Source organism: Diplotaxodon limnothrissa, linkage group LG9 (genome assembly GCF_057381915.1).
Source record: "Diplotaxodon limnothrissa isolate DT_005_m linkage group LG9, D_limnothrissa_male_GT1.1, whole genome shotgun sequence".
NCBI classification, from domain to species: Eukaryota; Metazoa; Chordata; class Actinopteri; order Cichliformes; family Cichlidae; genus Diplotaxodon; species Diplotaxodon limnothrissa.
Window position 1 is genome coordinate 23348353 of NC_140604.1, and position 72089 is coordinate 23420441.

The following is a 72089-nucleotide window of genomic DNA, read 5'->3' on the forward strand; positions in this document are numbered from 1 at the left end:
AGATACCAGTGTTTTCAGCCTCAGCTTGTTGATGTGTACCTTTTATTTCTGCTCATTTTTATTGAAACATTTATTACAAAGAAGTTAAATCAACTATTCACTCTGAAGAAGATAAATCTTTATTGTGTATTTTCTATATCTAAATTTCTCTATAATAACAACAAATCCAGCATTCTCAGAAATTCTGCATCTCTCAATCTGTAGGTGGTACACAAAGGTTTGGCTGCTCCCATGTCACAAGGAATCACCACATGATTAATTTGGTAAAGCTTTACAGCGGATGTCCTTAATGATGCAGTACCAAAGGGGAATTTGTGTCTCAGAATATGAACCCAGAGGTGGTTAGCTTAGCTTAGCCTAACTGGAACCGCTTTGTCTATGACAAATAAATAAAATATATTTAACTTTGCAGTTTTATTCATGTCATTTCTTCTGCAGCTGAGAGTTTTCCTCTGAATCAATACTAAGCAGACTCAGAGGCTGAGATGGAGGAACAAAGCAGTGACACATTCATCCAGACTGCTGAAGTTCCTGTATGAGGTGATCAACTCTGAAATTCCAGGGAAAAAGGTTTGGCTTATTTTCACAAAAGCCCAAATATAATCTGACTGAACATGCAGACTGGAGGCTGGAGTCAGGATTTTCTCACACTGGTACATAGAGAGAGGTATCAAGAACACACCCGCGCATACAGCCTCTCACTTCATCCAACTTCTTGTATCATGCAGTATTCTCGTCTTTTTATTGTCTAATTTGCTGTGATTTAGGGTCTGTGTCCGCAGGCAGAGGTTTTTGCACAGGAAGTGACCAGCCTCACATCTATTTGTCACAAAATAGCCCAAACCTTTCTCCCCTGAGGAGAAACGCTGTCATCCCTGAGCTTCGCTGAGGTTTTTTATAAAACATAGATACAAAAACCCCACAGACTCTTATTCACTTAGATAATGTTTGAAATTTTAAAAGTCTTTTTCAGAACAAAACTGGAGTTTTGCACATTGTTTGCTCCTCATCGTCTTTTGAAAAGCAAGTAGATGCTCTTTCATCTATGCGTTTGCCACATCCCATTAAATGCTGCTGGTGTCTCAGTTGTGCACAAGGTGTCCTTTGGTGTCAGTACCTTGGCATACAGCCTGAGTGAAACTGGACATAATACAGATGTAACACAGACACATAAGTACTCTTTGAAAGCAAATATTTATCTTTAGATCTATTGAATTTTATTTATATAGCCCCAGTTATTGGTCAATAACATTTGTCTCGAGGCACTTTATATAAGAGGTAGCGACCTTACAATATTAATGTAGGACACAGGTTCATTGGACTCACTGGTGAAGTGAACGCAGGTCAGTTTCTGGAAACACACTGAGCCACTTGAATGTTTGTATATGAACTCATTTAAGTGAGGAAGAACTGATTTCAGGAAAATAGAGATGTTCAGATCGTAAACATTGTGAGGCTTTTGTTCATGTATTAGCTGTTTAGATGTTTTATCACACAAAAAACATTTACATTAGTCTAGAGATGAATGTCGTCATTATATTTTAGTAAATATATTCAGAGGTGAAGAAAATAAACTGCAGTGGTTAGCACATTTGCATTAGCCGGTTCGATTCCAATCAGAGACACAAATCTCCTTCGGAGGTTGCTGCAGCTGAAACTAGCTTTCCATGAGTCTGCTTGGTTTCCCCTCTTTTATTCTTTTTACAACATTTGTACCCCTTAAAGTGTAAACTCAGATATTTTCTGTAGAATGGAAGAAATCGGCCGCCTGTGCCGTCATGACATTGAAACCGGTTTGGAGAAGAAGTGAAGTAATATCGGCCGTGTATCACTTTTCTTTAGGACGTTAAAGACACGGCTAAGATTCCACAAAAACAGCAGCTTGTTTCGATGTAAATTCTTCACAACGCCTCATCAGAAACTCTCAGTACGGTTATGCATTAAAGTAAACAGACACATGTCAGTCCCTCTGAGCCGTTCCCTCTGTTATCACCGTTGCTTAAGACCGAGATGGTGTTGCAGCGCACGGTGGCCAGCGCTGACTCACCTGGTGGAATAACACACAAACACCAGCCCCCCGTTCTCCACTCACTCAACTCCTTCCCCTCCCACTGAGTTCACCCTGCCCTGCAGTTCAAAGAGGTTCTGCCTGTCTAGCCTTGGCGTTTAATGTTTAAGTATTGGGAGCGGCAGGAGAGTGCAAATAAAATGCCTTTACAGACTCCGGGGCACGCTGAGGGTTGTGATTCTAGATACTGTATTGTGAAATTTCCATTGTACTTGACAGATTAGCTCCAAGTCACCTGATTCTGTTCAGCCGAATTCTGACTCTTTACCTCTGCTTAATGCTTGATGCGTGCGGCTTAGATAAACCATTTAGAGGAAGATTATTCAAACTTTGTGGCTCTAACAAAAGAGTACACATGCTCATAGGATAGATGGCAACGTGTCCGTGCTATAAACTGTTTGCCAAAAGTTCAAAACAGGATAAAGGGTTGAATGCGGACTCCACCTGCGAGGAGAAACCACAAAGAGTTGCGGTGGGGCTGTCTTTCTGTTGGCCTGGGAGAAAGGAAACCCTATTTGCAGCAACGGAAAACAAGACAGAAAGCCTGACACTGCTTATATGTTTGTGCGTGATTATTCTCTAGTCCTAATCCGTCTAACAATGTTACAAAACATTCAGACAGGAGGAGGCTTTAAAGCAGTAATTGGGGGGACTTACACTGGTTAAACTCCACTCAACCACTTCTAGTTGCATCTCGCTTGTGCTTGATCGAGACGGTGGCAGATGAAATCAAATGTGGGTGTGGATTTAGTCTGATTCTAAGCACATCTTTTTGATTCCTTTGAATGTCAGACACAAGAGGGAGCCTTCTAAAGAAAGGCAGCGCAACGCAGCAGATGAGGACGATGCGATGGACCAGGTAGAGGGTTCCATAAGTGCGTTTGCACATTTTGGACGGTAAAGTGTTAGATGGGACACACAACGAACCAGAAACTGATGACTCATTGGCCGTTTTTCACGCCTCATACTGGATTAGCCATCACATGCAACAGGCTTCTTAATAATTGTGTAATGCCCTCAATCCCTCCAGAATTATTTCAGAGAGCTGGCCTTTGCTTTTCTGCATCACCCTCATATGCAAATCCACTGTAAATAAAAGAGTAACATAATGTGACATAATGGCACAAATCTGGGATCTTAGAAGGTGTTTGTTTTAAGACGTCTGATCAAGGCAAATGCTCAAATAAAAGTTCACACGCCAAATAGATGCAGATACTTTAATTGTCTAAACTGTGTGCAGTGATTTACTTTGCCTTTAGGTGCAAACTCCACCCATCTGGCACCGAATTAGGCCAAAACCAAACAATGAAGTGTAATGTTTGCAAATACTATTTGCCCCAGGTCTGACTGAGAGATGCTTGGTTTCCTCTGCGGTAGAAACTCAAGTTCAATCCCAACAGCAAACCTTGGTTTTTAGAAAGCACAATTCATTTTCATTCAACATCTTTTTTTTCTTTTGTTAGTTTATAGGTTGTTGCTTTAATAATTGTGTTAGTGTGAGCATTAATATAAGTATTATTACTCTTTTTCAGGAGGACTGAGACCTCTGAGGACTCTTTCTACCTCTGCTTCACCTCCCTGTGGGTTTGAGGCATTTGTGTGGCATGCCAGGTTTTATCCCAGAGCTGTGACACCTGACCTGGGGCTAAACAGTGCCTCTGGTGTCCCTCAGGGCACCACAAGTGCTGTCAGCTTTGTGTTTGAATACATCTGCAGACGTCGGCGCTGAAATGTGACTAAGGAAGACATCTTAAGAATCTCAATCTATGCAGCAAAAACTGAGTGGTGGTAGTGATTTGCAGACTGAAAGCTGGTAGTGGAGTATCTTACTCTGGGTTATACAGCAGTGTGCCAACCATCTTTTGGCTAAGAGCTGATGATCGTGGTCTCAGTGACCAGCAGTTGGTCTCACCTGCCCAAGCTGCTTTGCCACAAGCCTGGCACTGACTAAACAACACCAGACTGGAGGTCAGCCAGAGCGAGGTCTAATGAGAGAGAAGCCACACCAAAGACTGGCATATCTGTCCTCACTTCAGAGCACCTGTGCCACAGTGTCTGTGTGATGAGAGCCAAAGTTGCCTCAGAACAGCCCGTCTTCCTCTAATTACTCGTTGTTATCACACAAATAATTGTCCTTCCTGAATTATTTTAGATGTCTGTTTTGTCTGGACCTTGAATTTGAATACAGTGGTGTCTCATGGTACAATACAGCCTTAATCAACAACAGTAAAATATTTCAGAGTTTTCCCCCAACAATTGGCCTTTAATTATAGGAATGAGACTATGAGAATGTTGAGTTGGTGATTGAAATAAAATCTATTTTAATACTCGAGAAAAGTCATAATTTCTTTCCTTTCAGAAAGTTAGTTTTTCAAAACTATGAATCTGTGAGTAAAGTAGGTTTTGACTGTGTAGGAGAGAATATTGTTGCTACCCACTATCAGTATATTTTACGCACTAAATAGGTTCTTCCCCATAAAAAGTGGCTTTTTAAAACTTTTTTTAACGCTTTCTAAAGCCTCGTCTACTATTGTGCTGTAAGTCTGTCCCGCTCCCATCCTCATTTTTAAGGACTCTGCTTCATTTTCTGAATCTGAGTTCCAGAAACCTGCGTGAAAATAAGATGAATGTGTTGAAAAATAGTCACATGGAATGATATTTTGGAGAATAAAATGCATTTTTACGCATAAACTAAAGTAGGAAACAAGAGCGCGCAGAGGGCACTGATGTTACTCCAACTTTTGCTTTTTAGATCTGATGAAATCTCCATAATATTAGTCCAAAAAGTACATTACAGCACCATGTTTTGTCAGATTTATTGTGCCTTTGAACCATCAATAAGTTAAGAAGTGACCTTAGAGCAAATTTCGTGCGTACATTCGCGTTGGCACGCTGTTGTTGTTGAAAGGGACGCGAAGTTAGAGGCAAATTTCAATCTAATCTAATCTAATGAAATCTCTTATCTCACTGCACTGTAAGCAAACTATTCCATACTATTCGTGCGTTTATTCTGGTGGATATGGGGTGTCACAGCCAACTCATGCAGCCTTTGCGCACTGCACGTCCATGAGCAGTTTTATTCTCCTGGGAAACGCATTCTGCGCTCAAAGTTGTCCCACACAAATCAATTCACCAAACTACACTGCTTCAGATTTGAGAACCACTGTTCAAGTTCCCCTGTCTGTGCTTCACTTACTGTGAAACACTGGAAAACGGGAGGGTGGAAAAAAAAGACAGTTTATAATTGATGTTTTCCCATGGAGCAGCCCCTCCTCCTCGAAACAGAGGCTAACCCTCAGGTGGAAGAAATCTTTTAAGATTTTTGTGGGATAACATCAGGAGGGGTAGTCGACGCCAATGAAGTCCCTCCCCTATAGATCGGTGCTATAATACAAAGCAGTAAAAGCGGTAGGCACACACACAAGCGGCAGCAGCTCGACTAGAGATCCCGTGGCTTTTAATTCCCTCACTACTTTTTTTTAAACCCTCCTTCGATTTGCCCCGTTATTACCATTTATCCGAGGCGTTCATTTCCGCACCTGCCACACAGAGACCAAGCTAAGGCGAAGTAGAAGAGGAGACAAGGACACTGCGAGAGCCGGGAGAGGCAGACTGTAGAGATAGCAGCGGTGACCCGTTTGAGATCTTAAAGGACAAAAAAAAAAAAAAAAAAAAAAAAAAATGCTGCTCTGGACCAAAATCGCGTTGGTCGGTCTCATCTGCTTGTCCTTGGTATCCTCTGGGATGGGATGCGGACCGGGCAGGGGCTACGGCAGGAGAAGACATCCGAAGAAGCTGACACCTCTTGCGTACAAGCAGTTCATCCCCAACGTCGCGGAGAAGACCCTCGGGGCAAGCGGTAAATACGAAGGCAAGATCACAAGAAACTCCGAGCGATTTAAAGAACTGACTCCCAATTATAACACAGACATCATATTCAAGGATGAGGAGAACACCGGTGCTGACAGGCTAATGACTCAGGTAAGGAGACGGAATAACCTTTTATTTTAATTTTATTGTGATTTTTATTTTTTTGCCCCCACTGTCCATTTCCTAACGCACCATCACTGCGTACTGCAACAACTCCCTTGTCAGACTGATTGCGCACCTTAAGTGAAGTCTGTTTTACCCGCTGCTGAACTCTTCACCCTGAGCCTTTTAACTTCACTGCAAAGGCAGATGCGCTTTATACACCAGCATGGGAGTTTCCAAGGGCTGCAGGCTTGAAGCGAATATAGAAATCCAGCTGGATAAGTGATGTGCAGGCGGACAGTCAGGACACTCGGCTTTCATGATTGTGACAGTGTATTTAAAATATTAATGTGCCCCTCTCCTCATATCTATATTTGTATCTATGGGAGGCTCGTTTTGTTGCCTTACAGGGGCACGTCCATGTTAGATTTCATGCAGACTTTCTGTGTTTGCTGCCTATTTCGGCTTTACGTTGCAGCTTGTTTAAGCGCCTTTTCTTTACCCCAGCCCTGGGGATGCGCATCGCTTTAACAGTCGGGCTTACTGAGGCATGGCGTAGCTCATTCAGACGTTTCCTTGCACAGCCTTCTGTAATTTAGCCTTTCGCGTGGCGTGCATCTGTGCATGAAAACTGACATTTCTTTGAGAGTGTCCAGGCCTTGGTAAATGGGTGGGACTCGGCCAATTACACGAGCAAGGCGCACAGGAGTGCTGGTGTGTTTTACAATACACCTGCACGAAGGATGGCGTCTGTTTTAAATATCTCATCCTCTTGCAGCCAGTCAGTTTAAAACCTTATACCCGGTTCAGTGCAGCTAAGAAGAGGCTCACATACATCGGAGACATGCCTTGATTTCTCTCCAGGCTGCAGGATGTCGCGTCTCTTCGGCATGACTTTTAGCACTTAGATGCTGGTGAATTATTAAAAAGCTCTTGGGTGATATTGGCTCAGTAATAATAAAATGAAGGTGGTGATGGTGGTGCTGCTGGTGGTGATGAAGCAAGGCGCGCGCCGGTGTCCCTGAACCCGTGCCTAGCACCACGCATGAGGGCGAGCTCCAATAAAATATTCACAGTGCGTGCGTCGCTCAGCCCTCCCCACATCTCCTCTGCTATACACCTATAGGTTCTCATACGCAGGGATCGTGAAATTACAGTAGTGTGAGGATGTGATTACCAAGGCGAGGGGTTAGAGACCTAAACGGATTCTCCGTGGGGGTTTCCAGGTCTCTAGCAGGAACATAGTTTAATTTAACCATTATTTCGAGAATCTTTGAACTAAAGAAGCACCTGTCTTAATCCAAGCTTTTACTCTGAGTAAAAAGACCCGCATGCCTATAAGGATTTGCTTTTGCAGGTCAGCATCAAAACGAACAACGGTGGGAGGTGGAAGAGCTGATAAATTGTGATTACATGTGGCACCATACGCTTGTGCAGCGTGGCCTGTTGGGGGTTTCTTTTTGTTTGTTGGATTTATTTGGGTTTGTTCGTGATCCATTTCCCACTTGACTGTTTACAGAAAACACGGCGACCGACTCTAAGTGTGAAAATGTACACGAAAGAACTTTTAGGCGCCCCTCGCCGGGGCTTGAAACACAGTTTGAACTTAGAACCTTTGGTCAGCGGGAGGCCACAGTAAGTTAAAACAGGTGTGATTATCCTTTTTATATATGACACTGTAAAGCCACCAGATTGAAGCATGTGCACCCAAAGGAGAGTAAGTGTAGCTGCAAGCAACATAAGCATTATCACATGAGGATTTACGCCGTGCCAAGGCTTTATGCATGAATCCAGAGGGTTTTTACGCACGGAGTTTTACGCATGAATGCCTTGAACTTCTTTCGTTATCTCGCGGTTTAGAAAATAGGTGTTGTATTCATAAATGAAACAAGGCACGTGTCTAGAGTAGCCCCGTTAGATATGTGCAATAAATGAATTAATCAGTCAATCAGTTTAGTGAGGTCTTGCCAAGATTATACACTCGAAGAAGCGCTTGAACAAGCACTCCTAACTAGTTTGACACAGCGCACTCCCAGAGAGCTGCCAACAAATACGCTTTAGAGACATTTACGAATAGATACACGAAGTGACGGGTCCTGACTTGATTAGGACCATCACCCGTTATTCCACGGCTTTTAGACTTATGCTCACCTGTCGCTGACCCTCGTGAATTCAACTTGTGTTAAGTGACATTCTACGCAGAAAAGTGGGACAAAATAAGACTCCAAAGGGATTTTTAAGGCAATAAAATGACTTAAAATTAAACAACAACAACTTTGATTTGCCCTCTTTAAACAAGTAAAACTGTAAGCCACATGTCAGGGGTTACTTTTTTTTTTACATTAGACCCAGTGCCAGACTTTTCATCTATTCTTCTCCCCCTCCAAGCGTAACAGTGTTAAGAGCCTGCAGTGCAAACGAGTTGGAAACGAGATGAGCTGGCGGCTTGTTTGCACTGACAGGTAGCTGATAAGTGTTTCCTCTAACCAAATCATTTGTGAAAAGATTAAGAGGCAGGCTGTTGAACAACTTTACCCCGAGCACAAAGCGCCGGTCCAAGGCGCCCTGCTGGGCTTCATGGTGGTTGAGCAGAATTTGGCTTGATTTGCGGCACACGACCTAATGAATTAATAAATAGGTTAAGCTTTACGGCTCTTGACTCCGACAGTCTCTCTCAGTATGCAGAAGGGTTTTTTAAGGAGGGTTTTTTTTTTTTTAAATTCAACACATTCTACAAGTGTGATATGCTCATAAAACAGCGACTGATATATATGACTTTGTTTTCTGTTATGCGAGCGGGTAGATTTGTGTGAACAATCCCCGATTGAAGACCTCAGACTGTCCCAACCGTGGCGTGGGGGTGGGAGGGCAGTGGGCTCTTCTTTGCCCCCAGTGCAATCCTGGGATATTTCACAAGTCTGTTAGTCAGCAGCCAAAACACCTCGACTTAAGAAGGCATGTCACGTTTCCAAGACTTTGCAGGAGAAGAGTAATGAAAGTTTCCCTCCGCCGCTGGACTGAAAAGACTCTTTGTGATGTTTTATTTGACATATTGGTTCGGCGTCCAGAATAGTTGTCTTGGAGAAGGCCAGGCATCTTCATTTAGAGCGCGGAGAGCTTAGGGTTCAACCAACTCCAGATATTTTAAGGAGGCAGCTGCTCTTGAAGATCATCTTCATATCATCTGGACATCAATTATTAATTTAAAGAAAACAAGCAACTGACAAACGACTCCCTCATTCATCGCCTAATGCAGACTCGTGAATTCATACTGTATTAATGTTGTCTTTAATGCAACACTTCTGGATAGAAAAGGGTCACTGCTCGCACCTCTCCAAGACCAAAGACCCATATGTTATAGGCCAGTGAAGCGAATGCAGTGCCTTATCAATATTTCATCAGCAGCTTTCTTACCCGAGATGTGCCCTCTGACGCTGCTGCTAACACTGAGAAATGCAAGCTCAGGATCAGAGACGCAGTTCAGCTCCAGTGTTTCACCTCAGCTGGGAGGAAACAGGGGAGTCAGGTGGGTGGGGGGATGGAGTTGTGCGAGAGGCCTCAGTTGGTCCAGTTTTAATCTTTAATTGATATTAACCCTTGTGTGGTGTTCATGCTTTTGTTACTCGGGCAACATTGGCGGATCTGGTTTAACAGATGTTTACTTTTCTCTGTTCTAAGCAATAAAATCCACACATATGGTCAATATGTGGAATTTGCCTCCGTCAGAGCGTGTTTATGAACTAAAGCGCTGCTCGTTTTTGTGAGAAAATATAATAAATATCTAAATATAAAAAAGTTGTTAATCATATGAGCCTATGTAACTCAACCTCGTTAAACAAACAGCCTGTTTGCATCAGCTTCTACACAACACATGGGGGGCACTTTTGCTGTGTGTGCACATGTGTTTCTTGCCCACAAACATTTCACCTCTTCTTTTTGTTGCTACTGGATCTAGAATAGATCGGGGAATGTCTCCTGATCGGTAATGAAAAGTCCAGCCATTGTGTTGGTCCTGGCTGGACCACGTTGCCACATTGCCACGTGGGATGCTTCATTCCTTGGACGAGAAGGCCATTTAGTTTCACTTTTTCTCCACCTTGCTGTCTGCTGATGAGCTTCTCTTCACCCTCCTGTCTGCACTGTCCTCCCAATAAAGGCAAAAGTCCTCATGTACTAAAATCTCATCGTGTTCCAAATCCTCTCTTTCTCGACTAAAATCATAGATATAGATCGATAAGGAGCCTCCCTAGCAAAGCTGCTTATTAGTTGTGCTCCTCTGCGATTTGTAGTTGGGACAAAGGGTATAATGTGCGGGGATGAGGGAGCAGACAGGTGCAGGTTTAACAAAGTTGGAACTTTGTGCGGAAATAGCAAGAGCAGACAGAAAGAAAGAAAGAAAAAACAAGCGCGCATAGCAACAGCAGGTCATGCAGGACGAGGAGGAGAGAGTGAAGTGACACCAGCACGACCCCACTTCTATGACCACATGAGTGTGGGGGCTACAGTGTGATGCTTTATATGTTCTTCGCAGAAAATGAACCGGAATCTGAGGTGGAAATGATGATAAAGCACACAGTTCTTCTGGCACAAAGGGTAATTGCTGAAATGTAATAAATCTGTCGGAAGGCTGATTAGGTGATCTAATATTTTATTTCTCTGACCGCTTATCAGCCCTTATTTCTCTCGTCAGCTAAGCTGTGTCAGTGCAACGCGTGATTTGAGTGATTTTCACTTCATAAAAGCTGATATTTGCGCACTGTGGTGGTGTTTCGGGCAGTTCCGGTGATGCATGGATTCATTTCTTGTTCCCACAGAGATGTAAAGACAAACTGAACTCGCTAGCCATCTCCGTGATGAACCAGTGGCCCGGAGTGAAGCTGCGGGTCACCGAGGGCTGGGACGAGGACGGACACCATTTAGAAGACTCTCTTCACTACGAGGGCAGAGCCGTGGACATCACCACTTCAGACAGAGACAAGAGCAAATACGGCACTCTGTCCAGGCTGGCGGTGGAAGCTGGATTTGACTGGGTCTACTATGAATCTAAGGCCCACATCCACTGCTCCGTGAAAGCAGGTATGGCTCCAAAGTAAAAAGAAAAACAGAACTGCGCTGATAATCTGCCATGCGCACCACTGGCTGTAGGACAACGGCGCGCATTTCCCATCAGGCGTGATTGCAATCGTTTGTAACAACAGGTGCAGCTCAGGGAAGCAGCAGTCCTGTTTTATCTTCTGGAAAAGTTTCACCCAAGACTAGATTGTATCAGCTGATTGTGATGGGAAAGTAAAATAGAGTCACAATAACACTTATCATGGGCTTACTGATCTGATGGTTATTGTAGACAAGTGTGACCACTGATCAATTCAATGATTTCAGTGATTAATCACAGAATCCTAGTGTTTGAGGGGTCATTTAAGTGCAGAGGTCAGATGTTTCAGATCTTTTCATTTGTTTTAACTGGATAGTTTTTATGAAACTGTAAATAGTCATTTCTCTGAGTGATGTATAGGCATTTCCCGGTTAAAGGCGTTATAAGCGTTTCTCGTTGCAGCTTATTTCTTGATCTTACACCGCCCCACACTGTCTCCTGGTGGGAACCGCTACCATAGTCTAACGAGGGTGCTCGGCGTGACCTAGAAATAGCACATTTTTCTCGCTCTCTGATAAAAATAAGTGCTGCAAGGTGAATTTGGTAATCGTTTTTAATTATATGTGAGAAAATCATAAAAATTTTCATTTCCGTTTGTTTGTTTGGTTTTTTGGGGTTTATCGAGGCTCATAATCGACCTAGGTCGTCACTACTGGACACCTATGACGCCCAGAAAATATTTCCTCACTTTGACTGATGAACCATGGTGCTTTTTCCTTCTTTTTTTTTTTAAATTGATAAATCCCTTACTTATCATTCAGCACACACGTTTTGAGATCACAGTATGAGCTAGGCCGACGTGTCATTGGAGGTCATGCGACTTTACCAAAAGGATTTGGCTGAACAATGTTGAATTGGTTTGGGGTAAATCTGGTTTTCAGTTGTCACCTTATTTCATGCTCGGGAATCTTAAAAGAAGATTAAAAGCCCCAAATTCTGAGTAGGAAACCCTTTTTTCTCCCTCTGTGCAGGACAGTGTGATCCTAGAGACTGGTATGTGAAGAGTTCCACCAAGGCCAAAATTATTGTCATCAAGACTGACAACAAAGCAGGGAGAGGTGGTAGACAGGGAGAGGGGGGACATTGATGTTGCACAACAGAAAGCATTTAAGAGTCCGGGCCCTCATTTAAATTCAAATCTACAACTCGAGAGGCTTGGAAAAGTGGCTCCACTGGGTAAATAGTAGTTGTGAGTCGCCTATTTGTGTGAATTGTCACATAGAGGTTTCTGCACCTGAGTAAATATGGGAAGAGTAGCTGGGAAAGGCGTAAGTGTTCTTTACGGAGAGTAGCTCGATCCACAAGTTGATTTAGAATAACAATGCCTGCTCTTCATTGGGGTTTTTAATTAAGAATAGATGAGCCAGGGCTTTCAGTTTTCCCGTCTCAGACAACGTGGGCTAAGCTAATACGCATCTGGCATCAAGGAGCCGACATCATTATGCAAAATGCATATGGCCCACCGTGTTGTGTAGAGGCAGAAAAAATACAGATAAAGGTGGATTTTTCAGTCAATTTGAATTATTATGAATGGGCCTTTGAATGAGTTCTGGGCTGGAAATGTTCAAAGCGCATGTGATGTTTGTTTGCACGCGTTAAAAATTATTAATAAAAGTCTCGCAGTGAGAAAAACGACTTAATGTTTTTCTTGTTTCTTCTAACAGAAAATTCAGTGGCAGCAAAGTCAGGCGGCTGCTTCCCCGGATCCTCCACGGTCACTCTTCAGGATGGCACCAAGAAAGCAGTCAAAGATCTCAAAAGCGGCGACAGGGTCATGACAGCAGATGACGACGGAAATGTAATTTACACCGACTTCGTCATGTTTATAGACCGAGATTCGATGCTGAGGAGGATCTTCTATGTGATCGAAACCGACTCAGGCCAGAAAATAACCCTCACCGCCGCGCATCTCGTCTTCGTCAGCCGCAACAGCTCCAGCGAGGCGGAGAAGCGGATGTCTGCGATTTTCGCCAGTCAAGTCCAGCCTGGACAGAAAGTGTTCGTCTTTGACGCAGAGCGAAGTCGACTCGAGTCTGTGACCGTCAAACGGATTTACACGCAAAGTCACGAGGGTTCCTTTGCGCCCGTGACCTCACAGGGGACCATCGTGGTGGACCAGGTCCTTGCGTCCTGTTACGCAGTGATCGAAGACCACGACTTGGCACACTGGGCCCTGGCACCCGTCAGGCTCGCCCACTGGGTGTCCTCGTTCCTATTTAGCTCCCAGCCTCCAAGCAGTGTACAAAACGAAGGAGTGCACTGGTACTCCAAAATCCTTTATCAATTAGGGACATGGCTCTTGGACAGCCACTCGATCCATCCACTTGGAATGTCGGTATACCCAAGTTGAAACAGCTGCGACAGGAGCAGAACGAGACTTTAAATGTAGGACACACGAACTATACAGTAGATTAAAAATAATAATAATAATAATAATTAAAAAAGAGAAAGAGAGAAAGAAAAAAAGCGAACTGACAGACAGACGTGACATGACAAGGGCCCCAGCGGAGTTGGGATATTTATTTCAGTGACTTTTCCATGATGTGTCCCCCTTTCAAAGAATGAATGGAGCCTTAAAAAGTTTCTCTTTGAATAATTTATTCTCATGTGAACTCTGCTGCTGTCACATAAATGGATTCTGAAACTGTGTGAGCAGCAAATTGTGCATAATCTATTTTTGTAAATATCAAATGCAAAAAAAAAGAAAAATGAAGAAAAAAATTGAAAAATGGGAAAAAAAAAAATCGGAAACAGAAAGAAGATCATGTAAAACGGAGCTGACTTTGACAGGCTGTAAGTTTCATATATATGTATATATGTATGTATGTATGTATGTATGTATATATATATATATATATATATATATATATATATATATATATATATATATATGTGTGTGTATATATACATACATACATATATACATATATATGAAACTTACAGCCTGTCAAAGTATAATAATCAGCTGTATAACAATCAGCTGACTGTTATATTTTGGGGAGAGAGGAAAAAAAAACCCTCGCGGGGTTCCATAAATTATATTTTTATACACAGAATTGTAAATTAGATTTTGACAGATCGCTACCGAATCACATTTCGTTATTTGAAATAGTGTAAGATATGAAAATATATTTTAATTTAAATACAGTAGCTGGGAAAGTGTTGGAAAATCTTGTACTGCTTGGTTTATTAAGAATTTTATTATTTTGTAAACTGTTCGTTTCAGTTGTTGGAGAGGGACAGATATTCTGCCCCATGTCTGCATTCTCTGCTTTTTTATGTGTATGTGTTTCTTTTCTGTTTTCTTTTGAGAAAAAATAATATCAAATGCAGATTCTGACAATTCAGTAACAGTTAAAGTAGTACTGAAACCGTTTCGTTAAATAAATTAATAAGTAACTCCTGTAAATGTACTAAAATCTTATTTTTCTTTTCATATTTTGTAATAGGGAAATAGTTTTATAGAAATGAACTGCAGGCTGATGCACAGTTTGAATAGACTATATATAGGCAGACCTACCAGTTAACTTTCATAACAGGGCGATGTGTCAAAAAATGTCTAGAATTTATTATTTATATGTTTATTATAAAATGAGATAAAGAACATTTTCAAACTTGGAGTTGTTATATGTCTTTTTCAAAAAACAGTGCCAGAGGAACCACACAGTAGTGGGAAGGACGGGGGCTTTTTGGCCATATTATTTGGACATTTACAACCAAATTATAATCTGGACTCAGTCAAGAGATATATCAATTGGCTTGGTTCACGCCCGCCCCTCGCCAAAAGAATCCCCACAGCCTATTGGATGTCTTACGCACAAAAAACCGGGGAGAATATTGCGCTTTGATCTACCTTTTGCATGCTTGCGAAATGTTGAAAGCCTATGTCAAATTTAACGAGGTCTGCCCTCCGCAAATAACTTCCAACGCGCAGACAAATTAAACAGAAGCGTCTTTGTTGGCCACAGGTCTGCCTCTCGGCGTCTGCTGGTTCAGGTCAGATCGCTCCATCCGACAGTAACTGACAGTCGGGGCTCATTATAAAGAAACGCTGCAGTCCCACTAGTCCACATTACAGCTTTGTTAGTCTTAACAAATCACTATAATCCTGCAGTATTTTCATAGACTTATAGTGCGCATGCAGCACTTAATAGTGAGCTCTCAGAGATGCGTTTTTGTCCTCTAGTGGAGCGCTTTGGCATCGGGCGGCACATCTTCTCAAATCGATTACAGCATTAGCTTTTTTGGAGATATCATCTTCAGTGATAGGGCGACACCTTGTGGTTAAATTAGACAATTGGACGTAATATTCTGCAGCTGGGTGTAAATACTTAACGTAAAACCTGAATGAAGTTCTGGAAAAGGGATTTTTATATAACCAACTCTAGTCAAAGTGTTTGTAAAGCTGGAAGCAAAATCATACAGTCAAGCAGAAGAACAAAAGCAGTTCTGAAAATGTGAGACTATAAATTCAAATTTAAAAAAAAGAAGAAAAGCCCATGCACACAAAAAAAGATAAATGTTGGTGAATCACTCAGACCCATCAAAGGTAAAAGGGGCCTCTGAACCTGGGTTTCTGAACACTGTTGCAACATGAGCAGGAATTCCATTTTCGTCTCCCGCATTGTGTTGTGCTGTTGATATTGTGAGGTGGAAACTTCAGTGTGACCTTGGGTCCCTGTCAGATACAAAAGCGTCGGTGCAGGGCAGCATTCCTCAGAGCAGGTAAACAGAGCCTCCTCTAATCCCTCTGGGGGCCCTCAGTCTGCTGGAGCTCAACGACGGCTTTTACAAATGTTGACATTTGCAAACATGAACAGTCTGGCATTCTGCAAAAACAAAACTCCCCCGTTTCTAAGAGAGTTCTGCAAACGACAGAGCTCGTCCTCTCTGCAGGCAGCTTTTGCTTCGCGGCAGCAGCCTGCAGAGTGCTCAATGTGGAAGTGGCAAGTTAGAGGGAAGCAGAAATCCACAAGGCCTTAATTGAGAGATGTCCCTTTATTCCTACTAACGTAGTATTAATAGAGCAAAGAAGAAAGCAGAACTTTTTGTGACAGGCCAGCATGGATAGATGGATGGATACAGGCCTGCAGAGATGGGAGAGTATGCACCCATTACTTTGGTTAAAAATGGCAATTGTGGTTTTCCAACTACACTATTTAATTTGAATAAACTGATACTGGTTTATGGTTTAAGGTGAACACACCACAACAAGTTTTCCACTTCAGAATCACAGCTACATAGTTACACCTTTTGGCCCCTTTTTCTACACTCTGTACTCTGATATTTGGCTGAGCTGAGCAGCATCAAGTTTCTGATTGTTCGAGGAACACAAAATCCACCCAGAGTGATGCTGCCTGTATTAAAACCCTGAACTTTGCTGCAAGGTAACAGTGCTAAGCATTCGTCCCTCATACTTATAGAAAGCATACCCTACCAGTAACAAGGGTTTACAAATGAGCACTACTTAACTTTAAGACAAGTAAGAGTACAAAATAGTTCTTTAGCTGGGACTCATTCTGCTTCATCTATTTCTACTCAAAGTTACACAAGGCTAAATGACAGAAAGGTCACCAAGAAGTTTATTTCACACCTGTTTCTGGTATCAAATGTGACATTTTCAATTTACATAAAATACTGAATATCTTGAATCATTTTCAAAATATAAGACATAAAGAACAGACCAAATGCAGTTGTTGTTGTGGTTTTTTTAATAATCCAGCAGACAACACGATCCCTTCTTCTGACTCGTGTGATCGGGATGAAAACACACCAATCAATCATTATTTGTAGCGTCAAACCATCCGAGATGATGGCACCAGGTTAAAAAATAAATAAATAAAATATATAACAGCGATGAAGCTGGAAGGAGCTTCTGGTGAAGTGAAAGCCGTGAAGCAACTTGCTTTAGAGTTATGTGTCTCCTCAGTGAACCCGGCTGTCGTCAGATGGAAACCTCCATCCACTGGACTAGCAAACAGTGGTAATCCAGGCAGGCCCCCCTGCTCCTGCTTGGTACAGAAGTCTTAAGTTCAGAGAACAGATGAGATATGTTCGAATGCACGTACAGCAAGTTGGAACAACAGCAATGACTGGAAAAGCAGAATATTCTCTGGAAGAGAAGGCTGTGGCTCAGGAGGTAGAGCGGGTCGTCCACCAATCAAAAGGTCGGCTAATAGATTCTTCTGCTACTCCAGTCTGCACTCTGTCCCCTAGATGGCTCTTAAAGCATAAATAGCTCTGTGACTTCTTCAAATGTAATAAAACACAGATATTACATGCATTACGTGAGAAGCCTTTAAACCAAGATTATCAACCTCATTTTACGTTGTGGGCCACATGCAACCCACTTTGATCTTAAGTGGGCCGGACAGGTGAAACCCCCTTTTTGTCAGTGTAAAGTTTTCCTACACATCTCAAAATGCAGAGATAGCTTAATTTTTTTTTAAATTAGTGTAGTATGTCCCAGTTTTTCTACATGATCAAAAAATTCAGTTAAAATAAAGTTAAAAGTCCAAACTCTACTCCCTACTTCATCTTTTCTAAAAACCATCCGGTCGGCCGGATTGGTCGTCCTGGCTGATTTTGGACACTGGGCCTTATGTTTGACACCCCTGATTTCTACGTGTTTAAACTTGTGGTTGTAAAGTCAAAGTATGACAAGTTAGTGGCTCTCAGAGTGACTGGAACTGTCTTAATAAGACTATAACTGAAAAGAAAATCAGTCAAGTTGTCAGACAAGAGAGGTTAGAAATCTTTGAAACAAACCGGAACAATCAGAGGTCAAAGCAGACTCACAAATGCTGCACGGACTGTTAGATAGGTTAACTGTATGTCCGACGAGGGAAGAGGGAATCTAGAGTCAAAGGGCGGGACCAGATGGTTTTCCTGTTGATCTGCATTAAAACATCTTTGATATTTAAATTATCAAATGAAATAAATTGTTTCTAAATGCTTTTTAAAATGAGAGCCTTCCATATTTCATGAGTGTTGCCCTGTTTTTAACCAGGCAAAAATCTGAGGCCAACAAATTTCCAATTTGTTCCAAATTTGTTAAATTCATCTTCGTCCATTTTTCCACTTCGGGGTCGGTCAGCTGTCGTAAGGCAAAAGGCAGCGTACACACTGGACAGGTCGCCACTATCACAGAGCTAACACACACAGTGAGCCGAACACCCTCTCGTCCAGTTTAGAATTCCCAATTAAAGTATAAACCTATGAGAGAAAAAGTCTGTAGAAATAACTACAGTGATTTTGGTTGCTTTATTTTTTTCTCCCTGAAGGCCAAAATATGCCGGTCCTAACTCAACGGTCTCATTTATCTAGGACAAGGATTACACTAGCTCGTGACACTGGTTACCAAATTTGAGATACAGGACTTCAACCTTTAGGCCAGGGGGAGTCCTGCAGTGGCAAAAAGCTCAGAACTGAACTGGGTGGAGGTTAGGAATGATGAAATGTTAGGCACTGGACAAGAAAAAAGATGTCCAGAAAGGTCAAAGATGGAATTCTATGCTGTGAAACATGAATGAACTAAGGAAAATAGCTTTTTAAGTATCTTTGTATTTTAGCTCTAATTAAGAAAATTTGTTCTGTTAAAGTAAAAATTACAAAAAAAAAGAAGCTGAACTGGAAATAAAACATGTAATTGCTTATATAGAAACTTTTTGCAGCAAACATTTCAATGTTTTACGTCACCAGGTAAGGTTGAGGAAAGCTTCAGATGATTACATCAGCTACTTTTAGTACATAAACTTCCCAACTTGCATTTGTTTGACATATGACGAACAATGAGTCAAATTAATAAAAATAATGTAATAATTAAAAAAAAAACAAAAAAAAAACAATGGTGCCTATAAATAACATTTATTATGAAGATGAATGACTCTCCAATCTTCAAAGTTCAGAAGAATAAAGAAAAGATATATAATATTGAAAACATTAAAATTTATTTTGTCTTGATTAGCTTCGATTCACTTCTAGCTACAGAAACCTTTATTCATTTTGATTGAAGTTTTGAGCAAAAAAAAAGCCAAAACAATAAAAACACAGAAATATTAAAGTGCATCAAAAACTTTTATTTTTCATGAGTTTGAGGTATAAAGAATAGAAACTTAAATGTACTTAAAAAATGAAGTATCTTTAAAAGTCTTCATGTCATAGTAGAAAAATCCAGTTTTTACAGCATCAGAACAAATTGCACAATCATTTCAGAATAATTCAAACACAACATGATTCCTTCTTATGACACAAGTGTGAAAAACACAGAGATGTCTTCAAAGTTTGCTTTTTGTTTTGGTCAGAACCCAACGGGCTGGGTTTACAGTCATTTGGTGCACCATACAGTTCGAGATGACGAAACCAGTGCAGTGTCTTTGTGTTAAAACTCCAACCAAACAGTGAGTGTCAAGAAGCTGGAATGACCTTTGGTGCAGTGAAAGCCATGAAGCAGCTTGCTTTAGAGGTTTATGTGTCTGCTCAGTGAACCCGGCTGTCGTCACACAGATGGAAACCTCCATCCACTGGGCTAACAAACAATGGTAATCCGGGCAGGCCACCCTGCTTGATACAGAAGTTTTAAGTTCATTGAAGAACAGCAGCGGGAAGGAAAAGACAAGATATGGTCAAGTTGAAAGAACAGTGACAGCAGGAAAAGCGGTTAGGAAAAAGGCGACAGGCCCGATAACCTGAACGCACCAACAACTGTCGAGTGAGGGAAATGAAATCTTCATCTCGGGGCCGGAGATGGCGAGGCTGTGAAAGAACGTGAAGTGTTAAGCGAATGAGTTAAGGCAGTATCATGGTTTAAGCTGGTCAATGGCTCCTCTTACTGGCACGCTGTTAAAATAAAGTAAAAGTATGCGTTAGTTACAGATGTCTCTCTGTTGTACTCGCACCTGAGATGGCTAGCGGTCACGTCAGGTGAATCAAATCTCAACTGCACCATCATGCCACCAAGTGTGATCAAACAAAGAGCACCACAAGAGCAAGTGTGGGACCACACCAGAGGTGTTTCATGCTTTTACTCAACCTCTTAGTTAATGACTGAATCAGTCACAGGTCATTTAACACTTTTTTAGTTTTCCTGTTAAAAGGCAGTTTTTGCCCTCCACTGTCACCAAGTGCTCGCTCATAGGGGGTCGTCTGATTGTTGGGCTTTTCTCTGCATCGCTGTAGGGTCTTTACCTTAGAATATAAAGCGCCTTAAGCAAACTGTTGTAGTGAATTGGAAGTCTACAAATAAAACTGAACTGAAATTAACTGTAAAAAATAAAAAAGATCCTTGAAGAATTCCCTGCTCAGAAAACAGGTTGATTATTTTTCTAGCAGAACAACAAAGGCTTTGAGAAACTGGGTGAGGTTATATGATGTTAAATGACCTGATAGGTTTCTGGGAAAAGGCCTCAGATGATTACATTAGCAATATAAACAGGGGATACTTTTAGCAGATTAATATAAACAGCCTGCTTAATTTCAGGTCACTCGCAAATGCACTTTGTTGATTGACTAAAACATGTTAAACCTTTGGTATGGCCTCTTAAATGTGCTTTAAAAAAATGGATTTGTCACTCTGCTCCATGGTAGAGGATTTGATCTGAAGAAAAAGACAGAATTCAGTGAGTAATTCAGCGACTCTGCACCTTAAATGTACCTGTTAAAAAAAAGTTACAAGTTAGTGCTGTGCAAAACTCAACCTTTGACCCAAATATGCGAAATATTCTCACTATAATCATCAGCAGCCTTTATGGAGGTTTCTTATGCAAGCATAAGAAAGCTGCATTCACAACTGACAGGCAAGCCCTTCTATGTTAAATACCTACTACAACCATATGAGGTGGCATGTTTGGAAAAACATGCTGTAACTTAAATAAGCCTTTTTTCCCCCCAATTAAAATTAATCACTTTTAAAAATTCACAGTACACGTCTGTATGAAATTCTTCACATTAAGGTACAGATAAGATTCAATATGAATCTGTTCTGGTATTAAAAGACCTGACGTCTTATAACAATATCACTACGACCTGGCATTGCCGTTACTCTTTCAAATCCACAGGATTTAGCGTAGCACTAAAACTCGAGCGAGTAACCCACAACATGAAAGACAATAAATACATAACCGTCAATACACAGAAAAAGCTAAAAAATGTCAAACAAAAAAAGAATAAAACATAAATAAACCAGATTTCTGCAACATACAAAAAAATAAATAAAACAATAAATAATTTTTTAAAAAACGCCACAACTTCACTGTTTATATGAAGAAGAGGAAATTTGTGGGATCGAATACTTTGGGTACTTGCTGAGAATGTACTGGTGGCTTATTTTAAACCTTTATGGATTATTAGTAACTTCAAGTAACATAAGGGAAATACCACTAAATTTGTGATGTGATTCAACACATGCAGACAGGACAGAGAAGCCAATTAGTACACATTTCTCAAACCACAAAATCAGGGAGGTTAATCTGTAGCGCCACCTAGAGGCACAGCTGGGAACAGACTTTCAGACAGATTAAAAGAATAAAATAAAAGTGGTGACCTTTTTTTTTTGGCATAAAACTCGTACCTTTTCCCTACCAGCCGAGTAGCAATGCTTCTCATTTTATGGAGCTGCACATTCAGATGACCTCGATGCTAAATTTTCAGGCCAAAATTTCTCATTTAAGGAAATAAATTCAGTGATATTCCCCTTCAACTTTGAGGTAGTATCTCTTGCCATAATACTGCTCATTTTTTGTTTTGTTTTTTTTGCGTCTATAAACCTACAAAATCAAAAATTACTTAAAAAAGTGGTTCATCCCAAGAAAATACGCAAGTTTCCAAACGCATTTACGTCATATGTTGCATAGTTAAAACCCCCAAACTTACAGAATACGTTAAAAAGTACAAACGAGTAGAAAGTGTGGCACAGAAGATGAAAACTACGTTATCATAAAGGCACATAACACATGGACATCACACACAACCACACGTCTTTGGGCTAAAGTTCAAGTGGCTTCACATACCTGCATGTTCACGGTATATTGGCCATATTTTTATTTACACTTTTGTTTTTGGTTATTTGTTCGTTTTTTTCTTTTCACCTTAAACTTTTTGTCAAATGTATTGTTTAACACAAATGTGGTCCAGTCATTCCTCGTTTGAAAATACAAACAAAATACTTGTAAAAATGACATATCTGGACACGTCAGCATATCCTTTACATATAAAAGTTGGTTTTCCTGATACAACGTGAGTGAACTCAAAAAAATTTAACGAGTTAAATATCGAGTGAAAGCCTGACTTATGCACATGATCACTACGCGGGTAATGGTTGCCCCCTCTCGTTGTTCTGTCTCGTCCCTTTGAATAATGTATATAAAACAATTTCAGTCTTCGATGTGAAAAAACGTCTGCATTTAAACTTTTAACACATTTTTACAACTACAATACACAAACAGTTTTGTGATGAGGAGAAAAAAATCTGAATAACAAAAAAAATTTAAAATGTGACGAGCTAGTAAGTGATGCCTTGGAAAAAAATGTGTAAAACTGACAAAAGAGAAATTAGTGTATTTAGAAAATGTATCTCTCTACAGTCTCCAGGGCAAATTATTAAGGTGAATTTTGTTTATATTTCCTCCTCTTTTATCCAATCTGACCGCTCTGCGTGAAGGAAAAACAGTCTGCTGTGCAGCTTACTGATCAATAAGCTGATAGTCACTCAAATTTGGGTAAATATTTCCAAACTTATTCCAATTCCAGAGGAGAGTAAGGAATGTATCCTCGAGGAACTTCACAGAAATGTCTGTTTATCCTGCAGAGAACTGGAAACAGTTCTTTTCCATCTACCAACAATGTCAAATACCCTGCCAAGCTCATTAAAAAGAAAGAAAGAAAACTCAAAAAACATGTCTACATACTCACAGCCCCAAAGCACACTCGGCACAACCTAAATCTAACTACTACATAATCAGACATCCAACTAAAATGCAGGTCAAACAAGGCATGAAAGGTTCATCCACAATGTTTTCTAGTTAACAGTTAAAAGCTGAGTAATAACCAACTAACTTAAACGAGAGAGAGAGAGAGAGAGAGATAGAAAGGACTTAGTAAGCAACAATAAAACTGAAAAACAGGAGAAATCAACTCATCAGTGCCCACATTTACAATTCTTTAAACCACAGGGAATTTAGCAAAAAAATAATCACAGCCTATCCCAGCTGGGTTTTGGTCACTGCTATGACATCTTGAATCATCACAACCAGGACACCTCTCCGCCTATATGCAGGAACCCCACTAGGTAGTGCCATAGACCAAAAAACAGACTTCACAGCTACCCGAATGCAGGGCTACGAGAGAAAGACTGAAACACCAATAGTGATAAAATACTGCCATCTACAGACAGGGGAGACCCACTACATGAACAGGCTGACCGCATCCCACCACAACAAGTCCCCCTATATGAGCACCACACCACTAATAACATAAAAAATTCTATTAAGTGGTCACGTTAGAATCACAGCGTTCAAGTGTCATTTGTCACGAAGGATTCCACTAAAGAGGGGAGCAACCATTATCCCATGATGAGCTCTACTTATAGTGTCCATGTCAGATGCAAAATAAACATTAATCACAAACTACATTGAAATAGCAGAAGGTATCCAGTATCTCTCCAGTGCCATTTTCACAACTGCAGACACTTGGTAGAAAAAGTCAAACACAGGCATGCTCTCAGCTAAATGTCTTTGTGTTCACTGTCCCAGCTCGATGGGAGACGACTTGATGAATGATGTGCAGAGGCGTTGAATGTTAGTGACCCCCAAAAGAAATGGAGAAGTATCTGTAGACCAGGTTGGAGCTGTGCAGGAGACCCTCCGGCGTTGGGAGAGAGCGACTTCTTGCAAAAGGACCCGCTGGCTTTATAACGCTCCTCATCCGTCAATCAGCGACACATCAATGTGGGACAAATCAATCATGTGCCTGTGTGATAATTGTGATAACAATGTTTGAGCCACTGTGGATGGAGATACCTATGACACTGTACAGCAGCTAAACTGGAAAATATAAAAAGGTCTACTGGAGTATGTCTGACATGTTTACAAAGATAAAAGGAAGGAGCTGTGTTCAGTACCTGTGGAAGCTCATTTGGAAACTTGCTGCATGTTGGGGACTGGAAAATGTAGCAAATGCTTTCCTCTGCTGGGGCACCATTTTGAAAGTCTGCAAGTGGATAAAAATGGGGGGGAAAGGCCCAACTAAATAGAAGTGCATACTCCTTTCCTCCGCAAGGGGGAGCGGGGGTGGTAACAAGAAAGGGAATAATCAATTGGATCTTCAAAGCTAACCTACTGAATCGCTACAACAGAGGGCGCTGTGGGGTTGCAGATAAGAAACGCCATTGCTGTCACTGGTGGGTGCCACTAAATATGTGGTTTCTAAGTTTTCAGTGTGAAGTAGGGCGTCAAGATGACCAAAGTGATCGGCAATATCTCGCCAATTCTTACCTAATTTGATAATTTAATCTTTTAAATAAATAACATAACAGATTATTCAAAACGGAATCTACCTCGCTACAGTTTCATGTCACATCACATATAAGCAACACTTGCAAACGCAGATGTGTCTGGGTGTGCACGGAGATGTGCACGCAAACACACGCTCAGACTTCTGCACACTTTAAAATTAATGTGTGTATGCAGCATCGTCATACGAGGGGGGATTTTTCAATTTGGAGAATAATCTGACTAAACGTGCAGAGATACTCATTGAGCTCATTTCTTTTATTAATCTTGGGGGGGGGATCATAACTTAGTGTATCTATACACATGTATACTCTAAAAGGGTCCACTTTAACCTTCTCTGCCAACCTACCTTAGTAGCAATGCTATCAATGACTGGCAATTCCTAAAGGGTTACAACAGGACAATCTGACCATTAAAGCAGATCACCTAATAGTGTGATGTATGAGGCTTTAATGTAAAAACAATGCATAAATTCAGCTTTAGCCAAGCCATGTCAACGAGGTATGGAAACACAATATAAATACACCATATTCTCCAGGGTGATGTATTTGGTACCCACCTCTATTGGGCCGATGGACCTCAGAAGGTTCTTAAGCTGCAAATCGGTTGTAGATGAGGAGAGGCCTTCAATGGACACAGTGCAGCGCTCACTCTCAGCAGTCTTTTGGCTCTGTCTGGTGGGCATCGGACGACCTCGACCCATCTGGCTACCCCCTCTACCTCGGCCCCGGCCTGACACAACAACCTAAAATCGATGGAAGGAGTCATTTTAAAAACAGAGAGAGAGACCACAGATGTACAGAGTGAACCTTCTCCTCCTAAAAACGGGCACGCAGGTGCATTCAGCCGTGTGGAGAGTTTTCTGAGCACAAAGGCAAATTTTTTAAATTCTACACGTTTCCCTCTCACACCTCTCAGCCTTGTCACGCTTTCACATGATTGACTCGTCATATTTCTGCATTGAACATCAACATCAGAACACGATGCAAGCGGCGTGGCATATCTTCATATGAGCTTGTGAGTGAGAGATATGTTGCTTCAGCAGCAGAGGGGGAGGAAGAAGAGGAGGAGGGGAGGAGGAAGAGAGGAGAGGAGCTAGTGGGAATATGTCTGTATGTGTTGGGGGGCGGGGGAGCATAAAGGGAGAGGAGCCATGCAAGCGTTATGGTGGCTGCCTTACCCTGTCAGCGCCAGTGAGTACGGTAACAGTGACAGGAGCCTGGCGGTGACAGGCGTGCAGAGAGGCCAGGGGACCTTGTGTAGTCCCCCTGTGTTACACCATTTTCAGCCTGTCAATACTCCCGCACCTGGCATACTGTCCTGTCTTATTACAACTCCTCGATTGGTACGTCTACTGAATGCCACAGGAGTGCCACTGGCACAGGACAACTTTACAGGAGTCATTTCAGCTTCTTTTATAGCAGAACTGCCATCGCATGTGCACTGACCTCCATTAATAATCACATTTCAGGCGAAATTCTCTCTAGTGTCTACACCACAAAAGAAACAGAGCTCATTTTGAGCATACCCTGTTTTGTTGTGGGTTGCCCATGCCCCCGCGGCTAGCCTGTGACGGTCCACCTGGTCCCTGTTGCTGTTGTCCTGTCATGGTAACTTTCCTTTGGATGCCCTGGTTGAGCGTAGCTGCTGGCCAGGCGCCTTGTTCCTGTACTGGGCTGCTTGTGGCCTCAGGCCCCTTTCCACTCTGGATGGGAATGATGGAGGGCAAAACTAATTTAGCATCTCAAAAAACAAGAATAATTAATTATAAACTTCCCACTTTTTAAAATCACCTTATGCACATTAAGCATTTAGGGGAAAGTGGTTTATGGGCAACTGGGAGAAATGCAAGGACATATCTACAACGTTAAAATCCGTCAGGACTGGACGCTGGATTCGTATCCGCCAGGCTGTGGAGAATAAAGATCAGCTCAACAAGGTGATGGTCTCATTATCAAATAAAGTCACAGCTCAACTGTGTTGACATGCAGGGAGGAATTGAAGGTCGTCTCCTCCCCGAGTCTGCAGAAAGATGTGACAGATCAATACGAGGGAAGAAAAGAGGCGATATCTCTGACCTGTCCCCAGCTGAGAATAAATGGATTAATCCCTCCTATAGAAATCACAGCTCCTGATTGCGCCCATCAAATGCTAAGCTGCATTACACTGAAACGACAGCAGCTCGATGTGTACCCCATCTCCCTTGCGCGCTCCCCTCCTCCCCAGCTTTTGTGTTTTGCACTGCTTTGTATTATCCCTGATGAAAATATAATTTGCCTCTTATCTGTGTGCCTAAGCCATACAAATCCAAATCCTCAAAAGTGGCAACTTTCTTACACAGGTATTATGTTTCTCCCCCCACCGCCACCACCTTCAACCAAAGAAGATTAATTACAAGAGTCTTGGATTGGCATCTTTTGTTGCTTCGCACCTGAGAGATGGGCTGAGGGAAAAAAGCAACTGAGGGATGACAAGAAAGGGAGAGAGAGAGTGTGAGGAAAAATAAGGAAAGGAGATAACATTGTCAAGCTCCCGTTGATGACAGCAGAACAATGTGGAAGAGAGAGCACCTGGAGAATGTTCTTTTCACTGCTGCTATAGGGCCCTAGCCGTTTCTTTCCCTTTCCATCTCTCTCTCCCCACTTCACATCCCACTCCTCTTTTTTTCTCCAAGATGCGCTACATCAGATAGCTCTGCGCAGGTTTCCATTAACGCGCTGACACCCAGTTATCTTCATCTGCAGCCAGCCTGTGATTTTGGCTCGGCGGCTTGATCCTCTGGGATGAAGTCGAAAAGCAGCTTATTTCAAATACTATCATATCCCACCAACACATCTCATCAGTGATAAGTATGAATGTTTAACATGCACGCTTTTGTGGTTTTTCAATAAAGATTAATGTGCAATTAAGGCCACAGCAGTAACTTATCAAGCAAGTACAAAAACAGACAGCAGTGGTAATTCTGGACTTTACCGCCGTTACCGTCATTCTTATTTTACCCCCTCCGAGGCCTTTATCATTAAAAGAATACTCTTCTGTCCTGAAAAGAGGATATCAACCTTTAGGAGCAGTGATGAGGTGTCCCCAACTCCACAGATAAATGTCATATTGCTCTCTTTTAATGCCTCCAGGCTTTCTGTGTTCTCTAGGTAAAATGTATGTAAAGACACTGTGGCTTAAATACCAGATCCCAAAGCTTAAGAGAGGAAACTCTTAACAGATCAATTTTTCCAAAATGACACAGACATCACTATGTCATTCCCATAGGTTAGATATCATCTGGACTGCAACACAGACAGTGAGGGCAATCAGTGGCATTTCCTTTCAAAACTGTGTAGTTTCCCATGTGGGTAAAATCTGCTGAAGAGGATCAAATAAATGTCAAACCAAAACAGGCAAAGAGGTGTAGGATAAAAATGAAATCATATGCTCACCGCTCCTGAAAGTTTGACGACTCTGACTTTTTGCGGCACCTGCTGGCGCTCGAAGCTAGTACTCCTTGCCCGCTGCATCACAGTTCTTTTAGCGCCAAGTTTAGGTCCTTGAGCCTGAGCCATGGCTGGACTCGCTGAAGGAGTATCAGGTACGTTCCTTTGAGGAACTTGAATGGTTTGGATCGGAGCACCAGGTCGGTTTACGTTCTGCAAAGCGCTGCTTCTTCGCTGCTGCACTGGCTGCAGCTGATTTTGTTGGGGTTGCTTAACAGGCCGGGCAGGCTGTTGCTGCTGAATGCTGCCTTTTACCATCTGCAGCCGTGTCCTGACATTGGGACGGGGCGCGGGGGTCTGAGCAGCACTGCTGGGAGGGATGGTGTTACCTATATTGCCAGTCTTTAATGTGGGATTTACTGATTGTTGTGTTCTCTGAGGAAACTGTCTTTGCTGTTGTGGTTGCAGTTGCTGTTGTGGTTGCAGTTGCTGTTGTGGTTGCAGTTGCTGTTGTGGTTTGTGTTCTGGTGGTGGTTGCTGCTGCCGCTGCTGCTGCTGTTGTTGTGCTGGAGGTACAGGGTGTGGTATTTGCTTATTTGGTTGCTCGGGCTGAGCTTGTGTAGTAGTGGTGCCTTGGCTTGGTGCCTGGGCATTAAGTCTTTCAAGCAGCTCCTTCTTCCTGACACCAGCCTGCATCTGCCGTCGCATCTCCTTCCTCTTTAGAATCTCCTCTCTCAGACGCTTCTGCTCCTCAATCTTCAGACGATACTGCCGTGTCTCCTCATCCTCATCAGGATCCTGTAGCACAAAACACAAGCTGGAAATATGCCTGCCACACTTCACTTCCTGGATGTAGCACTGTGTCTTATTTTAATCATTAGTGCTTGGGTTGGGCATTAAGTCTAAAGCATGTGAAAATGTCATCAGCAAATATATGATTTGGTTTTTGGTGAATTTTTAGCAAGTAAAAATCCAAAGACTTTAGTATACAGCAAGTAATTTTTTGTACTTATTACACACATCAATGTTTTTAGATTACATTACTTTAAAAGAATAATGTATAGTATTATTATTATATATTAATATTCCCCTGTTTTTACTGGCATCTAGTAGCATGTAATGCAACAGTACTACCAGAAGGTGGCAGCAATGAAATTATAAGTTGTCTGCCAGTCTCCTCCAAGCCTATTATAAATTCTAACTAAAACAGAAGAATACCGCCTTCACTAACAATTACTAGACACACATTAGATGCTCTGATACAAACAAAAAAAAGAAAAAAAAAACATCTATGGCCATTAAAAAGTTCTAAAGAATGAATGACAACAACCACTCCATAGTTTTCCAGGTATATAGAGCATATATATCCACAGTCATATGAGAGTGGGTGCCGAGGGGTAATCTTTGAATAGTCAAATAGCTTCCTATGACTACTTTAGAGTATTTTAGCTTGAAATGTTCATCTCTAACACCGATTTCCTTCTTTTACTTTTGGGACACGAGCTTACGATGGTTTGAATTTCATGATGCAGGAAAAACAATGCTGCAAATAACATTTTTGACACTGTGTTGTATACCAGAGGATTTATAAAAAAGTGTATTTGGAAAAAAAAAATCAGCACATTACTATAAACACATTATGTATTATCCAAACATGCTCATTTTTTAAAATTTACTTCTTTTGTCCTTGTCTCTGACAAAAAAAAAAACAACAAAAATTTGATCTTCGAGTCCTGACCTGTTGTGTCACGCCGGACGGCGTGCGTGGAATTTCCTTGCGAACAACTGTCCTGCCTGCTCCCTCAGGCTGTGATTCAGTCTTCGCAACAGCTTGGCCTCTTCCTTTGCCACCGTCAGGCATCGGCTGAGTGTTCTGCCCAGGACGCATCCCCTGTGTTGTCCTGGCAACAGGCTTGATGTTGGCAGGGGGGGAGGTGGGGGTGGTGGCAGGGCGGGCGCTGTTCGTGTTTGTGTTGCCAGGTGCTACAGGGAGCTCACGTAGGTTGCTGTTGCGCTGCTGCATTTGCTTGGAGACAGGTGTGTTCTGAAGAAAAGGCCAAATTTTGTGTTTTCAAACCATTTAGCTCAGTTTTTATTTACTGATTAAAAATAGACGCGATACATATAACAACGATGGCAACATTTTATTCTTTCATTCTTAAACTGCGACCAGTTTAAGAATAAAATAAATGAGATAATATGTTAATCACTCACCATTCTCTGCCTGTTAGACATGTGGCGCTGTTGGGGGTTCAGAGGGCGGGGATTCATCTGTCTTGGGCTGCCATGCCCCTGCTGTTGATGGAAAGGATTCTGGCCATGGTGCATCATGGGGCGAGGCTCACCGAGATTTAGCTGCGGCTGCTGATGGTGGGGTAAGTCCTGCCTATGGTGTTGCTGCTGCTGGTGCATGGGCTGATGGGGTGACAGCGGATCATGATGTGGAAGCTGGGAAACAGGAGGGCCGTGCATTAAGCCCTGAAAAATCAGGAGGAAAGGAAGAAAAGCTTAATGAACACATCTTTTTCTGAAACAACAGGAACAGGACTAGTTTTTCTGAAAGTTGTTCCCAACGATGGAACGAGAAATCTCTACATAATTGAGCTCTAACTTGTGTCCTCATGCATCCAACTAAATAGTACTAAAATAATGCTTTAATCACTAGAGGGCGCTCTTGTCTATGTCTCCAGTCAAAATGCAGCAGTGCCAAACACAAGAGCCTCAACACTTTAGCAGCAATGAATATGATTACTAGTCAGACCAAATTATTGAATTTAGAAAGCACGTCTAACTGTGGTAGAAGAGGAGAAAAAGGGTTAAATAAACAAACATTCACTAAACAAACAGACACAAATACACACAGACATCTAGTGGTTATAGAAATCACTTACTCTTAGTCGTACCTGCATCCCAAACGGAACTTGTGTAGGAGGGAAAAGGTTCCCCTGTTGGCCAAAAGCTTGACGAGGGCCCATGAAAGGCCTGGGCTGGTTGGGGGGTCCACCTTGTTGATTTAAGTTCACCATTCCCGGGTGATTTTGGTGGGGAGGGATGTTGTGTCTTGGGGGTTCTCTCCCAAACAGTCCAAGTGGGCCCTGGCCCGGGTGGTTGAAGGCTGGTCCTGGTGGGCCGAAGCCCATGTGGCCCTGGCTGGGCAGCTGCTGCTGGTGGAGGTTGTTGCTGCTGTTCATCAGAGGGCCGGGGCCCTGGTGATCAAACATGTGCTGCCCTGGAAACCGTGTTGAATCTGTGCGCTCTGTTTCCACATGAGGAATAACAACAACATAAGGGAGATGTCAGCTTTCTTTCCTTGAGACTACACCGGTAACTAAGACTCTGGATGTATACTGTTATAGCATGAAAAACGGATACAGCCAGCTCTCTCAAGGTGAACGGAAAAACAAACATGTTGGTTATTAACTCTGCAAATGTTTCCACATGAGGAATAACAACAACATAAGGGAGATGTCAGCTTTCTTTCCTTGAGACTACACCGGTAACTAAGACTCTGGATGTATACTGTTATAGCATGAAAAACGGATACAGCCAGCTCTCTCAAGGTGAACGGAAAAACAAACATGTTGGTTATTAACTCTGCAAATGAAATATGTATAATGCCATTTCCAGGTTTCATTCTGACGTATATAAATATATACACACATGAATTCTACATGAGTTCTGCTAACCAGAAAGCTAGCAGCATACCCTGTAGGTATAGCGCCAGAGGTGATGATGAACAGGGTTAAATATGCTAAGAGAGCTTTGTTATCCTCATCAAGGCTGGATGTGAGACTCACCTCCCATAAAGAGGGGTTCTCTGTCCTGGGGGCCTTGAGGTGGCTGGTTCCTAAAAGGCTCCATGTGATGAGGGGGCCGCTGGGGCTGACCGAAATTACCAGGCATGTGCTGCTGAAAGTCTCCCGGTCCCTGGGAAAACACAAAACTCATGAATTATAGGCCATTCTGGGAACTCAATAATCACAAACAAATTAAACTAATGAAAAATGGGAATTTGTGAGGTATTGCATTGGGCAGAAAGCGCTTGTAATTGAGGTGCTAGGGTCATTAAAAAGATGCAGAATCTTGAGTTGTAAACATCAATATGCATGCCAATATTAAAGAAACCCTTCAGCATGAATTTGTGAGCAAACCTGCATTAATGCTACTCGGGGCTTCTAAAAGGCTTTTTTTCTAACAAGGAAAGGGTATTTCACGAGGGGATAAGTGCCCTCATCTTTGTTTCAACCACTTTGTATGTTAGACAGCTTTCCACTCATCGCATGCACACCACTCCCAATCTATCTTCCAAGGAAAACTAGATAACCATTTAATCCCTCCTTGGAATTCGAATCCCCCTCATAACTGTCTCCTTTATTCTTTTAAACATCCATCTCTGTTGAAAAATTAACCTGCTATTCAACACGTGCCACTTCCACAAATGGGCTGCTTGCCTCCTCCAAGCCTATTGTAAATTACTTAAGATGCTATCAAGGCTTAATCCATCTTTATTCCACTGCTGTGTGGAGGTATTTAGAGAGAAGAGGTGTTAGAAAGCTAGAAGGCCAGAGTCCCAAAAACTTGCTTAACATAAAGTTAATCAAAGAGGCTTACAAAGACTGAGGATCACAATGGGGGCACAATCATGCCATTCTGAAAGGTCAGGCAGGCAGGTTTGCACAATGAGGACTCCAGTGTCCATATAATACCTCTCGAATAACACGGCTCATCCTCTCACGTCTAATCCTTGATAAACAGTCGACTCGGTATGTAACTGATGCAAGGACAGTGCTTAGTTGTGATGGGATAACCGTGACAAATATAACAGAGATGGGCCAAATGTCAAACTATATAACAAAGAATGGAAACTTGAGTTTTTGTTTCTGGGTTTAACATAAGACTGATATCATTTACTACTTGTGCTATTTTCAAAGTAGTGAACACTGCTGTAAATTAATAATAGCTAAGGAGAAAAGATTCCTACAAAGTGTCTGCAGAGCAGGCGTCTCTTTCTCAGACACGACTCATCATCGGATAATTTTTTAAAACGCATTTGTTGTTTAGGTTTAAAACAACACAAGCTTTCTGACTTTAACAGTTAGCTTTGAGCAGATAGAAAGCGCATGCTTGGCTATTTCCTGGTTTTTCCATTAACATTAATCAATATTTAACTGAGAACGGGCACCAAATCAAAATAATTGTCAAAATAATCCTTAGTTGCAGCTCTTTTGTGGTGAAACTAAATGTGTGAAGAGTAAAAATATTCGTAATAATGACTTTAATTGGTGTTGAGATTAATATTTCAAAACCTGTCTCCACCAGCAAAAATTTAATGCAGTAATACTAGAGGCTATGACCCCCAATTCGCCTGGCCTATTAACAATTAAATTTGATGGGATGATAATGTATGATAATCATGAGTAATCAGGTGCCCGCCGATAAATGGGATGTTGCCGGCTGGTATGTCACCTGCATTTCAAATTGTGTCCTTGGCAACACCAGCCTAAATGCAATTGACAGCTGGGGAATCCAACACTATGCTGTTCATCAGTCCAGTTGTCTGGATACCTTTCCAACCCACCCTTGTACTGCCAAAATAGCTCTTTGCTACGGTGCCATCAATAACCAGCACAATCACAGACCTCAAGAAACCGGAATGCTGTGATACTGACACTAAAGGCCAGAAATTTGTGTAAATAAAAATACATTTTTGACAAAGACCGACTACTGTGCAGAGGTCTGGCATCTGGCAGCAGGGTTGTAAATTCACATGAGCGCAATTGGATGCAGCCATTTCCAATGGCTCATTTGCATAAATCCATATAAAAGGCGCTCTCCAGAAAGATGTCAGTCAGTACCAGCACCACCTGATGCCTGAGCATCATTAAGTAGAAGGATGGAGTAACTTAAGGCACCCTGGGTGACTTTCTAGCGAGTGATTTCCTTCAATACAGTAATTACTTTAAAGGCATTTCTGTCATGTCTTGGATGGGCTCTTTGTGAGTGAAATAAAGGACCTTTTCTTTCAGGAAATCACCGACTTAAGATCAGCCCGTCTGACGTGAAATTCTGCCTTTGCAATATGTGGTACACCCGAGCCCCATCAAACCACCACCCCGTTTCACTAATTTAGATACTGTTCGAAAAAGGTCTCTGTGCCTTTGGGATACAAACTTGTGGAAAGTGAATTTTAACTGGCAGTATATCCTGGTTTCACAATTCCATTATATGCCAAGCTGACTAGTCTGAGCCCCAGCCCATCCATAAAGAGCTACTAAGTAAGTCCCGCCACTGCAGCCCCAACCTCTAAAAGTCGACCGCCTAAAGCCCCTATCACGCATTTCCAGTTGTGCAGCCAGGCTCCTATCTGTGTTTACAGATTTTCTTTAACAGTATTTGGCCTGGGCAGACAGGCTAATTGAAGTAATGATATTGCCCTCACTAAAAGGGACGCTAACCGTGTGAAGGAGGAGAGAAAGTGAGGCGAAAGAGAGGTAGAGGAGCAGCTGCTACTCACAGGGAACCTCTGAGGACCCACAGCAGGTCTGGGCTGGCTCTGAGCAGGAGGCATCAAGGGCACTGCAATGAGAGGTAGAAAGAGAGCAAGAGGAGGAGGAGGAGGGGGAGGGGGAGAAAATGAAAATGAGAGGCAGTAGGCAGAGAGAGAGAGGGTGGTGATTGTAGAAAGGAAGGAGACCATTAGACATATCCATGCTAAAGGCTCTTAGTCAGGGGTACATGTTAAATTTTAGCTCAGTGTTGCTGCACAAATCTGCCCCCTCCCCAGTTAGGTACAGACCAGGGAGCTCAAGGAAATAGTAAATACTTGCTTGAATCAACAAATATAAAAGAAGAAATTTCTTATTGTTTGAAATGTTGTTTTTTTAATGGGATTTTCTTAATAAGCATTGGTGAAACCATATGCCAACATCCAGCACTGGTAAAGAAAATTAAAGTGGAACATATAAACTACACAACACAGATGTACAAAAATAAATAAATAAAATGCACTTGCACACATATGCACACACAATCCTAACCTCAGGCACCCCCAGATCTTCCAGCAAATGCCTTTCTCTTGGGAGCACAGCCCACACTGCACACGCTTTCCTAACACAATTTCAATCTCGGCCTGGACAGACAGGCCGGATAACCCATCTCAGTGAATGAATGCATACTTGAGTTATTGTAACACTGTTCATCTTCACTGCCCATACTAACAAATTTAAGACATCTCATCGGGTCATATATGGCATAATTTTGTGAATCTACTCTAAAAAGTGTTTAAATACATTTCCAGCCACCATAAAGAAACATGGCTTAATTTGGGTTTTAGCTTGGTTTTCGCAGCATATGAAAGCCAGGCCAAAGCCCAGATTTTCAACTTCTAGATTAACTTTTATCTTTGTCCTTAATCTGTGTTCATTTCCTGTTTTTTGTTTTGTTTTTAAATTAAAGATGTCTCCATTGCCAGTTACTGTGGTTTAATAAACAGGCAAATAGATAAACAGCCTCTTGTAACTTCACTGAGTTTATAAGAAACCATCAGTTACAATTACTACCACGGCCCAAAGATGAAGAACTGACCATCATCACTAATGGGATGGCAGACTGGCTCGGTCGCAGCCTCAGGCGTGTGTGGCTACACTGAGTGGGGGTTCCCTCCCCACCTCACAGCCGAGAGGTTTGCCGGACAAGGACCCGGGGCAAAACGCTGTGTTGCTTACTTGAAGTTTATGCATCGAAAACTGTTCAATAAACTAATTTTTTCCACTTACAGATTATTTGCAGACACTGAAGCTACAATAACAAACACTGGAAATACTAATGAAGTCACCGTTTGACTGACTTTGTGCGCAGGTGGGATTCTCAGTTTCCTGTCAATTTCTCGATTTTTTGTGTGTTATATCTTTGACTCCAAAAAGTTGCACACAACAAATACGACTCTCTAAAGCAATGTGGTTTCTTATGCATTAAAACCTGTAAATGTGTATATAATTATGAGAGATTGGCTTGATCCCCTTGTTAATGGACAGAACTGTTGAATATACAAGTTCTCCAGCAATTTTAGTTTTAACACTAATCCAAAGAAAAACTGAATAAGAGGGATATATTAGGTTAAATAACAAAAGTCACCCAGAAAGCACTGGGTTGACGCTGGAGAAAGGTACCTTGAACGGGTGACGTTGCAGGCCCTCTGAAGTGGGGGTTAATGTGGATGTTCTTAGGTTGTGGAGCCTGTTGCTGGTGATGTGGAGGGAAGTTGGGTGGCGGGGAATTCATCAGTCGTGGTGGCGGCTCCATCTGAGGTCGCAGCGGCGGGGAGCGATGAGACATGTGCGGAGGGATGAGGGGCTGAAGGGGCTGCTGAGGAAGCGGACGCCCGTGATCTTGGAAGTGAGGCGGTCCGCTTGGACGTGAGGGGTGGTGCTGCGGGGAATGCAGCTGCTGCTGATGAGACTGATGAGGAGGAAGCATTCGCGAGGACTGCTGTTAATTGGAAAGAGAAAGGAAAGCAGAGAGGAGGGAAAACCAAAACAACCCGTCAAAACACCTTCCGATCTTTTGGATTCTGCTATGATGCGAGGACACACCAACAAGTCAATTCAACAGCAAGAGCAAAGACAGTATGGTAGAAATAGGATGTACGTCTGTTTTCTTTATGCTGGGTTCAGACTCTGTGATAACAGCCTGATTGTGGCCTCATACAGATGATGTAGGCTTCACTGTTAATCGAAACTGGAGCAACTGTCCTGACAACGTGCTATGTCAGAATATTTTGTGAGGTTGACCATTATGAGCAAAGTAAAACAGGAATGATGCTGCCAGTGTAGCTCAATAGATATCATGTGCAATCATGATTAATAAAGGAGAAACAGCAAGTACTCCGTCATGTCTCTCAGTTACAAAAAGGCAGGTTTTTAATGACTATGATCGCTAACTCTGCCACAGTGACCATCATTAGAGGTAGACAATTTTTGCACTGTGAACCCAGCGTTAGATTTCATCAACCTTCATTCAATAAAAATATAAAATCTTTGAAATATGCTACAAAAATTAAGAAAAACAAACAAAGCCAACACTTAAAAGTCATGCCACCTGCTACCACTGGAATATCCCTGCCATCGATGCATCAAAAAAATAATTATATAGTTAGGTGATGTTTCAAATGGGTCCTTGATAATTGGTCAATATGTTTACCGAGCAAACAAACAAACATGCCAGTGACCAAATTAGTCAAATAGTTAAGCCTGACAACTAGAGTGCCTTGTAAAAAGCACACACTCATTAACGGCAGCCAGCAGGATGTTTGTGGTGTTGGCATGTCATCCCTGTGCCATTAAATTTTCATTTCCAGTGTTTACGTTTGGTTTTGAATTTTAAAGCCTATTAACACTAATTAATACAACCTAAAATAATGCAGTGCTGGAGTTGGATTTCATCTAGCCATGAAAAAGAATCACTTTAATCAGTCTCAAGCTGTGAACAACGGGGGAAACACCCAACTCATACTTTTATTTGTTACCTGAAGCCTTGATCTAAAAACGTAAAGAAACCCAACACACCTACACAGTTTGTTTTATTTAAAAAAAAAAAAAAAAGAATAACATTTTTATTTGATAAAATTAATTTACATTGTAACTATTTATATCATATACCAGTGTATAAAAAGGCCCAGGATGTGCGGAAAAAGTATTAGTTACTTGCACATACACATGCACATTATGGTACATGCTCAATGTGACTTTTTCACCAATAATAAATGTATATCAAAAGATTAAATGGTTGGAGCTCAGTCCTGTGTAAAGAGCAAACAATTTTTTATAATGCTGTCTAAATGAACAACTGCTAAATCATTTTCTATAATCCATATATCACTGACTACAGGAGAGCAGAGAGTGCTTTGACTTTCTTTCCATGTGTAATCAACCATTGCTGTGGTGCTTTTAGATAGGAAGGAGAGCAGCAGCAAAATAAATACATGTCAAGTACTTAGACACGCTGCCTTGTAACTGTGACGAATACAAGGAGGTAAAAAGTTGAGCCATTTCAAATCATCTTATTCAGTGAAGCCCTCATGCTCCCTTACAGTGAAGTGACACAGTACTGAGTGATGCAATGCTCTGTGCAGCCAAATAGGAGAACGCTTTAAAAACATTCAGGTGGATGACTTGACAGTGCTTTACCTGCATGCCCATGTTTCCCATCGGGGGGAATCTCTGGTCGTTCATTCTTCCTCGGTTTCCTCCTCTATAATCTCCCATTTCAAACCCTGGGAAGCCTCCTCTTCCTCTGCCTCCTCGTCCCCCACCTCGGCCTCTGCCTCCGTGACGATTTTGTTTCTTCTGCCGTTCTTGCTCCTCGAATTCCATCAAATCTCGCTTGGCCTTCTCTGACAGTTCTGTTTATACGTGGAACAGGAAAAGGAGGCACTCATACATTAAACTTAAATCAACGGAAGTTTAAGTAATGTAAATGAAGCCTATAAGAGTTTAGAGAGATTCAATGTTTCAGCATCTTTAAGCATTCAGGCTGTCAGTGGATACAGAATAAATTATTCCCAGCAGGAATAATTTGTACCTAGTGTTTCAGGGATGTTCCGCCTTTTGGAGCCTGCATCTGCCAGGCGCACAACAACGCCCTCCTTTCTTTCAGATTTGAACCTTATGCGGCCAGACTCTTCATCTTCCTCGTCTTCTTCATCCGATTCCTCCTTTGTTTCTTCTTCTTCTTCTCGCACAGCCTCATTTTCACCCTGAAGGACATGCTCCGATGTTAGAAACAGAAGACGTCTCCTATCCTAACATTTGCTTCACCATTTTTACTCTGTGGCTTGCTGTGTTTAATTTCATCATTGGCTTTATTGCATGAAAGGACATCCTAAAATTCATGCTGGTGTTTATTGAATATACACCAACAGTTGGGGGCCAGTAGCCAGAAGGTTAAAGCATATACTCCCATTGCTACCAATCAAGCTCTATGCATTCCTAGCTAACAAAGCCAGCCCTCAAGCTTGATTGTACCATGTGAAGTTGTAGCACCACTTGTTCATCCCGTTTCAACACTGAAATAAAAACAATGAATCTAAAGAAGCTGGCTTCAGAATACCTCCTCCATGTCATAGACTCTATTCCCTTCAGCAGTGTCTTCATTCTGCTGATTTCCCTCCACCTCCTCTGTGTCCTCCCCTGCGCCCTCCTCCTGCTGGGCTCCATCTTCATCAAGAGGCTCATCACCATAGGGGGTTTCGTATTCTTCATCCTTTAAAGATGAAACGGTTAATATGCATCAATAAATTGACAACAGATTTCTGATTAGGACCGGCAATGAGCAAATAATTTTTTATTTTTCCTGTTTCTGTTGAAAATAAAAAAACATTCTGTTTAATAAAAATGCTGTTATAGATTATCTTTTTTCCCATCACTAAGAGCTGAAATGAACGCAAGAGGTGACATGATGACATACTTTGCAGTGCAGATTGATAAAATTTCAACTTTTCTCATTAAAAAAGGACAAAAAAATAAATAAAATAAAAATGCTATGGTGAGGTTTTTGGGGAGGCACCAGACAACCCCACCCCTTCCAAACCCAAATTATCATAACAGTAGGAGCAAGGCTTCATTACTATTCCTGACAGCATTTGAAATTCAATGAGATGTAAATGTTTGACATGATATACAGAAATGCAGGCGCAGATAAAAACACTCCTCCCCGCTTCAATGATGGTGAAAATATCATTGACTGACTCCTCACAAATCACTCCGTTACTGTCCACGCTGATTTCACTTCAACCCATGATGCAAACACTGAGCTGTGATCCAAATACACAACTCAGTCAAAAAAAAAAAAAAAAATCAACACACAAAAGGTGCAACATAGCTGGAATATGAGCTGCCAGCGATTCCAGCATCCGAACTGCACAATACCCTCTAACAAATACCAATGGCTGAATAAGGTCAGATTGTATGTCTTGCAGTGATGTTAGGTGATGTTAGGTGTTGTGCTCCATTAACCTGCCAGCAGCAGCTCCACGTAAAAAGGCAGAAATGGGGGGGGGGGGGGGGATATTCCAACCAAACCAGGCGGATGGACAGTAAGCCCCAAGGGAGGCACAAGAACAGCTTAATCCTTTAAACTGTTCCACAAAATGCTCAATGAATACCACAGTGAGCAAAATGTCAAGGCCATGCAGTCTAGTGACCTTGTAAACAGGCATTGCAGATAGCTGAAATACACCTCCACACCTGCAGACATCTCCAAAATATCCAATCCAAAATAGGCAGCCACTTGTGCTAAGAAGGTCAACATCTTATCGTTGTTTGGAGAAAGACGGTAGGCTAATATATCTCTGTCAGGTGACACACACAATCACACCATGGTAAATGGAGCATAACAGACATTTGCACATGGATCTGGTCTTATCTTTGATCCTCTTAGCCCAGGCTAAGAGGAAAGGAAAACGAATAAAAGGGAAACTCACATCAATCATTAGAAAACTGTATGGAGTGTCCTCGGGAAGGTCAATAATCTTTTCACCTGCATGAGACTTTATCAGATCCAGTCTAAAGGCAGAGATAAAAGCCCCCCACATTAACCTCTGCCGATTGGCAGCACATCTCCCTGACACAAAGCAGCTTCTTACTCCCCCAAAGATACAAGGCCCAAGGTCACAATGGCACAGGGATTTGGAGGCGACAGCAGAGCATTACCTCACGCCAAACAAGCTGTCAACAAAACTTTGTCAGCAAGATGGAGAAATTAACTGGCAGGAAGTGATAATGAATCTAATCCTCCCCTGCCAAAAAACACCGACCAACATCTCCTTCTCCTGAATAGATTTTCAATCCTGACTGACCCTGTACTGAGACAAGAAAATTGACATTATCTCTTGGACACAATAGAGCTGGGCAGAAAAGGGGGAGAGAAATGTGTGTGTGTTTAGGCATAGATTTGAACAACTGAGGAAATGTGAGAACTCACTTGAAATTCACCATCAATAGGCTCATTGATTTGGATGTTTAGCACACCATCCTGATAGTCGTCGTCAGCCTCTGCTGGCTCTCCAGCGTAGCCCATTTGGTCTTCGGAAATCTCTGCGCCATCTTCTTGGCCATATTCCTCTGTATATGCCTCATCCTCTTGCTGGTACTCTTCCGCCTCCTCCACATCCCCTTCTTCGCAGCCCTCTGCACCGAGGTTCACAACGTCATCGGTATAGTCTGCTTCCTGTGAGTTGTCCTGCTGGTCATAGGATGTGCCCAGGGTATATGTGGTATTGAGGCTGATATCCTGACCACTGAGAGGAAGTGAAAACATTTTTAACATCCCATAAAACAGAAATGAGGGATGATGGAAGTCTAAGCAAAGATGAGGACACAGATATAAGTGGATTACCTTTGATCTACGTCTTCATCATCACTTCTGAGAAGATCATCATTCAGCTCTTCATCTGACATTTCTGATGGATTCTGAAACATACAAACAAACAAACAAACAAACAAACAAACAAACAGGGCCATTATGGTGTTAAACATACTGTTCTTTAGATGTGTGCGTGTGTTGGTGTGTCTGTTTAAGGTGTGGGGGCAGGGGACCACCTCCAACCCCAAAGGATGCTCTATTCCCATGTGGTGAAAGCAATCTGGACAGGTCAACAGAGTGCTTTTTTGTCCACTGTACTTCCTCCTGGTTCACATCAACAATTCCCCCTGTGGAGGAGCCACCTGCTACAAATCCACTGATCGCATCACTTTCTAAATGTTCCACAAACACCATCAACTAATGTTTAGGATGTTGTTTTCCGGTTTTTAAGCAGAGAAACCATACCAACAGCTTGGCACAAAGCGCACACACAGCAAAAAAATGTGACTTTTAAAAGCTTTTAGCTTATTCTTACCTTTTTACCTGACAGCCAGTCCTCTTCCAACAAATCCTCTTCCAAATCACTTTTGTAGCAAAAAGACAAACAATGACAGGTGAGTAGAGTTAGACATCAGCATGTTACTTAATACTGCCTTACATAATACTGTCAACTCTCTATTCAACTAGCAAGTTAAACCTGTTTAGGTAAACTCTTCTTAAAAAAAAAAAAAAAAAAAAAAAAAAAAAATATAATAATAATAATATATATATATATATATATATATATATATATAATTCTCAACTTTTAACAATAATAATATTATTGCAATAAAAGATAAGTAATTTCAGCAGCATCTTGACCAATACAAGGGATGTAAAAGTTCTAAAACACAGGCCAAAATCCATTACACACATTTCAATGATAACAGCAGGTTGTGCCATTTAATATAATAAAGAGATGGATGCAATAGTTTACCTCTCAAGATCATGATCTTCACCTCTCCTTCTGCGTGATCGCTCAGCACCGGGTTTGTCATATTCATCAAAGTCAAAATCTGCAAAAAGGACAGTTGTGCTTCAACATTAGCTCTAACAAGAGCAACGTAAAATACTAACAGAAGGCTCCCACATGGATTTAGAGGTGGGTGGTAGGCGGCAAGCAGGATAGTGGCTCGAGCCACTTTTTTATCATTTATGCAGATCTGTTAAGACCAAATCACATGCGGCGTTAGTAAGATTTAACAATGAACAATCACTTCGTTACACATAAAGCAGGATAAAAATCACTCCATGAAAATAAATATGTCTGCATTTTCAACATGATTTGGGAAATCTGGCAACGGCTTAAAATAACTACAAAATATATAAAAATTAGTTTTAAGGTGAGACATAGCCCACATTTTCTTCATATGCCATAGGCCTATTATTCTCACTATGATGCTTGTTTTAGTGGGACCGTGTATCCATTAAAAATGGAGGAGGCTCCTTGCCTGTACAATTAAACTTTTACATTTACTTTGCAAATGTTGGTCAAAAACACTGAAGACTAGTGTCTCTTTTCTACCGGCCATGATGCAACACTTGAGCTGAACGTCAAGCCACACATGAATTTATGTCTTGGCAGGACTAACGCAGATGGGCATGTTTCTCCACCATCATGTTAAAGCTGAGTTGTAGTAAATCAAAATATATTAAAATATTTAAATTTTGGGTTGGAAACTAGCGCTTTTACGAATATATATTTTATGTATCTTAAAGCTAAGAAATTCCTTTAATATGTAAAGCATTAGACTAACATTATGGAATCGGGCTGCACAATTAATTGAATTTTAATCTCGATCACCATTTTGGCTTCCCACAATTAATTGAAATTGATCAAGCGACACTGAAAACGCGTGCTTCCCCAATGGAACACAAAGCAGAGGCAAATCAAGCGCTTCCTAAATCAGCACCTGACCACGTGCCTGCATGTGCCAATCACAGCTGTTCCCTGTGCAACAAAGCTTCAATTTTCCTGGACTAGTCTGGACAAGTAACATAATGTTAAAAGACAGAAATACAACAAACTTCAAATGTCTAATACAGCAGGTGGTGAAGAGAACATCATTTGTTCTTTGGAAATACTTTGTATTTAAGGCAAATTTTGTCAACCAACCAGCAACACAATGAACTTATTCAACTCCCTGAAAACACACCACAAACTGCTCTGCAATAAAGGCTGAGGGAAAAAGCAATGGGTGCTCAGACATCCATGAAAGTGAGCCTGTGCAGTGCATCAGTTTCCATCCAGCTCACAAAAATACACTGAAAAACCAATGCAATCACATTTAGCCAAAATAAGCACCCAATAAACACTTTGCATAATGAAAGCTTCAGAAAAATGATACATTTACTGGACTAAAGATGGGCTACCTCTCAGCGCAATCATTTTTCCAAAGTAGCAAAACCTGCACTATATGCAAACAATCAAAGGGTAAATAAAGAGGAATCTCTTTTCAAGTACTTTGCTACAAGTTTTAGTCATATCCATCGCCCAGGTTTGATTAATGGAATGAAATACTTTATATTTTCCTTCTAGGAGATGCACTTGAGTCAAGTGAATAAACACCTTGTCTGAAAAGTAGAGCAGGGCGATATGGCCAAAAATATTTATCACGATATATATTTGAAAATTTGCGATAACGATATAACCGACGATATAATTGATGCGAGACAAAATACAACTCCACAACATTACTAGCGCAAAAAGACAACCTTCCATTTATTTTCACTTAAACAAGAAGCTGGTTTTTATGTACATTAAAGCTTTATAAAAATGTAACAGTGCAAATGCAAATTCCTTGCTGAAAGTTTAACCAAAAGGCATTTCCAGTAGAAATGGGCTGACATATCCTGAGCATAACCATGTATAATATCCACTGAAGTTAAAAAGAGGTGCTTTGCAACATTAAACTGCAGTGTGCAGTACGCATTTTTCGGACCATAAGGTGCACGGGATTATAAGGCACATTAAGCGAAACAAAGCAGTCAGATAAATCAAACTTTATTAAACTCATTCTTCTTGCTTCCTCCACTTCTGTACCATTGATTCATTAATGTTGAATTCTCTGGCAGCTGCTCTATTCCCATGTTGTTGCAGTATATTAATGACTAACCTCGTATTGTGGATGGATTATCTCAGTTGTTCTCCTGACTGAAGTTTGGTCCGTTTACAGCATCCTGCCATGCGATTGCATTTGTCTCTAACCATGAAGAACCTTCACGTTAACTTTTATAAGTGGAAAAGTGTTAGTGTTCGTCCTCCAGCTTCACTGTTTATGTTATGCTAACATAGCTGTGTCGCTAGCGATCACGTAGCACATCATTATATACCAGCTAGCCAAACTTCAGTAACCCTACAAACGTCACTGCTGTTTAGTTTCCTGTCTTCATTTATGTTGGAAGTGATAGCAGAGCTGTACGTTTGAATTTTTTCAGAAATCTCTCAGTCAGAACATGCAATATCATGCTTAGGTAACTAGCGAAACTAGCGAGCTAACTTCCGCTAGCTTCCTGCTAACTTCTAACTCCGTTAAATGTAATAACTTTTGTTTTCATGGATGCCTGGAAGTTGAACTTTATAGTTACACCTGGTAAAGCAGCAATGCTAATCGTTTTATTAAAGATGAAAGAATTTAGACAGTTTTTAACTCTAAGTGATGCTGCAGTGTTGTTTGACCTGAAGCATACGGAGTTTAGGACCCAGATTACTCCCAGATTTAAGAGCATCTTAGAACGGCCGCTTGCATGTTCTGCAAAAAAATGTGCTTTGTTGTGTATCTGACGGACAAACACCAAACCAGTTCCACATCACGGAAGTTGCACCATTTTTACAAACCAATTCTGGTTCATCTGTTTCACTCAACAATCGGCCATGTGCGTATGAAAACAAAGGCACTGTGCATGCGCGTTTTACTCCCATTCTATCGCGATATTTCATTTTCCTATCGTTGCCTAACATTATACCGGTATTACCGTGAACGGTATAATATGGCCCAGCCCTACTGAAAAGCTTCTTTAGTTACCTGAAATGTAGCACAGTGTATTTTTCCTCAATAAAAGCAATCAATAATCAAATGATTGTCCATCTTTTTATTATTATTTTTTTATTATTTTGGCCATAATTTTGCAGCCCTGCAACAGACCATGTGCTTTTCACAATCTGAAATGCCCCTAAACTGCAAACACCCTGCTGCACATGCTCCTTACCCCAACAAACTGCCGTTATTGTTGCAATGACATGTGTATCAAGAGCCTATTACGCAAACTGATCAAACTCTTTGAAACCTTTCAGAGAAAGAACACAGATCATCTATCATGGACGATCTTAATTTGTCACAGTAGCCAATTCAGGCAAACCAACTTTATTTATATAGGAATAGGTTAAAAAATACACATAATACAAAGGAGTGCAGTGTACAATGATGTGTACTCAATAAGCGATGGGCCTCGTGTCAATAAAAAGGCACATCTGATAAGTTTAAAGGCAGTGATCAATAACCCGATTTTAGGTTTTGTTTGAAAATGGCTAGCACTGACGCAGATTTGGCCTCCATTAAATCAATAAATGTTCCGTTCAAACGTTATAGACCTTGATGCAACTGGGGTAAAAGTCACTGCAGCAACATGATCAATGAATGTCAAAGCAGCTGAGATATTAACCACTCTGATCAGAACTTTCAGAATTAAATCAGAGAGATAAAAGAACACAGATCAAATTATGTGGGCTCACCTAAATCTGAAGAACTCAATTTTAGCAGGTTTTCCAAACAGCCTTGAATAGAATCTGTCAGGCTCATTCTATTCAAGATAGCATCCCTACACTTAGAACACAGCAAATGCGCAAAATGCAACCTCTGATTCTCTGAAAGCCAGACATCATATGAGCAAAAAAAGGGACGGATGCTCAAAATACTGACAAATTGAAATTGTTTAAATTAGGGATGCACTGACTGATCAGCCAGGGATTGGAATCAGTGCATTTTCAGCATTGTAAGCCCTCTATATCCAATTACCAGCCAGTGTGTTTCATACAGGCCACATACTAAAATTCCTATTAACATGCAAGTGCTTCAGTGTGAGTGAAAACAAAAAGTTAATCAAAGTAAGGCACGAAACTAGCACGAAAACATTTGTAACAACAAACTTAATAAGACACTTAAAACACCCTCACATAAACATTTTAAAGAAGCTACCAAACGCAACTAAAGCTAAAGCTATCCAAAACCATCCAGCTATCCATCAATCTAAAGACATCAGAGCCAGTCACAAAGCAGAAGCCTTGGTATGAGAGAAAAATGTCAGCGTCCTGTTAGCAAAAGTTGATTTTTCTTTGTGCACGCTATCAATTATACCCCTTAGAAAGAAAATCAGGATTGGCAAAAGCTGATAATGAAAGGTCACACAAAATAAATAAATAAAAATCAGACTCAACCAAGAAAATTGCGATCTCTACTTTGATTCTAAGACGGGTGGATATAACAATGTGCTCTGCTCTGCTGACTTCGACAAAGCTGGAAGAGGCTCAGGTAATTTAATTGTGATTTAAATATCAAGCTTAGCTCATGGGCGTCCTTCTACATCCATGAACCTTTCTCGCCTCTACCCATCTCGAGCAGACCATCCTTCATGACCCTCCCCAAAACTAAGGCTGGTGCTCCCTGACAGACAGTCGAGCATGAAACTTTTATCTGGTAAATTACACGATGTAATTCAGAATAATTTTCTGTTTTATCAGTAAAGTGTTAAAAGCTACACAGCATGGCGGGAGTCACTGCTGACGGTGGGAAGTCGGGTGTATCTGTAGTGAGAACGCTTTGCACCTTCAGAGTATTCAAACAGAATGAAGCAACACATCACGTCTTTCCCTCCAAAAATAATTCCAATAATTAATAAAGATAAAGCGAATGGAAGCATGTCGGCCAACAGCAGCACAGCCAACCATTAAAAACAAGTTTAACAATGAACTCCCACTGGTAGACATTTTCATCATTCACAGAGCCTACTACCTTGTCTACAGTCTATGGCAACGTCAACGAGAGAGCCACTTGTGCTATTAAGTACCAAACAACTGTTGCAGGAAGCATGTGTCACACATAAACACACACAAGGCATGACATGCAGGTTTCCACCGGCAGTGTGCTCAGAGGTTAATAACTGTGTGTCAGTGATGCAACAAGAACTATATTCAAGACCCTGAAAATAATGTAGCAAAATTTAATTAACCTATTATCAATTTTAATTTTTACATTTGCACATTTTCTGTTCTGGCAAAAAGTTATTCTACTCAAAGGGCAAATTAGCAGCTTTAAAATGGGCTCTTGAATCTGGGTTGCCTAATAATTCAGTCTCTGCTCATCTAATTATTCTGTATCTGTGCTTTCAGCTCGAAAATCTACTCTGACAGTAGAGCCTGATAAAGCTGCCATTTTTAAATAACATCCTAGAAAAGCAGCCATGCACTGAGCATGGGATTTCAACAGAAAAACTGTTGTACAGTTGACCGCCATCAGTGTCAACAATAATTATGTATGAGTCAGTTGTTTAATGGACTGCTAAAGGCACGAATCACAAACTCTTACATTTGGCATTGAAGTTAGGCTAAAAAAGTTTCTGCATTCATGCAGTGCAGGAGAATAACTGGTTAATTTAACATATGAACTTGACAAAAAGAAAGGCCATAGCATTCCAGTATGCTCATGCTGTCAGAAACGGTAATCAAAATAAAATATCTAAGTGTGATTGCTTGCTAAATTACATACAGGCAAAAATACAGCCAGAGCTGGCCCATAAAGACAAATAAAATAACCCATAAGAAGAAGTAGATGGAAAAAACCAAACAAACAAGTAAAAAACAAAACATAAAATCTGTTTTTGGTAAGAAATCTCATGTCTAATGCCTGTAGTGGCTCTTTACTGCTGTTTAACAAAGTCCCAATACAGTGTGTTTCATCATGACTTGTTCAGTGGTACATATCAGACAGCTAGCAAGATGTGGTCTTATTTAAACGCTATAATATTTCATTTAAATTGTATTTATACAGGGCCAAGTGACAACAACAGTCGAATCAAAGCAAGTTATATTGTATGGTAAAGGCCCTACAATAACAGAGAGAAACCCCAACAAACAAACAACCACCCTTTAAGCAAGCACTTGGCAACAGTGGGGAAAAAGAAAGCAGGAAGAAACCTCTGCAGGAGTAGGCTCAGGAAGGGGAAGCCATCTATTGCGACTGGTTGCAATATTTTTATTTTAGGTTGCCGCCAAGTCGCAATTCAGTCATCCAGTGTGAGGTCCTTCATCCAAGTCAGTATGGCCTCCTAAATGTAGTCTGCCAATGTAGTAGCAGAACTGATGTGTAGAAAATAGGATTGCAGCTGTTTGATGCATTATCATCCTCTTATTTATACTGAATAAAGTGACATTTTTAACTGCCCCCTCCAGCAATCTCTTAGAGATCCAATCTCTGTATGGGTTTTATTTGAGGTAAAAGCCATTGGTCAGTCCGGCCTTGGGGTCCCAACCTATTCCAAAATCCAAATGATCCCAATTTTGTTCAAGTGTTTAGAGTCTGGTGCCTGTATTTTACCGCTTGTAATCAAATGTATTAACTCTTACTGTAATTGTGATCGTAAGATGGCCTCTACAAAGCAATGCTATCTAAACACAATGTAGGAATCACTATGGGGACATACGGACCGCGTTAACTGCGTCATAGTGCCCTTATAGAAATGTGCAGTTGTGAGTATAGCTACGATACTGGCGAAAAAGCCATAGAATAACAGCCTGCACTGCAGGTAGTTAGGTGCATAATCAGTGTTAATCATCCATAAAAGAGTATGTTGTGGGGGGTGGCGACTACCTTGAGCTATCAAAATTAGCTATCGATAAAAGCGCTATTGCGATCAAAAAGGGGAAAATACCTGATTAGAGAACCATTATATCTGCTTTAAAATTCAAGAGAAAGCAAATAGGACCCATGGCTTATTTTATATTATGCTTAGCTATTCAGGAATCAAGTGGTTTTTTTCAATCCCACCAGATACCAGACTAGCAGCGAGCGTATTTGCAAATAATGTTAGCAAACAGGCCAAAAAGGAAATTCAACGCTAATCAGCGCTTGACTTTGTCCTCAATGTATTAACAATAGCTTTGGGAATTATGCACAGCTGGAGCGTATTACAAATTTAAACTTGTTGAGTTAACGTTGTGTCCGGTATTTTCGTCTGCTTATATTCGTTTTCGTTTTACAAAGCTGGTTTAGCTAATGGCTAGCGTGCGGCCTTCTCTCATTGAAGCCGTCTGTTGACAGTACGAACGAGCTAAGTTAGCTTGACTTAGCTCTGAGGCTAACTTAACACTATCGACAAAATCAACTGATATTACTCACCCTGGTCGTTGGATGACATGATGCAAGGCCCGTCCCGCTTAAAGTGTGATTACTGTACTGCAGAGTGCATTTAATCTTCAGTACTTCACCATTTTCATGGTTTAAAATATGAGACTGGCAAGAGCTTCTATGCGGCAATGACTTCAGATCACGACCAGGATACAAGCATGCTAGAGATGGGTTTGCAGCGATGATGCATTGTGGGTGGGGAAAGTCCAGCTCCCTGGATCGGTTTGCTGCAGGAAATCGAGCTCTCTCCGTAGACATATGTTCGCCCTCTACTACTAGGCTACATGCAAGATGAGGGAGGGATATTTACTTTACATCTGGATAAGGTATGAAGTTGACTTCGTATTAGTTCTACAAAAAGCATACATCATTAACACAATAATAAATCTGAATATTATGTGGCATATTGGTAAGTAAGTGTATTACCTATAAATTCAAAGTGACCTTTTCAGCCTTTTTTCAGGTTAGGGCAGCTGTGGCTCTGGAGGTAGAGCGGGTCTACCATCAGGCTGGTGGTTTGATTCCCAGCACTTTTAGTATGCATGATTTACTGGGGATACTGAACCCGCAGTTTCCCCCGAGCGTGAGCGTGTGAATTCTTAAAAGTCATTAGGCATAGAAAAAAAATTGTGTATGTGTTTGATTGGATGAATAAGGACTGCAGTAAGAAAGCACTTTAAATGCTCAAATAGAGTTCTGCACTACATAAGTACCAGCTCATTTACAAAATTCAGTACTATACAAAACTTTATTGAAAAGTATAAAATGAAGGGTACATTGCACTGCAATACCTTTAATCTATTCTCCTTTTTGTAGTTAAGCATCATCCACAGAGGAAAAAGAGATGCACATTTTAAGTTCCTATGCGCTCTCTGTTCTTTAAATGTTTTCTGCTTCTTTCCCCCACAGCTTTAAACATTCATGGTACTCATTCAATTTTTAATAATCATTTAAGAATGAACATGCTTTAGCTGGATTAATCCTGCCCTCAAACCTCTCCTTGTAATGTTTTTCCAAGGTATGAAAAATTAGGATTTCCACCTGTGTTGGGGAACTACTTGCACTAATGGAAGGATAATGTTATAGAAACATAATGGTTTTTGTCATGCATTATTTCGGCAAGGCTGATGAGGTTTTTATAACACTTACACCAGTGGTAATCCTGTTATAAATAAAGCCTTTTTTAAATTCTAGTTTTGCAGTTTTATTTTTCTAATTCCAAAAAATACATTTTAAAACCAAAACTTTTATCTTCCTTTTTGCTATAAAAAACACACCTGTACTCTTGCACAATATCAAAGCTTTAGTGGAGACTGTTCCCTAAAAGGGACAGTGGTGCTAGGTACTTCCTTATCCTTTTGCCAAGTCTCAATCAACTCTCTGATAACTTTGCTCCCTAAAGGAAGAGTAGACAGCTTCTGCACTAAGAAAAAACAATGACTAACAACAAAAATCAGGAGTCTTTTTTCTGATTGAATCCGAAACTTGGAAAAGGAAACTAATTCAGTCCCCTGCTCAGCTGAATATGCTATTTTGCACACATGAAATCATGAAGAACAGAAGAAATACTTGTTATCTTTAGAAAGGAAACAACCTCAGGCATTCAAAAGGTTGCATTTATTGTCTTGGCATGAGATTTTTTTTTTCAATACAGAGAAGAGATCACAAACTGGCTTAGAACACTTGAAACTCATGAATAATACAAAATATTCTGGTTGTTAATTGGATTCCATATGTTTCAGTGCCACATAAATACATTAACACTAGAACAGAGAACAAAGAGAAACTTCTTTCCATTGGTCAGCTTTATGCTAGTGGGTGAAGTTTGCCCTTAGGGTGTCTGCTAGAAAGCCTCAAGGCAGAAGACTTTATGAAGTCTATGGTAAGCTAGTATAAAAAGTGAAACGTGTTGGAATAGGGAGGAGGTAAGGGTGGATGAATGGGCAGAGCACAAGACTTTCTCCTGGGAGACACCTGGAGTTTGTGTCCCATGTGAAACCAAGAGTCAACTTTGGCCTTTGTTAGGCTTTGTTTTCAGTTGTATTTTAGTTTAAACACAGGCGTAACAACTCTGTAACGGGCCTGGGGCAGATCTTTTTTGGGCCCTTACTGCCACCAGAGCAAAAACACCATCTCACATTCTCTCTATATTTCTCAATAATCAATACTATCAACAACATCATTCTAGCTTTTGAACAGCACTGTGGACAGAAGCTGCACTCAGAAGTCGGAGAATGGACACATTTAGTGCTCGTTTAGTGCTATAAACTCGACTAGTTAAAGTGACATGAAGACAACTGTATTACTATAAACATGGAACAAAGGAGAGAAGCCCATTGACCACATTCAACAATCATTTCCAGTCGACCAGCTTCTAGATGTATTTTCACATGTAGGTGGTAATAATGTTTCAGTCATTTAGAAAAAGAACTTTATCTTAGCAACACATTGATAACACTGCTCAAATACAAAGTCTATCATCCTGCTCTCTTCTCTCCTTCCTCTTCTGAGCACCACATTTTTACTTTGGCTTGCTAAATATAATTTATAATGCTGCTATGCTGACAAAGTCCTCTATAGTACAGCCTACAGAAAACTTGATGTCAACAAGTTCGTGCACATCATCCATGGGCACCAAGGTCAAGAAGACAAGTAAAGTATTTCCCAGCATATTTGTCACCAAGACTTTTCAGAAATTCAATTCATAAGGAAAATGTATATTACATCAATCAAGTTAGCTAGAACCATGGCTTAAACATACGGTGAAACATTTATAATAGAACAAAGCAAAAGATCATGATATGAGCTGTGGAAGTTTGTGGGGTTCTCTTCCACGGTCTTCACGCTGTACAGGCTCCAGTGATTCTTTTAAAAAGCAGCTGAAGACATTTCTATACAGACAAGCTTTTAATTCATTTGTTGTTTTATTTTTTCATTTTATTGTCTTATATTTATTTCTGGTTTTATTGTAAAACACTTTGTGATTTCTATCTGTGAAAAGTGCTATTTATATACATTTTACTTACTTTTACTTACTTATGAGTTAAAACAAATCCTTTTACAGTCGGTAGCAAAAGTACCTTCATCAAATTAACTGTCTATATGTAGGAAAACTTAAAGGCAAGCAGCTTTACATTGTTTCATGGTTCAGCCAATAGAATTCATATTTGTCATATTCTATTTGAAAAACATAAAAAACTCAACAACTTATGGCAACGGATATTTAAGATTCTGCACAGTATCTATCCCAATGATCAAACAAAGAATGAGAACAAAAGCTCAGAGTTCCTCGAACTGTTTCCCTTCTATTGAAGCATTTAGATGACACTTGGGTTGATTTGATCTGCTCATCAAAGACTTGTTTAAGTAGCCATTATTCGCTTGTTATAAATATGACTTCCCCCTATTTTACAGAAGAAACTTGATTATTACCTATCATTATATGTCAGATATTGTCAGACTAACAGATATTAAGAGAGTAAGTAAAGTAAGTAAAGTAAAGTAATATCAGCAAGACCAAAAGCTCAATGAAAGCTTTAAAACAAAAATGATGCCAATTGCAGAATTTGATAAACAAAGGATGCAAGACTCTAGTCAGAAAAAGAACTGCAATGGCTACTGTTGTGGTTATCTTGATAGTGGTCTGTGAACCAAAAAGGGGAACAAAAAGGCCAAATGGATGATTGGATTAAAACACAGTATTTCAAAGTGACTGAGTTGAAAAGAGGAAATCTATTTACTGATCACTTAAGTTAGAGATTAGCGTATCAGTATCATAAGTGTGTAAGACATGGTAGGAATAATTAAATCTGAGTGTATCTTTTCTCTGGAGTTGCACTGAGTTGTACTGACTTTCACCGAAGAGAAGTGGCTCATTCTTCAAACATGCGACAGCCTCTAGTTTGCATGTTTATGGAGAAGCAGGATTCACACCCTAAATACACCTAAAAGCTATGCAAGGACCTGAAGTAGGGCTGAATGTTCCTCCACAACCAACGGACCACCTGCCCCAAACAGTATTTAGTGTTAAAATTGTTATAGATATCATAATTTCTAAAAATGTGTTTAAAATTGACTAAATTTAGAAATAGAAGTACCTTCTTACAATATTAAGAGACTATAATTGAGAAGGTAGTTCATATGGATAAAAATATTATTTAAAAAAGTACTATTAAAGCAATGACATGGCCTAAATTCTTTGCGCATTCTTCACATCCATATTGGCAATTATACATATATATATATATATATATATATATATATATATATATATATATATATATATATATATATATATATATATATATTTGGCATAATATGTAATAACAGCAACTTAACAATTTCTATTTAGCTAACAATTAGCTAAATTAATAAAATGGCCACATATTGATATTCATCTTCCAGCATGTCCTGACTGTGAATATTTTTAACATTAGCTAAGTCAATATATTGAAGGCATCGCTTATATCCCCCCCTTTTTTAACATTTAGTGTTGGGGTTTGGACATTTCTGTTGTTTGGCTGTTGATATGAATGAGAAAGGATGGGGAGGGGTAGTTTGAATGCTCTTCTTCCACATGGTCCTAGTGCATGCAGTGTCTCCCTGGTTGTTAAGTATTACATTTGTTTATAGACTGTAAGTAGTAGAGGGGTCCAATTCTGCATTTCCTCTTTGTACGTATACCCCACCGTCTACCACTTTTTAATAACAACCGTAAATTCGACTGTACAAAAATCAGTCAGGGTCCATAGATGGTCATTGTTTCTGGAATTTCTTCAGTGGGGGTCTCTGATCTGCTTTGCAGTCAAATTTTATGTTTTGATATCTGGAGGTGGCATCTGAATGTGCAGAGCTTCTCTCACTCACATGAGTTGTAGCTTTACTTTCCCCTGCAGGCAGGTATCATGACTCATCAGATCTGTTATTTGCTGCAAAGCTGTCAAAGTTAAAAAACAAAAAAACAAGTGCTTGGTTTTCAGTTTTAATGTAACAGAGTACAGCTGTCATGTAAATGCTTGTCCTTTTCAAATGGTCACTTTGGCTGAAATTCAAAATCTGGCCTTATCTTTATTCATTTCACTCCTTTGATTTTTCTTCCCTGTAAGGTCACAGCCTGCTTATCTCAACGCTATTTTTTCCCCCTCTTTTGTGCTTAAGTCTGGGAGTCAAAGTTTCGTCTGAGTCTGGCCGTTAGACTACAGCAGAATTCTAACCCCCAAATTCCTCTTGGGCTGACAAACGTCAACAAAGACCCCGAGAGACACCAAAGAGAGGTGAGCAGTGAACTGAAGCCTCATTGTATTGGCTCATTATGGGGTCCCGCAGTGAGGAAGAAGCTATTTTGTAGCACCACAAGGTCAATATCTGAAAGCCAGGGTGATGGAGGGGATATGCTGTGAGATTTTTAATTTGAGAAAGTGTAACGGGACTTTGTTAGTGAAATATAGTCGGTGAATTCTAATAGACTGCAGCTACTGATAGAAAAAATGCGGAGTTTGCCTTTATTTTTTCTTTTAAACTAATATGAAAAGCTGTTTATCCAAAGCATTGCGAATTTGCAGACACACCCAATACTGTGCTGAAATTTAACAAGCCCATATTTATAATAGTTTCCAAGTTGGAACCAAAATTGTATCTGGCAAGACCCATTGCAGGTGCTTTTATAGCCCATAACATGCTTTCTGACATTATAAAGGTCTGGTGTTTCAGCCTCCCAACCTCTGCAGGTGCAGTCCATATCAATACATATATTCCACACCTCATTACATGTTCACTCACAACATCTGTTTTCAAAGCTGTATAAGATATTTCTATGCTCCATGGATCTACTTTCCCAGGAATTTTGATTTTACTTCCAAATAGATTTGAAAAGGGGACCTGTCACACTCTATTATGCTGACCTCAATGATTCTGTGCTCTGTCCAAATCCAGCGGTTTTCCATAACAATGCAAATTACAGGGTGCAAAGCCGAAGGAGACAAGACTTGTTATTCTCCACCCAAAGGACAGAGGTTCTTTACAACAAACTCGCCTGTATGCCTTGTGTAGACTTTGACAGAATATAAATGCCAACTTGGAAGTTGTTTTGTGCCAGACAATGAGTTTTAGATGTCAGTTCATAAGGATCAGCAGCTGTCTGGAGAAAGTGATGCTAAGGCTGTGGGATGGGGTGGGGTGGGCTGTAATGGTCTGTAGGAATATTTTTGTGAATGAATGAAACTTTGAAAGAAAGAAAAAAAAAATCAGCCGAGACCTTCTGATGCTGATTTGGAGATTCAAATTGGTTCAGTTTTCTCAATAAGGGGAAAGTCCTTGGCAACATGGAAACTATTAGGGTTAATGTATTCAACAACTTTCTTTTTCATCATTGTGCATAAAATCAATAACTCTAGCATTATGCAGACCGTATCTATCAAAGCTGTCTGGCCTTTATATGTATTTAAACATCTATCTATCCATCTTGAGGAACATGCTACATTTTTAAAAAAGGGTATGAATGAATATAACTGTCTTAACCCTAAAATGTTAACTGTTTTAGACTATATGCTTTTTCTTGAATACACAACACCATGCATCTGTGCCTTTTTCCCAGCGTGGATAGGCTGCAGTCAGTGACCCACATCTCAGCGCAATGAACTGCTTAACTCAGACTGTTGTTTTATTCAGTGCACTGTCAACAGACGGCTGAGGAGGAGGAGGGGCGGGGCTTACGCTTATGGCCCATTATTATTGGACACTAGATTCGACTCGTCTTGCCCATTGGCCGCTCGCGCTGTCGCTCTCGATCTGTTATCGCCGCTTCCCGCGCCATTCGGCGTGCACGCGCATGCAGGACCAGGCACGTAACCGTTTGGAGACTGTCTGGAGTCTGTCTGAAATAGATAAAATTGAAAATGGACTTTTAGATATCTGTGTTCATTTACAAGGAAGCCGCCTGTTGGAAAATGGGATCTTTGCTCTCCTCCTCGAGCGCCTTCGCCCACCAGTCGCCACGCTCTGGCAAAAATGTAGATTTTTTTTCTAGATAAACGTTGTGAAAGTTTTTTCTTCTGCAGTCTATCAGGAGACAGCTCTTTATGCACAGGTAGGTACGGCAAGCGTCAGAGTGAGAGTTGCCCAGTGTACTGCAGCATTACACAGCTGGTTTTTATTTTATTTTATTTTTTTTTTATTTTTTAAATTCATTTTTAACCTGTTTATTTGTGAATGTTAGCTATGTGTTTTTGACTAAAAAATAAATAAATAAAAAAAACAGAAAACAGTTAAATTGCAGACCTTAAAATCTAAGGCAGCTTGTTTTACGTAGCAGACTGTAAAAAATAATAAAATAACGCATATTGTGATATTTTTATTTACTTGTATAAATTCGACTAGCAGTAGCTTCTTTTGTTGTGGAGGCTTCACCTCATTCACTACTTCAGGAAGACGCGCAGGTGATGCACCTTTGCTGACGTGAGGTTGTTGATTAACCCCATGCGCGCTTTAGCTACCTGTTAGTCAGCAGACACCTGAAGGCAAATGCTGCCTTCGGTGGACTCTTCTATTCTCAGTTTAACCCTTTCAGCTACACTGACAAAAAAAAAGACCACATTTTTGGTTACAATGCATTTCTTTTGCAAGTAGACGCACATTTACGGAATCTAAATTCGTATATGTGACTACAGGGTAGTGGAAAATGAACACTGTATGAATTCTTTTTCTTCTTTTCCTATCTTTGCTTGTGCTCTGCAGGGAATCACCCTTCAGCCCTGGAGTTCAAGAGGAGTGCACCATCCAGAAGGCAGCCTACAAGAGCACAGAAAGGTTGGTTGCTGTGCGCATTAGGCTAAGATAGAGATTTTTGAACTGACTTATAGTGTGGGTTGATGTTATGCAGGATGTTGTTAGCTGTGTAAATTAACTGAAAATTTTCCTCAAAACATGATATTAATATTTGAATTCTAAAAGTTTTCAGAATTTGACCTGAACTTCTCCCTTTTGTAGCTTCAAAGTATAATAAAACACTTACTGTGGATAAAAAAAAATACATCTAGAAATCTATACTATATTCAAAATGCACACATATTTTAATAAATGTAATAAATATGGCTACAGTATTGCACCAAACTGAAATCCCTACGTGTGCTTTTAAACATCTTTTGTAGCCCAGCCTGGATGAATTTGGTTTGACCACCGAAAGATGTCTTTGTCAAACAGTTTCTTATCCTAAAACACAAGACTTTACAGAAAACAGAAATATTGGTAAGGCTTTAACAACACGATCAAAGTAATCTGTGTGCCACTGTGGCTGTGTGCCTGATGTGCTGCTGCCACAGACTAGTCTAGACACTTTTCCTCCTTCACTGCAGTTGTCTGCAGACAGTGCGGTCATATGACTTGGGGAGAATTCCTCCCTCCTTTCAGTGTCTGCTCTTTTAGGGCAAGATGGCTGCTAAAGTATTGTTGCAACCCATGACGTATATATGAATCAACGTAAAGGAGGAAAACGGTGGCAAAAATGGTCACACGTCTTGTTATAAATGACAACAAGGTAGAAGGGGTAGTGAATATCAGCTCTTTTCACAGATTTTTTTTCAAACCTACATTTATTGTAATCGTCAGCTCAGTTATTTCTTCGGTCGATTATTGATTGTTACTAGTTAGCATCCTTGGATCAGTGCAACCCAGTAAATGGAAAGTTGCAATGTTTTTGTGCAGTTCTTGACTATCTGAGAGCTTTCCTCCCCACTTCTTTCTCTTCTGCTGCATGCCGGTCTTTTATAGGGGCGCTTGGTAGCCATTTTGTCTGATTCATCACTGCATAAGGCTTGCAGGGTATTCCAAAATTTGTCGTGCAACTACTCAGCATTTCTGAGCATTTGGCCCAGCACCTTCAGAAGGCTGTGGTCTCAACAGGAATACGCAGTACAAAATGCAGTCGTGTTCCAGTGTTGTTGAAAATGAAATTTGAGAGTGTGAATGTTTATATTTTTGTGTTCATAAAAAATCCAGCGAGTCTTAGACAAATAGTTTACTAAAAAGTAACCTAACATAGGAGAAAGCATTACTTGGAATAACGATGTAGTCTGTAAGATTATACTTTAGTTTTTATGATTTGTAATTTTTTATTTTAAAGCTTTTGTCGCTTTAGACTTGAATGAGTCTTGTATTAACAGCCAGTGTGTTCATACCACAGGTAGTGCTGTAAAGTGGGATGCACGATAACAGAAGAAAAAAAAAGTGTACAATGTCTTTGGGAGATGCATTGCTTCACCTGAAGTGGATATTGATTTATAACAGTGGTATTACGCTATTGAAAAATTATAGCTGCGGTAGTAATGCTTTACAGAATCCTCTTTAAAGAGAGGGAGGCAGGCAGTATTAACTTTCACTTGTAAAAGTGCTTCAAGCTTTCCTCTGACATTACGAGTTATTTCCACTGCTTAAGTCTGTGATGTTTATCTGTTTGCCATATCAGTGACCAGCCTGGACAGATCTCTTCATTAACACCTACTTAGTGCATACTCTTCTGATGTCTGACGGCTTCTTTAGTCTCATCCTTTTCAGGTGTTTTTGTGAGCTTGTTGATCATGTAGCCACATATAAAACATGCAGTATTTTTGCAGGCCTGTCCCTAACCTGAACCAGTGTCTGACAAAAAATGATTGGAAATGCAATTAGAAAGGTAAGAAATGCGCGCAAAGCAGTCTTATATTTCTTTTTGATACCTTTTAAAATAAATAAATAAATAAATAAATATGTGATTTACCTACAGTAGCACAATAGCACAGAATAGCGAGCCATTTTGGGGGTGTATGCCACACAGAATAATACGTTACTGATTCATTTTCAGATTTTTTTTGTTCTTTTTTTTTTGTAATGCAGTTTTAGTGAAATGTCTTACTTATTATTTGTAACTGTGACCACAATATTAATTAAATGAGTATTTATTTAATCACTACTACCTCCAATCAAACTGTAAATTAAAGCGATGCATCGCTTAAAGCTAACTTCAAATAAAATCATTCCTAAATTATGTATCTGTAATTGTGTCAGCTACCATAAAGTGAATAACGATTGCAGCTTAAGTGTTTCCGCACAATTACGATTTGTTTTTAAACTGTTTCAGCCACACTTACCGTCTAGCCAATATGGCATTTATGTGTGGGGACTTTTTAGCCGCAGACTTAGTTGGAATAGTTTGAAGAAAGCTGTGATAAACAAGAAAAAAACAAAGTGTTTAATTTAATCCTTGGCATTTCAGTTTTCTGCTATGTTCTGTGTGGTGCAAAAGAATGTGAGCGTTGACTAAGACACACAGTTGTCCTGTAATGCTTTTTTTTCCCTTTCATTTTCACAGGAGAGCCCTGGTTTCTTGAAGTCTGTCATGCCTTCATATGTTTGACCCTGAAGTATACCCGCCCAAATGGTAAGATCTGTGTTGACCTGTTCATTAGAGCACATTTGGGCACGTTTAAAGTTGAGAAAAGCAATTCAAGGAATGCTTTAAGGTGCTGCAGTGAGTGAATGCGATTGCCTGAGGGAAATATCAGTCCGCTGCACACCAGCATTTCCAGAGCTTGAGCTCCTGCCTGCAATGCCAGTTCTGCATGATATGATGGTGAGACTTGGCTAATCAAATCCACTGCTGTCATTCACTATTTTTTTATTTTATTTTTTTACCAACACACATTTTTGATCTCTTCATAATATAATCATAGATATGGATCTTATAAGTTATACTTGAGGCGTTGACTGGAAAATGCTGATGCAAGAGGCGCTCTGAATCTTCATACTGTTTTTCTATTGGATGATTGTCTCCACCCACAAGTGCAGTCACGAGGTCTAGCATCATGATGATGTCTGGGAAAAACAGGCTTTTCGTGGGTTATTTCTGTGCACATACAAACTAAAATCTGAGCCTGTTTCAAAGCATTGCTCTGTACAGCAGCAGCACCTGCCATTGTCTCCTGTAAATGGTGGGATGTTTAGCTCACCAGGCTTTTGCTACGTAATGACGCAGTTTCCTTTGACAATGGTGTGTCATTTTTTTTTCTTTTCAAATCAAGGTTTTCTCTGTATTTAAGATGTCTCCTGGCAGTCTGCCAAAACATGGATCCATTTCCCTTTTCTGCTCTAACAGCTGCACAGCTGTGACCCTCAGCCGGTCTTAGCCATCGATATCGCAAAGCCATCAACGTCCATCTTAGGTTTAGGCACTGGCAAAAGAGAAGAACTGTAATGTAGCACGTAGAAAAGGAAATCTGAGCTCTCAGCATAAATCCTAACAGAAAACGGCACAACTTGTATGAACTAAAACTTTCCAGTCAAAGAGATTTAGGGGTATATGTGAAACGTACTTTTAGCGTAGTGGTAGTAGTATTTTAGTTTGTCTTTTAAAGTTTTAATTTTTGTTCAGTGCAGTGTGTTTTTTCTTATTGCCGTAATGCTTTCTTTTTTCATTTTCAAATGTTTAAATTGACTTTCAAATGTTTTTGATGCCACGTTTAAGATGATTTACTGAAAATGCTCATCACCTCAGATTTAAATCAAAAGTATTAATTAAGCGCCAGCGTAATATATTCTAATAACGTACTATTAAAAGTTTAACATGGAATACATGCTTTAAAACGTGCAATACACATATTTTGTTATTTGTTATTTATTGAAGTCTATCAGACTTAAATGACGATCACTAAGTCACGCCATGTAAATGATCATTCGAGAGAAGATTCTGAAGCAATAAATGTTTGTTTGATTTTTGATTTTAAATTTTATTTGCTCTGTAAATTGTCGAAAAGTTATAGGCATTCGGCGATAATAAAAACGCGCATTAACATAATACATTTACACGATTAATAAAATGTTTTTTTTCCAGCGTGTTGTGCATCTTAAACCTTTTATATTTTTTGTAATAAAATTTTAGCGGCATTAACGGTTTGATAGCAAATTTATTTCTGATTTGTACGATTATTACGCATTGTTCGTATTTATTGAAGTTATTTTTAATCGTTTATTTAAACACAGTTCGTTTTTATTTTATTGAGCAGAGTGTATAAATCTCTAAAATGTAATGAGTGTAATAAAATATTGTTTGTATATTATAGAATAGTATAGAAAAGTTATGCTTATTGACGCTAAATTATATTAGAGCGATATAGTGTTGTATTTTTGTGTGTGTTAGATTTCAGTCAGGCTCTTATAAGTGATGCATCTTTTTAATGAAGTTGTATTAGCTAATGACTGCACTGGAAAGTAAAGTCCACCCATTGCAACGTTTATTTTAAATGTACTGTATAAAACGATGTAGAACTGCTAGTTTGTCTTACGAAACTATTTAGTTAACCTTTACCCACCCACTAAATACTTGTTTTCCTCCACTTATGTAAAGCCACACTGTATTCTGATGCCATGTAACACAGCAGTGGCTGTCAGTAACATTAAGCTGGGTCTGTGCTTTGTTGCCATTAAAATAGAGAGAGGAAAAGGGACTTTGGATTTATGCATGTGTTTAGGTGTTATGAGGCCAGGAGGCAGGTCAGAATTACCAAACCTATAGATTAATGTCAGACCTGTTAGATTTTGTTAAAAAAATAATTAAATGAATTTTAAAAATGAGCCATGCTAAACCATATTAAGTTCAGCTTATGCATGCAGGTGGTTTAGATAGTTTCCACTTGAAATTATGATTACTAAAACGAAATTATTTCAGCTGAAATCCTGATTGCGTTGAACACTTATTAATATTTATTATTAGTTCATTTGACTGCAGATGCTTTTGTTAATAAGCCTAAATTGTTTTCACCGTTTTGATCCAATGTTACTTTTCAAAATGTTTCTTTAAGTGGTTCCATTAAACCTTAATAACAGAATAATAAAAAGCTGTTTATCTGGTGAATTTTTCTGTCGCTTTGAGCCAAAATAACATTTTTGAAGTATTGAATTGATCTTAGGTCAACAGTAGGATCTTGGCTTGGAGATAACAGACCTTTTTTTTTTTTTTAAGTTTTCTTTTATTTTAAATCACTAAAGAATCACAGTCGGCACACACTCACTGAGGTTGGGAATGTAATCTGCAGCCACAACATCATATCACATGAATATTAGTTCTTCATTAGCAGAAGGCTGCCTGCCTGAAATTCCACATTGACTTCAATGTAAATGTCACGGTTATTTCTGAGAGTTGTGAAGGTAAGTAAATAACCTCTTTTCGTTGACTGGAGTGTGTTTGCTTGCATTTGTTACAACTAGCTGTGATCCAGCCAGTCTTAAGATGTGCACACGCAGCATGTCTGTTCCCACTCAGCTGCGTTGCATTGACAGCTTCAGCAGTACTTCCTGGTTTCATTTGATTGCAAAACCACCTCTGACTTTTAAATGGAGTGTGCTCATTTACAACACCCTCATAAACGATACAAACAAGGTCATAGGGCCTGGTGATCACTGTTTGACTGCACTGCAAGGCTGTGTGCTTGCTTATAGTGAGCAACAGCCTCAATAAGTACTTACCTTCTGGGAGGAAACTTTTGGGTTGAGGTGAACTTCTGCTTGTGTAACTCTTTCTCTGAGATGTCAACACATAAGATTTTACAGTGGACTACGGCTTTGAAAATGACCTTAGTTATACAGTTTGTTTGTGTCAAAAGACATGTATGCTTTTACAGTAGTGTTTAACATGTTGCACAATGCTTTTTGGAGATTTTATTGTTCGTAACAGTATTCGGCTTTCTAATGAAGGTTTGAACGTGCAGTAAATAGTATACCAGTGCAATAGTAACTATATAAAGCTTGACTCGTATCATTATTAAAGGACAGATTTTTGTAATTAGGAAGACAAAACACATTCTTATTGTGACGAGTTATTAGATATTGTTTTGTGCATATTTTAATCAAGACATCTTCTAAAATTGATAGCTGCTTGGTTGATCAGCTACTATCACCATGAGTGAGTATAAACATCTGGTAAGATGATAATATGGCAGTTCGAGAGTCCTCCTTGCCTCCGTGTAATATAGTACACATCGCCATCGTCTACAAATTTTGGTTATTTTAACAAAAGACATACTTGGGGTAAAGTGTAACTTGTTGCATTAACTTTATATTCACAAAAATGAAGATGTAAGAATAAATCTGCAAAATACTTTTATAGTGAAAAGTCAGAAACGTCATTTGTGGAGTAGCCAGTAGTTTGGTGCAAATAGTATGTAGAGCAGATCGGTGTGTATGTTACTGCTTTATATTTTTGTCATTTGTTTCATATCTTACAAAAACTGCTTCGTTAACATACAAAAGCATTAAAATTTCACCACTGCGGTGGCTTTGGTAAAAGTTTCCCTCAAAGCTGGATTTCTGAGACTTGAGGGTGCACTTGCATTTTTCCCTAATTGGGTCTTATTTGAACACACCTGGAATACCTGCTTTCATTCTGCCATTTGACCTTTTGTGAATTAAGACGGCAAGACAGAGTTAGAGCTCATCAACCCTGCGGTACATCATACTGAGGGAAGGCTGCACCATGACTAATTAGTAAATCTCACTTCTCTCTAAGGTGAAAAACTGATTTCCTTTGCAGAGTGTGGGGGTTGATGAGTAAATACCCACCTGCACTAAGTTGCAGTAACCTAATAAGTCTCCCTGGACTTTGAAAGTGAATATTTCATATTTCACTTATCTCCAACAGCTTTTCTGCATGTCTCATATCTGACTCCCAAACCTTAAAAGATGGGTAAGACTGCACCCACAGACTGCAGGATCTCTCTGTCACACAATGGCGTGGAAAGGTCAGGCCTAATGAAGTCGGGGGTTTGACCCCTAGTATTCAGTGACTTTGCATGGGCTCCCATCCCACTGCTGCAACCATGCCGGTTAATCCCTTTTTGATCCTAATTGATAGGCATTAACATGATCCTTATCCAGGAGCTGTGTTTTGTCTTCCACAGCCCTTCTCTCTGGGTGTCAGTGACACAAAGTGTGAAAGCGTTAAACCAAATGTGAAATTGATATTTTTCATGTTTGTGTGCTTAAACTCAGGCTGGGTTTTATGAACACTCACGCAGAAGTCCTCAGTGTTCAATGTTTTGCCCTTTGAGACTCTTAACAGGACTTAGCATATAACCTCTGGAATCCGACTGTGATGTGAATGGTACCAGCCCATTTCCAGTTTGTTTTCCTTTGAGTCCTTTTATCTTCATTGCTAGGTGATTGCTTCCTTTAACTATTTACTAATTACCCTCTTTAAAATGTTTGCACAGTCTTTAAGTCAGGGTACATGTCACTTTTATGAAAGCACAGATGCTGCAAGACTTCAGAAATGCAGGCGGCATCAGTTCTTCAGGGTTTCTTTTGACTTTGATTTTATTAGTCTAATATTATATAAGATTCGTTTTTTTAAATTCCAGCTGTCAATTTCCAACTCTAAAAATACTTAACTTTAAATATTAGAACTCTCGCTACACACTAATCATTTACATTACTTATTGTAGTTTGACTTTATTCACAATAGCAATCAGAAGTCATCGCACACATTTGTAAATTAGAAAAACGCCTTTACTAAACACTTGATGTACATTTGAGTAATTGCTCATTACATTACATATTTTCCAAAGGTGTGTCCTTTTAATTTCCTTGCATCTACAAACTAGCGGCACATAAATCTGTTGTGTTACACGATGTTTTACAAGCGACATTAAAGGGGTATTTTATTTGTATTTGTTTGTAAAACTACCGAGTAAAGCAAATAGCAAAGTTTTCTTTGGGCTCAGCAGTATTCGAGTTTTCTGCAAAAGTTTTGCTTATGTTAATGTTTAATGTGTATGAGAATTTTCTTCCAAATGCATTGAAACCTTGTGCTGTCATAAAAACACTGATTTAAAAAGTTAGGTTCTGACTGCTGTGCGCTTTGAATTAGTCACCTTTATATTAGATTTACACGTAGATGTTTTACATTTAATGTATTGGTGAACATTTTCCCACAGCTCCAACGTCACAATTGTTCCCCTAAAAACTGCATTATGCTTTTAATCTATGGTCTCTAATGTGAAAAACTTATTGTAGGAACCTTTTTCTCCCATTGTGCATTGCATGAACTTTACTTAAATGCACTTAAAAAAAAATTGTAGAGACATTTCATCCTTTAAAAACAAAAAAACCCCACCAGAAAACAAAAATCTGTTTTTAAATGTTCTATTTCTTTCCTAATATTAAGATTTAGTTCCTTCTTTAAGCTTAGTAAACCTCATCTGTCTGCAAAACCAAAAGAAGGCTTCAGGTTTTTTGGACAACCATATGTTAAATATTTATTTATTTTGAACACTACACTCAAATCTGCACAATTAAGAAGCATGTCTCGCCATTTCGCTACTGTGCTCAGCAGTGTGCATCAACCCACTTTAGCTGTAAAATGCCAGGTGTCATGTTGGTTCTTGTTGGTTTCACACAGCGACTCAAGTCCCTCCCTGGAATGCATTTCTCATGTCTCCATAGGATTGAGTGCTATTTCAGCTTGTTTGTTGCAGTCAATAATGAGTACTCTGTAAGGCCTGATGACATAATTTTAGGGATTGCTAAAGGAAAAAACTCATTATGGAGCTAAGACGGTACAGACTGGGACGGCGCACATGTACTCCACATGACTGGCACCACCTGCCCTCTATATGTTACACTCGCTTCTCTTATCCCACTGAGCTAGTGTCTGCCAGTTATGTGCAACCCCCAGCAGACACCCATGCAGTGACTCAGTGGTGGGTTGGGCTTTACTGTGTTGCTGTTATTTAGATTTGCTTTAGCCACAGGTAAACAAGTTTGTAGATGATTTGGTGGATTGAAAGGTCAGTCAACGACAGCAACAGGAAGTGTACTCTCCTTAGTGAGATAGAAAGATTAGAGAGTCAGTGCACTGTAGAGAGTTTTTCTCATGTTTGTTGTCTAAAGAAGCTTTGTTTTCTTGCATTTTGTCTGACACGTTTTTTTCTGAGATGGTAGAAATTTTCAGCAAGTGTGTGACTATTTGCTGTGCAGTATGAAGAGTTTGCTTAGTTCTGGTTGTAGCTGTTTTCTTTCTACTTATTTTTTTTCTCCTAGTTGGAAAAATAATGGGGAGGTAGTTCATGTACAGTAAAATGAACAATGCAGTAACCAGCTCTAACATTTATGACAGTGTTGCACTGGTTCAGGACATGCAAATAATAATTATCTGTAATTGTCATGCTGTGTGGATGGTAATTGGCTAACAGCTCTATCGTGCATGCGATTGGTGCACATTTAATGTAAATTTTAACGTTTCCTTGATTGAGAGGTATTTACGGTATAGCAGTAATTGCCATCCTGGAGCATGCAAACCTTAAAAAAACCTGACAGATTCCACATTTTGACTGTAGCTGTCCTGTAATTTGATATTCTTGTCTATAACTGCCTTTATTAATAATTGCAAAGCCAAAAAGTACTTCTTGAGAAAACAAAAAGCAAAGAAAATCAACCACGAATTTGTGCATGTGCATTTGTGTTTGCCTGTGTTATAGAGGTTTGACTTTCAGCTTGAAGAAAGCGACATCATTACACTTTTACAGCATTGGCAATTGAGTGACTGAGCCATATTTATACATGTCAAATTCTGGTCTAAATGCACATCAATGCAGTCTGTCTTTAGCATTTTAGAGCAGTTATACCTGTATGTATCAGAGTGACATGTCTGAAGTTTAAAACTTTGGAGTGTTTATTAAAAATAAAACAAACTCTTATTTTGATATCTTATTTTACTCTGGAGCTTTACACATCACAGCGCCTCACCACCTTCGTTTATTCTCTTCATATTGTTTCGATATGAACAGCTTTTTCTAGAAATGACACAGATGAAAATATCATCTTGCAGGATGTTGCTGCATCACAGCAGGGATAAGAGGAGCTTGTTGTCATGTGTGGAGTTGGTCTTTTAAGACATTGAAGTCGACGGTAATTTCCACTCCTCTCTGGATTTAGCTGTCAGAATTCCTACCAGCAGACTTCCATTTGCATTCAGTTCATTTTTATGAATTAGCTGGTGTATTTATAGCCTCTGACCATTTTCGACAGCTTAGATGTGGATCACTTAGTGTGCAGCCATATTTTTTAATTATTTGGTTGTGTTCACGCACATTTTACTTATTTGTATGATGTTTAAAACATAAAACTAGAGTGGGATTTAGGTTGAGTTCCTAAAAGAAAACAAGAAGAGTGAAGCATATGAAGAAAAGATGGAAAAGGTTGGAAAACAATCTTTGTATAAAACTTGCACTATGTAAGACCAGCCATATATTTGCAGAATGGCTCTAAAATTAAAAGAAAACTGAAAAAGAAACTTTATTTAAAACTTTTCTTCAGGTTCATTGGATATTAAATCATCATTTTCTCCCGGCACTAGCATTATTTCATGTTTCCTACATCCCTTTTATTCATATTTAAACTTTTGGTGATTAAACCTTAAATAAAAGCATTAAATTAAAACACAATGCTAAGCTCTTGATCTGTGAAGATGGAGTTTAAAGAGGCAGCAATGCTAAATAATCAAAGTGCGGATTGATGGACAGTATTTGATTGGAGAGCCTTTTAGCAGCTTTGGGCCTAAACAAGTTATCTAATGTAATGACTAATGTTTGAAGTTGGGTTTCATGCTGTGCTTTTTCCACATTGCAGTTGCATTTTTATTTTAAAAAATAAATCAGTTTTCTTAACATAGCTGTTAGTCCCAAGTGGGGAGACTGCTCAATCTAACTTTACTTCTCAATGCTGCACATTGTCCTTTCTCCTGACAGAAGCATTCAAGATCAAGGGCAGCATCACCTTTGCCACTAATGAGGTTGTTTATTCCCCCAAATTTCCTTGTGGACTTAAACTGAGAGGAAAAACGGGCCATGCATAGCAGAGCACATAATTAGCATTAGCAAAACAGAGCTCCAAAAGTCCCATTTTATAGAATAGGTGACAGCAGGATCCCATGTTTCTTACCTAAATTGCCTGTATGTTTACACTTTGGACAAAAGTGTATTTAATTGTAATAGGTCATAATCTTTAAAAAAAAAAAAAAGTTTCAGAACTTCCCGTTGCTTTATTTTAGAGTCAACATTTTTAGGACTTTAATTAGAGAAATTAATTTCAGATTTTCCCAAATTTACAAAGATTTCTCAGTAATAAACAATATTTTTTCAATGGTGACTATCCATATAAGATATTACTGTGCTCTTTACTTGGACTCTGTAATAAATGACACTATAACAATGTGCTAACTGCTAGTCAGTAGCATTTTTTCTTCTCTTTCAAGGCAACTTGAGCTGCAAATAGGCCAAATCATCTTTGACATCAGCTGCATCAATGTTTTTTTGCTTTGTTTGAATCGTGGGCATTCAAAAGTCACGACATGCAAAATAGAAACTCATCTGATGAAGACAACTAAGTACTAAAAACGAACTACTAGGGATACGACAGACAGAGTACACAGTGTCTGTGGTTGCAAATCAATTAGCAATCAACCTAATGTGTTGAAAATCCTTTTGAATTCCCAATACATTGGCTTTTTTCGTGCAGTGGTGCCTGACGTACTCTGCCCTGGATTATTTATCTTAATTTCTATTGACTAGATTGTATTACCAGTTCAGAACTGTCATATATTTTAATGTTTTTAATCTAATTTCCATTACGAATGAGTTTAACCTGATCAAGGGCCTTTGGCGTTGTATATCTTCCAATAATAGTGATGATGATATATGTGTGGCACTTTTCTCTAGCTGGTGCACAGGCAGAATACCATTTCCAGGCCTCTACTCAGAGCCCATGTACACTGCTTTATTTGCTGATGTAGATTGGGTTCCAATCTCTGCGTAAATGTGAGGCTTTACTGTATGTTTGCTTATCTGTCCAGCCATCCCATCTATTCAAACAGATTTCCTTTTATTTAAAGCTGTGTGCTGGCTGGGCTTTTTATCCCTAGGACTTTTTCTGTTATTTTGGGACCAGATGGCGAGGGGCACGGAAGCGCCTCTTTTGTCTGGGTGCTTCTTTTGAAAAGAGGTTGTCGTTCCCTAATGTAATCAGCAGCACCGGAAGGGTCCATTTTGGGCCGTGAAAGAAGACAATTGGGTCTGGACACCTCTAGCTTACAGAAATGTAGAGTTCATCTCTCGACCCTGCCCCCTTTGACCAAGGCCCTGGCATGAAGGATGCTGATCTTTGATCAGTGGAGGGTGGAGGTGCTGATCCGACCTCATGAGGGCCAAAGGGCACCCCCCTCCACCCCGTTGCCCTGTTTACCCTGTACTTGGCTACTGCTGACACCTCCTTCCGGAAGAAGCCAGGGGGTAGTGGGTTGGGTTGGGCATGGTGCGGGGGTGTACCATGACCTGTCTAGACACAGTTGTTGTTTGTTGCCCTGGTGTTGCCAAGGGGGACACGGTGAACTTTGACCTCAACTGTAGTTGGTTAGGAGCTACTTTGGTCATCCAAGGAAGACATTTTTTTTTCTTTTTAATTTCAGGGTTGGAGGTGGGGAAATGAGGCGGGGTATGGATGTGACCTACATAATGCGCAATCTGCTTTCAGAAACCACAGGCATGAATTTGTTGGCAAAACTGGTTTTATTTTTTTATTCATTTAATTATTTGCTAGTTATATTATATGATAATTTCAGTTGGGTCACAAAATGGAAGACTTGTATTGTGATTTTGCTGTTTACTGGATGCACTTTTGGATGTTTTCTTCATCATACACAGTAAGTAATCTTAAAATTTCATTTACAAATGTGATATTCAGTCAATAAATTGGAGGTAAAACCAATAGAAATATTAATTAAACTCTTACTTACAAAAACTGACTACTAACATAAGCTGTTTTTGTGTGAAGCATCAGTCTTTAGGCCCTTTATTTATTTTAATTTATTGGAAAGCACTTTGGTTTTAAATGTGTTATATAAATTCAATTTAGTTACTTGCTTAGTTTTAACAAATGCTGAGTAGCACTTGTCTGTCCGAGCGGCTTTAATGCCTTCTTGTTGAGCGAGAGACAGATTTTCTGTGTGGTTACACATTGTTATGCTCGTATGTTGCTCGACCTTTTTCACATTTTTAATTTTATATTTCAGTTGCTCAAATTAATATCCGGCACAGTGTTTCTCTTTATCTCTGCTTACTCAGAGCTTATACATAGATAATTCCTTGGAAAAGATTTAAACGTAATCTGGAAACCAAAGAAGACAAACACTGAAAAGTAGTAATGAAGAGTTTGAATTTTAAAAACGCAAATCAGATCTTGTCTAGAATTTTTATGCCAATATGCACAAATGTCTAGATTTTTTTTTCTTTGTTCCTTTTTAAAAACAAACAAACCCCAAAACAAACTATTTTAATAGGCTTAGAAGAAAATAATTAGCAACATTATTCCTTAATGGGAATGTTTCGCCACAGACACAGTGAAATGTTTCTTTTATTATTTACCACATGTCGCTCTTTATCCTATGCCTACAGTCGCTGATTTTGGCCTGAACCAGAACATAGCCTAATGTGTGAACTGGCTTTGATGTTGAGGCCGTTTCTCAGGAGTGGGTGTAGCGATTCCACCATCATGGCCGCCACTTCCAACCCCGCCCTCTCGCCTGCCACTCAGGAACAGTTAAAATGGCAGCACGCAGCAAAATGAGTGAGAGGGAGAAAGAGGGAAACGCCCACTACTGTGAGCTAAGGCACAGTCGACTGAGCTGTAGCTCGCCTCGTATGCCAGCTCAAAGCGAGATCATTATTTTTTGGTGTTTTCAGTCGTCTGAGTACAATGTGAATCCGAAAATGTCTAGACGGGAACACGCTGCTGAAATCACTGAATAGTTAGCAAATTTTGTCACAGATTCATCCGCCATCTGTATTTTACTGTAACGCTCTGTTTTGAGCAACAGTTTGTGAGAAATTTTACTCAAAACAATCATATATTCTTCTTTATGAGCTGATTTCAAAACTTGTAATAGGGCTAATATGATTAGCGAACCCTTCGTATGCAGTATTTTATTAGGCGTTACACTTACTACACTGTAATTGAACATGAACATGCTCTTTGGCGTGCTGCCATTCTTCATGTTTTTGGCTACAGGTTTATACAACTGCTTATGGGCTCTGTGTGATTAACACAGGATTTTCTGCTGTGTACTATCTAAAGATGTTAAAAAAACAAAACAAAAAA

The 72089-nt window shown here is 40.0% G+C and overlaps 2 protein-coding genes across 4 annotated transcripts; one reads left to right on the plus strand and one right to left on the minus strand.

Annotated features, from left to right (window-relative positions):
• The first annotated feature begins 5749 nt into the window (after window positions 1-5749).
• shha (sonic hedgehog signaling molecule a) lies at window positions 5750-13542 on the plus strand. Its single transcript, XM_085362290.1, has 3 exons — window positions 5750-6049; window positions 10855-11116; window positions 12857-13542. The coding sequence occupies exons 1-3, from the start codon at window positions 5750-5752 to the stop codon at window positions 13540-13542; spliced, it is 1248 nt and encodes a 415-aa protein (XP_085218416.1).
• A 5724-nt stretch (window positions 13543-19266) lies between these two features.
• Window positions 19267-50065, minus strand: rbm33a (RNA binding motif protein 33a). Of its 3 annotated transcripts, none has more exons than XM_085362878.1 (19): window positions 49914-50065; window positions 42461-42539; window positions 42020-42068; window positions 41518-41591; window positions 41104-41419; window positions 39232-39384; window positions 38704-38878; window positions 38310-38524; window positions 36294-36612; window positions 34640-34701; window positions 31923-32052; window positions 31029-31381; window positions 30340-30603; window positions 29864-30169; window positions 28132-28923; window positions 26226-26402; window positions 25257-25442; window positions 24307-24395; window positions 19267-24155 (listed from the first exon to the last, which is right to left on the minus strand). In XM_085362878.1, exons 1-19 carry the CDS (start codon window positions 49930-49932, stop codon window positions 24107-24109), a joined length of 3807 nt encoding a protein of 1268 aa, XP_085219004.1. In that variant the 5' UTR covers window positions 49933-50065; the 3' UTR covers window positions 19267-24106. The 3 variants fall into 3 exon arrangements, with proteins under 3 accessions (XP_085219004.1, XP_085219003.1, XP_085219005.1); XM_085362877.1 differs by having other exon boundaries at window positions 31017-31381; XM_085362879.1 differs by lacking the exon at window positions 24307-24395 and having other exon boundaries at window positions 31017-31381.
• Window positions 50066-72089: the final 22024 nt, after the last annotated feature.

Excerpts from the sequence above, each read along its gene's own strand:
- shha (XM_085362290.1), top strand. The coding sequence starts at position 5,750 with ATGCTGCTCTGGACCAAAATCGCGTTGGTCGGTCTCATCTGCTTGTCC. Across the intron at positions 6,050-10,854 it reads CTGACAGGCTAATGACTCAG|AGATGTAAAGACAAACTGAA; the intron begins GTAAGGAGACGG and ends TTGTTCCCACAG. Across the intron at positions 11,117-12,856 it reads CCACTGCTCCGTGAAAGCAG|AAAATTCAGTGGCAGCAAAG; the intron begins GTATGGCTCCAA and ends TTCTTCTAACAG.
- rbm33a (XM_085362877.1), bottom strand. Across the intron at positions 38,879-39,231 it reads GAGTCTATGACATGGAGGAG|GGTGAAAATGAGGCTGTGCG; the intron begins GTATTCTGAAGC and ends CATGTCCTTCAG. Across the intron at positions 24,156-24,306 it reads TTCCAAATGAGCTTCCACAG|GCACATGATTGATTTGTCCC; the intron begins GTACTGAACACA and ends ATTATCACACAG.